Source organism: Crotalus tigris, unplaced genomic scaffold (genome assembly GCF_016545835.1).
Source record: "Crotalus tigris isolate CLP2741 ecotype Arizona unplaced genomic scaffold, ASM1654583v1 scf7180000019173.45859301935:6455823, whole genome shotgun sequence".
NCBI lineage: Eukaryota > Metazoa > Chordata > Lepidosauria > Squamata > Viperidae > Crotalus > Crotalus tigris.
The window spans coordinates 1-71,340 of record NW_024097414.1 but is presented as its reverse complement, the minus strand read 5'-3'; the positions used below and the strand labels follow the sequence as shown (position 1 = coordinate 71,340).

Genomic DNA, 71,340 nt, shown 5'->3' with positions numbered 1-71,340 from the left:
CAATTGTTAAGTGAATTGTGCAGTCGTTAAAAAATTTGGCTTCCATCCTGGACTTTGCTTGTCAGAAGCTGCTGGGAAGGTTGCAAATGATGACCATGTGACCCCTGGATGCTGAAACCATCATAAATATAAGGTGTTGGCCAAATTCCCAAATTGCATCATCCTCACCCATTTACAGAACTTCTGCCTCTGGTTAGACCACCAGGGATGATGATGATGATGATGGATCATTGCACAGTCAGCCACATGTTCAGACTCGATTTGGCATTTTTGTCTACCTATCGAGTCCTTACCCAGGACCTGGGATAGGCAGATGTGGATGTTTGATGGTATTACAGATATCGTCGCAGGATGGAAGCAGTTCCTAGTAAGGCTGCCTTTTGCAATTGACTAATAGCGAATTTGTCAATGCCGATGATAGTGTTCCAGTGGTGCTCCAGTTGTTTTGGGATTGCACCCAAGGCACCTATGACTATTGGTACTACCTATGCTTGCCTTTGCCACAGTCTTTCTATTTCTATTTGTAGGTCTTTGTATTTTGTTATCTTCTCCAGTTCTTTCTCGTCTATTCAGACACTGCCACGTCCACTATCCAGATTGGATGATGATGATGATGATGATCAAAAAAGTAGTGGCTGATTGGCTGCCCAATAGGGAGGGTGGGCAATCAACAAATCATTATCTGTTGTGTGGGTTTGGCAAATTATAAAGACACACACAAATGCCCGTCTTCGTTAAGAGCCACACCAGTGGTTTACTTAATCCAGGGATGACTATTCTGGTGATGTATACAAACCGTGGCCACATTTAACCTTGGCTGAGTTTGAAAGCTCTGTAGCAAACCTGATTAGTTCTTGGATGGAACACCAAGAGGAAAGACCAAGATCGTAGGCTAGGCTAGGAAGTAAACAAGTAAAACATTTCAGACAGAGGCTATGCAGTTGACAAGTAAGTTTACACTGAAATGAAACACAGCTTAGTTAGTTTATTTCTTAAGCCAGCCCCACCCTTGTCCTTATAACCTTTTGAAGACGTACTGAGGCTGGAGGGAAAAAAAGTTCTCTTGAAGTAATGTTTAATCTAGTGAAAATTTATAATGCAGTTTTGTTGAGAATCGTGTATTCCATGCCTGGCTAAGAATCTTTTTTTAAAAAAAACCTTATTATGGCATGATCCTCCCAGCCAACAGAGATTTTTATCACTTGCCTGTTCCTACTTTAAGACTATCTTATTCTAGTGTTTTTGTTTTTCATTAAGCCTTCAATATTTTTTGAGGGCCGTTCCTGCCTCTGCGGATAGGATCTTTCTGGAGATAAATTCTAATGCTGTTTTCTCGCCAATTGCTTTATTCGTTTATCTTTAGATTTTCTTTCTGATAGCTAATTTATCTATAACTCTACTGAGTTTGGGTTTTCATTTTCAAGAGGCCGCTGATTTTTAATATCTGCCCCGGCTCAATTCAGGGTGTTGAATCCTGTCAAATGTCCTTAAAATCCACCAACGTACTCATCTTTGAGGGGGAAAAAAACCCAAAGAACAGAGGATTCATGGGAAGAAATCCTCAAGTTACAACCATAATGGAACCTGCCCATTGTGAACATATCTTGTGACAATCATAAAGCAAGTCAGTTATGTGACCAGCCTGATTTTGTGAACTTTTTTTTTGCAACGGTCATTAAGTAAATGACATGGTCGTTAAGTGAACCCATGGTGAACTAGGTGGAAAGTACTCTCAAGACTGGTCTGACAGAACTTCAATCACTAGGACAGGGGTAGGCAACCTTGGCTCTTTTATGACTCGTGGACTTCAGCTCCCAGAATGCCTGAGCCAGCCTGGCTCAGCTTGGAAGTCTCTCCCTTTCCCCTCAGCATGGCTGGCTCAGGAATTCTGGGTACTGAAGTTTACAAGTCATAAAAGAGTCAAGGTTCCCTACCCCTGCACTAGGCGACTGATCATAAGTTGAGAACTATCTTTATTTCTTTGAGATCTGCTGACAGGCTGTTGAGTGTTGTATTCTGTTCTTAGGGTTTAAAAAAAAAATGAATATTTCTTCCAGGAAATTTAACAAGCAAGATTAAAAGCTACCCTCAATAGATGTTCCTCATCAGCTGGCACTAAAAGGCATATCTGGTGGTTAGATTTATGCAATAGAAGAGCTCAGGGTGGCCTCTTCTGAGGGACCTTGAGCTGAGGGAAAGGGACTGGCCCAAAGTCACTTGGCTGACTTCCATCCGTAAAGAAGAACTAGAATTTGGTTCTCTACACTCCTAATCCAGCATTTGTACCACTCATCTATTTAGGCTTTGGAGCTGAGAGGAATGGGCTGGCAACAAGTCCCTCAAGGCCTTCCGGGCCTGAAGTATGACTCAGGTTGACATGATAGCAGTCTTCTAATATTTGAGAGGCTGTCATGGAGAAGAGGGGGATGACCTATTCACCAAAGCACCTGAAGGCAGGGCGAGATGTAAGAGATGGAAGATTGTCAAAGAAAGATCCAACCTAGAACTAAGAAGAAATATCCAGACAGTGGGAACAGTGGAATGGCTTGCCTTCAGAAGTTGTGGGTGTGCAAAATCTCACTGGGGATTTTTAAGAAGAGATGGATATTTGTCTGTAATTGTATAGGGTCTCCTGCTTGGGCAGGGGGTTGGACTACAAGATCTCCGAAGTCCCTTCCAACTCTGTTATACTGATACTAACTAGAATCTGGTCTTTCTACTCCTAATCCAACACCTTTGCAGTTATCTCACACTGAACAGAAGACAGACAGCTAGCTTCTATTTGTTCCCCTGACATATCCAAACATCTCAAGCAGATCACCGAATAGATGAATAGAATAGAATAGAATAGAATAGAATAGAATAGAATAGAATAGAATTCTTTATTGGCCAAGTGTGATTGGACACACAAGGAATTTGTCTCTGGTGCATAAGCTCTCAGTGTCCATAAAAGCAATACATCAAGATCATAGTCACCGTAAAAATACATTCATCATAAATCATAAGATACAACACTTAGTGATAGCCATAGAATACTAAATAAGCAATCAACATAAATCATACTTGGATTCTAAATAAAACAATATAACAATATAAACCGTAAGTTACAAGCAACAAAGTTATAGTCATAAGTAAATAAGGAGATAGGTAACAGGAAAGAGGAGAAGAACAATTTGTTCTTTCTTCAGGATTTGTTGACCGACATAGAACCAAGACGTTGTCATCCCAAACAGTGAAAGCAGCCAGCCCCTTCTGCCATTCCCCCCCCCCCCGGATTCCAGACGAGGAGAAAGGAGCAAAGGTGCTTCATTCGCCCCCCTCCCCTCCCCATCAGGATTTTTCTCCGAAACAGTTAACAGCGGCTGAGCTCCTGCCCACACACATGATCTCATTTATCCTGCCTGCCAATCCCAGCCATTGGCTGCTACAGCAAAAGAATCAGTGGGAGCCAACGCTGGTGCAGAAAGCCAGAAGCCTTCACCAGCCAGAAGCAGCCAGACCAAGAGAGAGAGACAGAGAGAGACAGAGACAGAGAGAGACAGAGAGAACGCAACCCAGAAGGAACAAAGGAGAGGACTTTTCTTGTGGTTCTCCACTCTCAGAGTTCTGGATCTTCGTCCCCCCAGGGAGTTGGGGTGGGCATCTTCCAACAGGCACCTGCCAGAATGATGAACTGTAAGTCCAACTCGCTGACTTGCCTCCAAGGAGGAAAATCAGAGCTGCCCATAGCTGCCACCACAGACTCCACCGCCACCTTGAACAAGCTAGCCCTGGCCACAGGGGGCACCGAGAAGTCGTGGTACCGTTGCATCTTCCCCTTTGGCATCGTTGCCTTGGTGATCGGCATTGCCGCCACCTGCATCACTTTCAGCATCAATGGGCCCCAGATGGACATTGCCAAGGTGGTCTCGGTGGCCACCTTGATCTTTGGAGTCGGCCTGCTGGTGGCTGCCTTGGTCTGCTGGCGAGCCAAACGGGAGCGTCAACGGAAGAAGCAGCAAGAAGAACCCCTTCCCTTAGAACCAGGGGGTCTCTGAAGCCCACCTTGAGGCCAAGCCCCCAGGTACCAACTTTTGCTGTAGAGAACCCTATCTTTTTCATGTCATCCATGGCAGATGTTGGGAAAGAAGCTGTGGAGACACACGTCCCGTGTCTTGGAGATGGAGAAGCATAGAACCCAGCCAGCCAGGAGCCCATGGAGCTCCCTTCACTCAGCGTCATGAGTGGTATGATGGACGAGTTAAGGTGGCCAGCTCAGGCCAAGAGGAAGGGAGAACCAGTCCCTGCAGGTGAGTGGCCAGGATGGGCATCCAGCTGACCATACTTCAGCCTTTTCCCCCCCAGGAAGATGGTTTGATCTCAGCCAATGGGGCTGCAGACAAAACACCCCAAGGACGAACTTCAGGAAGAGAGTAACGAAACCCAGAGTCCTTTCCTTGAGGATAATGACAATTGCTTTCCAGCTATGCCCACCTCTGTCTGAGTGCGAAAACAAAAACAAAAATATCCTTTCGGAAAAAAAGGAAAAAAACTGAAACTTCAATCCCAGGGCATGGAGCTGGAGGTCGCAAGAAGTTCCACGTGGCTTCTAAGTGAGAATGGCGCTTCTGCCTTTGGTTACCTGCCCTCCAGTGACTGTGGATGAGGAAAGAGACCAGGATTCCACTTGGGCTGCAACAGCCACCCTCGTTTCCCGTGGTGGGAAACCAGGTTGAAAGTTACTGCACAGCTTTTAGGAACAAACAAGGATTCCCTTCGGCTGCCCACATCTTTAGCAAGTTAGGCGGAGAATCTGCTTTGTTCTCGAACGGGAGAAGAGGACGATGCGCCGAGACGCCCACCGCAGGTTGCAAGACCTCATGAAAACGCTGAGCCCTCGCAACTGCCACTGCTACTTGCAAAGTGGTACAGCTTCTGACTTTGGGGATTTGGGGGAGGGATGGGGGAAAGGGGTGTGTGTGATTTATTACGGGAGTAGCAGTTTAGTGCCTAAAGACGGTGCAGCCATCCTTTGGAAGCACTGTGTACTGTGTAGGGAGTGGAGATAGCAAAGGGCGAATTAAAACTCGATCTACCTGGGAATAAATCCCTAGGGACAGAGCCTGTCTTCTTTCTCTCTTACTGGACCTTGCTTTGGTCTGGATCGGGGGGCTGCACCAGTGAGGTGCGCCCTGACGCTTGTGGCACTGGAAGAGGTTTGTGCGTGGAAAGTGTCCAAAGCTGGCTGAGTTAGCCGTTCTGAACGAGAGTTGCAAAAAATAGCTTCAGTCTTGTCCTCCCAGATTGGGAGTTTGGAGGGTGATAAAGCAAATTTGTTTGACCTTCTCTCAGTGGGGCAGGCTTGGGCTATCAAAAGTGAAAAATGAGACACAGCACTGTGTATTACAAATAGATGCCGAAGGGAATAAAATCGGTGGCCAGCTTCATGCCTGGAGGTCACTCTTTGGGAAGGTGTTTGGATATCTGTGTCGTCTCTTTTGATGCCTTCTCCATCCTCTCATTAAATCCAGGGTGTGCCCCGGAAGCTTGGGAGTCAAGGTGGCCCTCTGAAAGCTAGAGAGCGGTTCTCCAGAACCTTTCCCAAAATTATCCTCTGCCTTAAAAATAAAAGAGCCCATGGGGATTCAGCCTCATCTGCATTTCACTGCATTTCATCGCCTTGCATGAAAATGAACTCTAGTCTACAGGTAGTCCTCAATTTACAACAGTTGATTTAGTGACCCGTTCGAAGTGACAACGGCACTGAAAAAAAGTGAGCTATGACTCTTTTTCACACTTAACAACCGTTGCAGCAACTCCCTGGGTCATGTGATCCAAAAGCGGACATGACTCGTATTTATAATGGTTGCAGAGTCCCGGGGTCACCTGATCGGCATGAAGGTCAGCTTTGGCAATCTTTTGACCAGCAAAGTCAACGGGGAAGACCAGATTCGCTTAACAATCGTGTTACTAACTTAACAACTGCAGTGATCCACTTAACAGCCATGGCCAGAAAGTGGGGAAAAGTGGGGCAAAATTCACTTGAATGTTTCACTTGGCCACAGAAAGTTTGAACTCAGTTGTGGTTGTAAGTTGAGGATTATCTGTATTGGGCTGGCCCAAGCTTCCTTTTCAGGAGAAGGTGATCCTGACCTCCTCCTTTTCCTCCTCCTCCTCCTCCTCCTCCTCCTCCTCCTCCTCCTCCTCCTCCTCTGAACCAAAGGTATCCCTGGGCCAAACTTGACTTTCCTGACCCAGAGGTCCGTCTATCTGTAACCCAGACAGTTACAGAAGAATCCAGTTCTCAAGTTTGTTGATGGTCCTCAACTGTGGTCTCATAACAGGTCAAGAAGGGTTGCGAGCAGAGGGCAGAGGCTAACTCAGCTGCTCCTTCATACCTGGACCTCAGCCCACATCTGGACATGCAGCTGGAAAGAACCGAAACTGGATTCTGTCCAAGAAGATACAGCTGCCAGCAGTAGCGGATGTCTGGGGTGAGGGGCAGGTGGGCGGGGAGGAGAGGAACACAGAGCTGGGCACATCCATCACGTTCCTGGCTGCAAACTTCACAGTGGCAGAAAATTCCCCACCCCACCCCACCCCACCCCCACCCGAGGTGGCTCAGCCAGGCCTGGCCAAGATGGAACAGATGTGGAAGGAAAAGTGGGATAGCTCAGCTAAAAAAGCAGACCAAACACCGGAAAAAGAGATGATCTAGAGTGGTGGGATTCCAGATTATACCCTGGGGTTAGTGAGGCAAGGAGAAGAAGAGGAGGGGGACGGGGTGGGGGATGGATTATTTGAAGTGTTTGCAGGAAGATGTAAATCCATCTGGTCTTCTCTGATAAAGAGAATTCTGTCCAGGTAGCTTCATTTAGTGTCCGGTTTCAAAGTTACAACGGCACTGAAAAAAGGGACTTGTGATCATTTTTCACATTTAAGACTGTTGCAGCATCGCCACGGTCATGGGACCAAAATTCAGAGGCTTGACAACTGACTCATATTTATGACAGTTGCAGTGTCCAGGGGTCTGTAATCCCTTTTTTGCGAACTTCTGACAAGCAAAGCTGGATTCCCTGAACAACCACGTGACAAACTTAACAACTGCAGTGATTCCCATAACAACTGTGGCCAGGAAGGTCATAAAACAGGGCAAAACCCATTTAACAACTGTCTCGCTTAGCAATGGAAGTTTTGGGGGGCCATGTGCTCATAAGTCGAAGCAGTTGAAGTTTTTGCAAGGAGATACAATCCATCTGGTGCTGTCTGATAACAAGGAACAGAGGAGAATTATGTAGCTAGGTGCTCAGGTATAACATCTACAGGTGGTCCTCAAGTTATGACCACAATTGAGCCAAAAATTGATGTTGTTAAGTGAGAAACTTGTTAAGTGAGTTTTGCCCCATTTTACAACTTTTCATAGTATGTTTAGGTGTGTGTCATGTATGTGTTTCACTTTGAGAGCAGGCAAGTAAATTTCATTTTTGATGTGTGCCGTTGTGCCCACAATAAAAAAAAACGACAATAAAGATTATCTTATCTCTCTATCTTATCTTATCACATTTGGTAAGTGAATCATGGAAGTTGTTAAATCAGTCACACGGTTGTTAAGTGAATCTGGCTTCCTCATTTGTTTTTGCTGGTCAGAAGGTTGCAAAAGGGACACGGCAACCGTCATAAAGGTGAACCAGTTGCCAAGCGTCTGAATTTTCATCATGTGAACGCAAGGATGCTGCAACGGTCCTCAGCGCAAAACTCACAAGTCCCCTTTTTTCAGTGCTGTTGTAATTTTGAACGGTCTCTAAACAAACTGTTGTTAAGTCAAGAGTGAACTGCATATAAAAGATATTGCTAATATATATGTCAAGGTTCCTCTAGGCCAGGGGTGTCAAACTCGCAACGTCACTTGACCTTTTGGGCAATGGGGTGGGTGGGTTTCGCTAGGATGCATCCGGCCCACGAGCCGGCAGTTTGACACCCCTGCTCTAGGCTTAATTTCTCCCCCCCCCCTCTTTTCTTTTAATCCTCAAGCCAGCCTCACAAGCTGGTGATGCAGAGGAAGAATGATTGATCTCATGCCTTCCTGGAAGTTTAGTAGCTAAATAAGAGCCTCCGTATTTCTAGTGTTGAGTCATCACAGTATACATCAGTTGGTTTGTGCTTGCCATCTCTGCCTATAGTAACTGGGGTTGCTTTGAGTTTTGGCAACTTGAGACGTGTTTTTTTTTTTCCTTTCTTGTGGGGTTGGACTTGAGGTCTGTTTTGTAGGGAGAGGCTTCCCAAGTTGATGCAGGGAATGGCTTCAGAAGCTCCACATCTCCTCTAGGACAGGGGTCCCCAACCCCTGGTCCACAGCTCAGTGCCAGGCCACAGCTCGTTGGGAACCGGGCCTTGGAAGTGGTGGGTGAGCGGGTGGAAAACCATCCTCTCTTCTTCTCCCCCCCCCTCTGCTGCTGCTACCACCACCTCCACTGGTCCACCATTTCTCCTCAGGTGTGATGATGGTGACCCTGAAACATCGGCTTTCCAACCCGACACAATGTAGATAAAAGGAGTCAGGGCTTGGTAACCATCAACAGAACGAGGCCAGATTTGATATGGTGGGAGAAGTCAGCAGAACAAAGCTTGAGGGTGAAACTGGGCCAGATCCAGCTGGTGGAGTGAGGGTCTGTGGAGATGATGGTAGGAGACAGGAGGAAGAGCTGCAGGTTAGGCAACAGGCGTGCGAGAGGTTATCTCAGCCCACAGAAAGAGAAGGGGCGCGGGAAATACCTAAGAAGGCCCTTCCCTTGTTTCCTGGAAAGTAAAAGGAAAGGCGATGGGGAAGGCTTTCAGACTTGCAAGATTATAGCCTGGACAAGAAGCACAAATCCTGAGTAAGAACATTACTTTAATTGTAAGGTTACGACAACAGAATCTTGCAAAGGAGAGTCCCTTTCAAAATGCTTCCCACGCCCTTTTTCCTTCTGTGACTGAGATACCTTTGCTATGAGGGTCATCTAGGCCAGTGTTTCTCAACCTTGACAATTTTAAGGCATGTGGACTTCAACTCCCAGAATTCCACAGCCAGCATGCTGGCTGTGGAATTCTGGGAGTTGAAGTCCACATGCCTTAAAATTGTCAAGGTTGAGAAACACTGATCTAGGCTATGCCTCTTCCTCCCATCTCCCAAGATCACCCCCACAGACCATTACAGGGGTCTACAAAGAAACAAATGGCTGGGGGGGGGGGAATCCTCCAATGCAGTGTTTCGTAACTTGAGCAACTTTAAGACCTGTGGATTTCAACTTCCAGATTTCCCCCACCCTACACAGCTAGTTGGGAATTGAAGTCCACAGATCTTAAAAGGGACCAAATTTAGAGATCCCCGCTGAAAGCAAAGACGAGGAGCAAAATTTCACAATACCCGAGGAAGATATTTTTTAAGCGCGTGGCCTCCTTTGCAAGGGAGCCTTTTTTCTGTAATAAAGGATGTATTTTTTAAAAACCGCCCTGTATTATACTCTGGTTTGCCCATTCTCTTTTCTCTCCTCCAGCCTTGTTTTCGGAATTATTCCCTTTCGTGCTGTAACTTCACGAATCCCACCTCAATAGGCAGAATCTGGAAGTCTTTTGCTCTTTTTTTAAAAAAACTGTATAATGGTTTAAATTCCCCAGGGGAGTTGTGTCCACAGGTGAGAACAGGAAAGGGCTGTTTTTTTTTTTTTTTTCATCTTCTGATGATGCAGAGCAAAAAATAGAACAGGGCTCACTTTTCAACTCTCGCTCTTTTGCTACAGCAGGGGGCCTGGCGGATTTCCTTTAAACCTAGCTGCCAAAATATGTCAGTTTCTTCTATTTCTGTGCCCTGGGTAACCAAATACATCCCTCATGGAAAACAAAATAAATTCAACGGCATTTCCTGTCCAGCAGAGATCCATTTCATGTGCTGAACTTTCTGGAAATCGCAGGGTGGGTGGGTGGCGTATAAATTTTTAAACATAAAATGTTCAATTGATTATTTTTGTGTTTGTGATTGGAACACAACTTTCCTTCTCTAGCGACCAACGGGCTGAGCTTTGAAATCTCTTGATTCTGAAATTTTTTTCGGGAAATGCCTCTTTGTGTTTTGCCTCCATGCCAAAACACTAATTCTAAAGCCCCCTTAATCCATGTCTTTAGAGCTACTCTTCGGTGCTTTGAGGATAAATGGGATTGGCTTTGTGACGCTAACTGAAGCCTATCAATCAACCCTCCCCACAGCCATATTGGGCTGCGAAGGGAAGACACTTCTTCCTCAGACATTTTTTTCTCCAGAAAGTTGGAAAAGATTTTTTAGGGCTGTCCTGAAAAGGAAGTAAAGGGGTGCCAATGCACAGCTGCCTCATCATTTATCCACTGCTGTGCTGTTAAAATCCCAGGCTAAATTGTTAGTGCAACTGCATGGTAAAAAAGCAAGATAAAGAAATAATTTTACTGAGGTTATTAATAGCACAGAAAGCAGTGTAAAATAAGGAGGAGGGAAGGAGAGGGAAGAAAAGGAAGGAAGAAAAGAAGGAAGGAAGGAAGGAAGGAAGGAAGGAAGGAAGGAAGGAAGGAAGGAAGGAAGGAAGGAAGGAAGGAAGGGATTCTTCTCTGTGTGTGTGTGTTTGTGTGTGTCCCTGTCTCTGTCTGTCTGTGTGTCTGTTCTGTGTCTATACACCTACAGATAGTCCTCAGTTTACGATCACTATTAGGACCAGAATTTCCAGTGGTAAGCTAGGCACCTATCATGGGAGCCACACCCAATTTTACAATACTTTTGCACAATACTTTTTTTTTTTTTGCCACGGCTGTTAAATGGAACAGTATAGTTGTTAATGGAAGACACTGCAACTGTCATAAATACATGTTGGTTGCCAAGAGCCCGAATTTTGATCACCTGACCCTGGGGATGTTGTAACGGTCATAAGTGGGAGGACTGGTCATAAATCCCTTTTTCAGTGCTGTTGTAATTTTGAACCGTTGCTAAACTATTCGCTCCAGGGGTTCTCTACCGGGCGGGCTCACACCTCCTGGGGGTGCGAGACGATATTCCAGTGGGTGTGAAAACTTGGGTTTTCAAAATTATAGTGTATATGCATAATCCGTTGCCGTTATTTCAAACTTTTGAAAGGGGTGCGAGAATATATCAGAAGCGTCCTAGGGGTGCGAGGTATAGAAAAGCTGCTGTGTAGCTGCTATATAGTCTCAGGAGCTGAGGGGGGAGCATGCAGTATGTAAGGATTTCAACTGGCTCCTAGATGTTCTACAAAAGATGGACAGTTGGACACTTGGACAGATGGACAACCACTGTGGGATGCATTCAGTGCATTGAACTCTTGTGGCCCTGGCGGGCTTGAAGACTCTTTAGCAAGTTCCACCTTAAGAATCCCTTCTCAAATAATTGCCCCCTTCCAGGGTCTCTTTAGCATTCGGTGCTCCTGCAGCCAAATGGACCCTTTGGAAGGTCTAAGGACCTCTTTCCAACTCTCCCCACTGAGGTTTCTGGTCAGTTTAGCCCAGGAGCTCTCCCCAATGATAGAATCCTTCTGAGCAACAGCTGTGGGCTTTCCCTAGCTGTGATCTCCTCCCGGCTGGAAACATGTAAAGGAAATAACATTTAGTGCGACTTGCAAGTTTTTTCTGTTTGGGGCTGAGTGATGTTCTCTGCAGCTGTTGCGGAGGAACATCATGGATTAAAGAAAGAAGGCACTTGCTTCCTTGTATCTATCTACGCAACCCAATTGCATTTCTCTAGTCTTAGTTGCAAAGCAATCCAGTGTTTGCACTGTAATGGAACAAGCAACCATCCTGTTTTCTGGTTGGGGACCTCCTCCAAGCCAAGCAACTATGTTTTACCACCAATACAGCAATGTTTATGTTATAAGTTTAGAATTTGGGAAGAGCCTTCCTAGATCGGATTAAATATAATCTGATAGGAGAGAATATTCGTAGCTTAGGGTTGAACTGTGGGGTCCTTGGTGCTCTCTGAGCTTGGTTGCTTTCTTGCAGACGTTTCATTACCAAACCAGGTAACGTCATCAGTGCTAGAAGGGAGTGGGGCTTGCTCTCTGTTGTCATCCCTTCTAGCACTGATGATGTTACCTAGTTGGGTAATGAAATGTCTTCAAGAGAGCAGCCAAGTTCAGAAAGTGCCAAGGACTCCATAAATCCAATCTGTCGTTCTTCTTCCCCCGTTGGTTCCAGAAAAGACATATGAAGGCTTCAAGGCACCTGCTTCCCCCCCCCAACCTCACCCCCCAAAAAATATTGCAAAATTGGACATGACTTACTTAACCTCCTTGCTTAGCTTGGAAGTTGAGTCGTGGCAACTGGATTTCCTTTCTTGTTAGCTCGAAACATTATGCTGCTTATCCAAGTAACTTCGTCCGTCAAGCTACTCAGATAAGCAGCGAACCGTCTCAAACCGACAAAAATAAACCAACTTCCAGACCTCTTTGCTTGGATGACCGAGAATCTTCATCAACATATTGACAGAAATTCTAGTCTCAGTTGTGACTGTAAGTCAAGAATTATCTGTAGGTAGCTCAGAGTCCATATTGATATACATCATAAAATTCTTAGAACTTAATAATAATAATAATAATAATAATAATAATAATAATAATAATAATAATAAAGTTGGCAGGGAGCTTGGAGGTCATCTAGTCCAACCCCCTGCTCAGGCAGGAAACCCTATACCATTTCAGACAAATGGCTGTCCAGTCTCTTCTTAAAAACTTCCAGTGTTGGAGCATTCACCGCTTCTGGAGGCAGGTTGTTCCACTGATTAATTGTTCTAACGGTCAGGAAGTTTCTCCTTAGTTCTAGGTTGCTTCTCTCCTTGATTAGTTTCCATCCATTGTTTCCTGTCCTGCCTTTAGGCACTTTGGAGAATAGCTTGACTCCCTTTTCTTTGGGGCAGCCCCTCAGATATTGGAACATGGCTATCATGTCCCCCCTCGTCCATCTCTTCAAATGTCTTTGTTTCTTAATTCTTTGTTACAAAGGCCCTCATGTGGTGCTAGTCCTTCATTTATAAAATAAAACCTGGGCTTTCATTCATGCATTACAGGAGAATGTGAGGAAGACAGGATGGCCATGAGATCTGGTTGAGTCCCAGTTTTTCAGGTTAGGATTTTTAAAATGAGAATTAGAGCAGGAGACCCCCTAGCCTAGCAGGAAAGCAGCTTTCAATCCTTTTTCCTCTAATGTCTCTAATGCTTTTTTAAAAATCTCTTATATTTGATGATTTTTGACACCAGATTTCAATCAAAGGAAACCAGAGAGCTGAAAATGACTGCTGGGATGAGAAGGCCCTTAAATGTCTATTGCTAAATTAAGTTTTTTTCCTCCTGCCATTACTTCTCTTTAAAAGAACCAGGGAGAAGAGAGGGGAAGGTTTGTTAATCGTCTGTAAATCAAATGTGACTCTTGTTTCAGGGAGATTGTGCTATTAAACCCTCCTGAAGATGTTTACATCAGGAAGAGAGACTGTTTTTCTTACCTCCTTTCCGTGATTGTTGCAACTGCATTTCATTAAAATAATATCTTTTTTGGTGACTTTTGTTTTTCTTTTCTTTTTTAAATATATTTTATTGGTTTTATAATTTTAACAAAAAGTGTTGAGACACACCGAGGTGTTTGGGTAAACAAATATTCCAACATAAAATCACAGAATAACAGCTCAGCTTAATACATTCGCTATCATTTCTCTATTTCCGTCAGATAACATAATAAATTTAATATATTTCATTTCTATCCTAAATTTCTATTACTACTGTTTATTAAAAGTTTATCAATTTTAATTACCATAATCAAATAATGTTTTACATCAACGTATTACCTCTTCAAATATCTCTTGCAAATATATTCAAGTTCTTAATCTCTCTCATCCCTTTTTTTATCACCAATCTTATTTATTTCTTCTTCCAATAATAGCTAATTTAGTTTAAAAAAAGACAATATGATCATATCTTATCAAATCGTATTATTATACACAAATATCTCTTAATTAATTAAACATTACACATATATATAGTTATAATTTTCTTACTTCTAAATCTAGATCATTATCTCTAACCTTTCAGCCAGTAGTTGCTTATCGTAATCATTGACTTAATTTATTTCCATTCATTAAACAAACCAAATTCCATCCATTTAATTACCATATCGAAACATATTATTATACACAAAAATCTCCTAATTAATTAAACATTTCAAAATTCCAGTCTAAAGCAATCTATTACTCGAAGAAATACATTCTTAGTCTCTGTAAAGCCAAGTTTCTTTTTTCATTCCACATTTAACTTTTATATTTCCATACCAAACAAACTTTCATAAAACAAAAAAAAGTGACTTTTGTTTTTCTGTTTGGATGAATAAAAGAAAAATAAAGCCTGCCTTCACTTCAGAGGAAACTCTAGACATTTCATGGACATCTCCGTGTAGCTTGTTTTGCAGAAATATGGACCTCCACCTTCTTTTTAATTTCTCTTTGGGAGAAAGAAGAGTTGGGTTTTAGAGCATTTTCGGCATCTTCCACATACACTGGACTCCACCTTCCATGATTCTTAGCTATCACGGTGGACAAAGGATGATGGGGATGGTAGTCTCGCAGCTCTGAAAGGCATGAGGCAGGAAAAGCTGCCTTCAAAACAAAGTCAAGCATTTCTTCCCAATCAATGAGGTTAATTGTGCAATTAGAAGCTTTGGAACTATAGATAATCCTCAGACTTACAAATATTTATTTAGTGGCCACTCAAAAGTTAAAACGGACTGAAAAAAGTGACTTATGACCATTTTTCACACTTATGACCATTGCAGCATCCCCATGATCGTGTGATTTACATTCAGATGCTTGACAACTGACTCACATTGACGATGGTCGCAGTGTCCTGGGGGTCATGTGAATCCTCTTTTGTGGCCTTCTGACAAGCAAAATCAGTGGGGAAGCCAGATGCACTTAACAACCGTGTTACTGACTTAACAACTGCAGTGATTCACAACGACTGTGGCAGGAAAGGTCACAAAATGGGGCAAAATTCGCTTAACAACCATCAGAACTTCACAACAAAAATTTTCCATCCGTTGGAGCTATACGTTAAGGTCTATCTGTATTCTTGGGTGCCGCTGCTATGCTACCCTAAATTATTTAAACAGGGCCAATTTAAAAAGTGGCTTTTTAAAACGGATGAACACTAAAGGAGAAACTCACTTGAATTACAGGCAATTTAGACCATAAGCTAAAAACAACGGCGCGTCTTCTCCAGCCTAGCTCCATTTGTCAAGACACGGTCACATCCTGACTGGGGATGTGGTTCCCTCCCCAGGGACCGTTTCAGCTCCTCCAGGGAAAAAAAAGCATTTTTTCTTCCAAAAAAGTGTCAAAGAAAACACTTTGGGAGAGGAAAAAATTGCTTTGAGATGTTTAGCCTTTAAGGCTTGTAGCCCACATCAGTCAGTAACTTTGATAGGAGCATTAACCAGGTTTGAAAGAGGCCAGCCTCTCAGACCTGTCCTAAAGCAGAAGGAGCTGAAGTAACAAAAGCATCCTTGATTCTAGGAAGACTGCAGTGTGATCCCATGGCAATTCCGGGTCCATCTTACAAGCCGGATGGATGGAAAGATACCACGATTCATTTTTATTTTTGGGGGGAGGGAGGAGATGAACAAAGGATCAAGTGCTACAAAGCAATTCATGGATGGGTGAGTGGGTGGACAGGTGGAGAGACAGTCTAGCAGGCTGGGAGGTAGGCAGATAAGGGATGGATGGATGGACAGAGAGACAGAGACATTTAGGCAATGGATGGATGAAAAGACAGATGGGCAGGCAGATGGCTGGATGGGCAGGCAGGTGGACAATCAAGTACATCTAGAGGCCAACAGATAGGAGACGGATGGATGGACAGATGGGCTGATGCAGACCGATGGGAGGATACACAGGTAGCCAATTCTATTGATCGTCAAGATGTAAAAAAGATGTTAAGACTCTAGAAAGAGTGCAGAGAAGAGCAATAAAGATGATTAGGGGACTGGAGGCTAAAACATATAAAAAATGGTTGCTGGAATTGAGTATGTCTAGTTTAATGAAAAGAAGGACAAGGGGTGACATGATAACAGCCTTCCAATATCTCAGGGGTTGACACAAAGAAAAAGGGAGTCAAGCTATTCTCCAAAGCACCTGAAGGCAGGACAAGAAGCAACGGGCGGAAACTAACCAAGGAGAGAAGCAACCTAGAACTAAGGAGAAACTTCCTAACAGTTAGAACAATTAACCAGTGGAACAACCTGCCTCCAGAAGCGGTGAATGCTCCAACACTGGGAGTTTTTAAGAAGAAACTGGATAGCCATTTGTCCGAAATGGTATAGGGTTTCCTGCCTGAGCAGGGGGTTGGACTTGATGACCTCCAAGGTCTCTTCCAACTCTTGTTATTCTGTTATTATTGCCCTGTCGGGGAGATGGGTGGCATAAAAAAATGTAATAAGTAAAAAAAATAAACTGCAGCATGTTTGGAGATTCAACAATCCTGAATTTAGTGAAGGCACTCTGGTTTTCTGAATCCATAAAATTAAATAGGAACGGGAGAGACTTAACTGCAGAACAAGGAACATTAATTCTTGAGAGAGTCATCAGCGTGAGAAGCCAGGTCCCTCGGGTTCCAATCCTTTTCTGAAATGGAGCATAACCGAAGTTATGGCACCATCCAAGACCAATAAGATAGCAAGCAGTTGTTGTTGTTTATTCGGAGATGCTCAACCTGCCTTCCCATCAAATGCTCCTCAGATCTCACTCCGCAGGCCTTCCATCTGTATTTTTTTCTGCATATTTCTCCAATGGTATCACAAGCTACTTCTCTTTTTCCTCTCTCTCTCTCTCTCTCTCTCTCTCTCTCTCTCTCTCTCTCTCTCTCTCTCTCTTTAATGCAATCTTTTTTCTCCCACTCCCTTCCTCAATTTTACCCACATCGGCAAGCAGGAGGAAAGCATAAAGACAGTAATTAAGTAGTAATTAAGCAACCTGCACTTCTGAAAGGAAGATGCCAAAGAATCATGGTACTTAAGTAGCAGCTCGGTGAATTGCCTGGAGCTGGTGATACAACATTAAACCATCTACCCTTTTGAGAAGTGAGGGGGGGGTGTTAAGTTCTCTTCCCCCTCCTCTAATTGCCTAGTTATCGCATTGTCTCTCGGATGATATCATTGGCACAAACGGGAAGGATCTGAAATGGAAAAGTAGTGAAGAGGGCACTTAAGAGAAAGGGTGCAAATTTGCAGTCGGCGTCTCATGCCAAGGAGAAAGATAAAGGCTGCCTTACGTGCAACCTTCCTCCTGGTAGCTTCACTGACTCATCCACATAATATTGTAGGCAGCAAGAATTCTCTCTCGCTGCTGTCTTGAAGATAATGGGTAGGACTTTTCGAACTAGCTTACAGCTCATGGGCTTCCTATATAAGGAACGGCTGCTGGAATTGGGTATGTCTAGTCTAATGAAGAGAAGGACGAGGGGGGACAGGATAGCATTGTTCCAAAAGCTCAGGGGCTGCCCCAAAGAAGAGGGAGTCAAGCTATTCTCCAAAGCGCCTGAAGTCAGGACAAGAAGCAACAGACGGAAACTAATCCAGGAGAGAAGCAACCTAGAACTAAGGAGAAACTTCCTGACAGTGAGAACAATTAACCAATGGAACAACCTGCCTCCAGAAGTGGTGAATGCTCCAAGACTGGAGGTTTTTAAGAAGAGACTGGACAGCCATTTGTCTGAAATGGTGTAGGGTTTCCTGCCTGAGCAGGGGTTGGACTAGAAGACCTCCAAGGTCCCTTCCAACTTTTATTATTATTATTATCATCATCATCATCATCATTATTATTATTATTATTAAAACCCACCTTCCAAGAACTAAATCCAACATAGATCATAGGGGTCTTCAAACTTGGCTCTTTTGTGGACTTCAACTCCCAGAATTCCTCAGCCAGGGAGACCCCTGACATAGAATGTCAGAATTGGAAGGGACCTTGGAGGTCTTCTAGTTCAAGCCCTGCTCAAGCAGGAGATTCTATGCCATTTCAGACTGTCCAGTCTCTTTTAAAAAGCCTCCAGTGATGGAGCACCCAGAACCTCTGATGGCAAACTGTTTCACTGGTTGATTGTTCTCACTGTCAGGAAATTCCTCCTTAGTTCTTGATCGGATCTCTCTTTGATTAGTTTCCATCCCTTGTTTCCTGTTTGGCCTTCAGGTGCTTTGGAACATATATTGACCCTCTCTTCCTTGGGGCTGCCCCTCAAATATTGGAATGCTGCTATCATGTCACCCCTCGTCCTTCTTGTCACTAGACTAACCACATACACAATCACTCTCTTCTAATCTTCCTAAATGGATAACAAATTGTGTTACATCCTTATCACAGCCTTCCATCCTTAAAGACCTGTCTAAATAACCATACTTTAACAACTTTCTGACCATTAATCCCGTTAATGCCCTTGTTACTTATTAAGAGCCATTACTACAGAATTAAGAACTGTGGTGATTCAGTGGTTAGAATGCAGAAATGCAGGCAAATTCTGCTCACAGCCTGGAGTTCGAGCTCAAGGTTGACTCAGCCTTCTATCCTTCTAAAGTCAGTAAAATGAGGACCCAGATCATTGAATGCAATATGCTGGCATTGTGAACTGCTCAGAGAGTGCTGTAAAGCACTACGGGGTAGAATATACATCTAAGTGTGACTGCTATTACTTCTAAGGACAATGGGCTCATCAGGATGGGAACTCCAGCAGAGAATTTCATCTCTGAATCCTGCTGGACTTTAGGAAGGTGGGAAGAATACGTGCCCCCTGCTAGCATACTGCTGGGAAGCAGGTTTTGTAAGCACTCTTGATAGGGCTTTTTTGGTCATTATCAACACCTTAAACCACAGCTCAATGCCAGCCATTATTCTTAGAACTATTTGATTGTTCTTGCAGTGACTCATTTCACTCAGCTTGGCGTCCACCTTAGAAGGCAGGAAGCATCATGGCTCAGGTGACCTAGCTTTATGCTGGGGACACCAAAGAGTCCTCTCTTCAACTCTCAGCTTAGCTGCCTGATGTCCAATGGCCTTACAGCCACTAGTTCCCAGTGTCCCAGTGGTAGAGGATGCATCCCCCAGGATTGCTAGATGATGATGAAGAGATCCATTCAGTTGTGCCTGCCTCTTTCACATGACCTTGGGGATGCTGCCATGGTTTTAAATGCAAGGACCAGTCCTAAGTCACTTTTTTCAGTGCCATGGTAACTTCAAACAGTCACTAAACAAACGGCTGTCGGACAAGGACTATCTGTAATCTCTTCCTCTTTGTGGGTGATGCGCTGTATTTTTGTTAAACCATTTTAATTTTTTCTCAGCTGGCCACTCTGCATTTCTTAGAACATAGAATGACAGTTGGAAGGGTCCTTGGAGGTCTTCTTTTTAATCCCACCCAGTCTGCCATTACCACTTCAGCCACGCCCACCCAATGGGCCACACCCACCCAATGGGCCACACCCACCCGGCACCCAACGATGCATAAGTGGGTTTTGGGTTGCAGTTTGGGCACTCGGACTCTAAAAGGTTCACCATCACTGCCATAGAATAAATGAGCATGTTCAAACATTATGCCGACCGAGTTATCTTGTGTCCTTTTTTGGGTGAAGGCAGAGCTGGACCCTCCCTCAGAAAACAAGGGCAAAGTGGTTGAAAGGCACTGTGCACAAACAACAGGCAGAACCTGAACTGCATGTCATGTCCAACTCAACTTTTTGACCATAACCTAGAGATCGCCACAAGCACTCTACCTTGTTCTCCTCATCTCTCAGTGATGAGCTATCCCTCTCTCAACAGTGCTGAAAGGGGGGGGGAAGCAAAGGCCCCTTTAGTTTTAAATGGAAGCGAACATTATGTAACCTTGAGATCAAAGCGCTATGAAAAATCAAGAGCGTTATCTATCAGCTTTATTCTCATTAAGGGAAACTGAACGTTTGCACAGTAGGGCAGGCGCATCTAATGCTAAACTCCTTTTTAAACCCTGCTGTTTCTCCTCTTTGTGTGTAATTATATCTCCAGAATGGCCACCAGCTGAGTTTCTTTAATGCATGAACCCAGCACTGGAGGGAATAAAATGCAGATCAAGAGTGGAGAGAGCGAGATGGAAAAGAGGAAAAGCGTAAGAGGAGAAAAAAACACATTAGTGATGGCGCATGGGTGCCTTTTAAATCGCCCCTAAACAGACAAAACTGTTGAATCTCTTTAAACGGCACCTAAACCAACACAGTGTATGATTTACAATGTTCTCCTTAGTCCAAAGATGTCAGAGCACCAACGTCCATGTGCAGGAGGCATAAAATGGGGAGGTTAGTTTCTGACAAATCCAGAAAAATGGACTGAACATCTCAGTCTCGTTAAAACTGGGATATTTGACATGACAGAGAAGATCCTCATTTGTTTCAGAACAAGAATCCATCTGGTCAAGCATTGTCCTTCAAACAGATGCAAACCCGACTCTCTTCTAGTACTGATAATGGTACTTAGTTGGGTCATGAAGCATCTGCAAGAAAACCATCACACTCAGACAGGCCCAAGGACCCCTCATTTCAACCCTGAGCTTCAAATATTCTCTTCTATTGGTTGTCCAGTCTCTTCTTAAAAACTTCCAGTGTTGGAACATCCACAACTTCTGGAGGCAGGTTGTTCCGCTGGTTAATTGTTCTCACTGTCAGGAAGTTTCTTTTTAGTTCTAGGTTGCTTCTCTCCTAGATTTTTCCTCCTCCTTTCCTCTGATTTATAGAGCTGCCCATTTCTTTGGCTTGACCCTTGAGTTAAAGCCAACATGATGCATGGCCAACAATTCCCGATGTTTACTTTCCTACGCATTCCGCATTGGCGGTTTTATAGCATGATGGATTTCTATTCAAGACTGCTTCTTTATCAGAAGGCCGAGAAGCTGAGGCTGCCAATGAATCTGCTGGCCCTGTCCACAGGATGCTCCATGGATTCTCTTGGCATCGCTCAAGCTATTCCCTTCGAGGCTGAGTTTTTTTTCCTTTCACAGAGCTGTCAGTGCTGCGTTTCAGGACTTAGTGTTCCGAAAGTGACCTCCAAATGACAACGAGATCCTTCAACAGCATCAGCCTCACAGCTAGTATCCCACACAATGTCCGCTGTTCCGGTTTCGGGTTACGCCAGACGGCTAAATTGACTCATGGGAAAATTCCAACAGAGGCTTTTGCATGGAGGCAGAAGGTCAGGAGCTAACCAGAGAGTTCCCAGACCTGGTTTATCTCAGTTAATGTCATCAACGTTTTAGTCTCAGGCACCTCAAAACCTGTTGGTTCTGCAGGTTTTGGGATTTAGAACGTGTTAATCATTCACAAGGTTCCAGGAGGCGATGTTGTGGGTGAAGGTTCGTCCTCTGAGCTTGTGGATTGGTTTCCAAACATTTCATTACCAAGCTAGGTAACATCTTCAGCAGAGTTTAGGGGGTGTCAGTGTCCGTGTTCTGTTTATAAGGTGTGGGTGTGTCAAGTGAGGGTTTTGTGATAGTATGAGTCATCAGTGAGAGGCTTGTGATGGGTCTTGGGATGGGGAGATTACTTCATGTCCGAGTCATTGGGACCTGCTTTGGGAAGGGCTTGCATGAGTTCGTTGAGGGTTAGTGCTGTCTCTGGTTGGATGTGTGGTTGGTTTGGATTCTGAAGGGTTCATAGCCTGATTGTAGGTCAAGGTGTCTGTTGATGGAATTTAGAATAGAAGGGACCTTGAAGATCTTTTAGTCCAGCCCCTTGGAGATCTTTTAGTCCAGCTCAAGCAGGACAACCTACACCATCTCAGACAGGTGAATGTCTAGTCTCTTCTTAAAGAAGAGACGGAGCGCCCACGATTTCTGGGGATACGTTGTTCCACTGGTTGATTGTCCTTACTGTCAGGAAGTTTCTTCTTAATTCCAGGTTGCTTCTAGAAGGTTAAACCCATTGCTGTTGCATCTCGCATGACTTTGAAACTAAGCAATTGTTGGCTGTTGACAAAACGGACATCTGTGACCTGAGAATTGCTAGCTCCCAACTTATCTTTTACCCCATAGAGCCATAATGAGTCTCCAGTGCTAGACAGCTAAATAATCTTACCTATTGCAAGATAATAGTGTAAGGTTCCAACTCTGTTATTCTGTTACTCCATTAAGATAATTCTGCTTCCCTTCAATTGCTTGAAAGCTTCTGTTCAGTTCATTAGAGATTTATTTTTCTTTTCCAGGCTTCTGAAAAAAAAAATAGCACAGCTTTGACAATTTGCAGGACTCGGCTAAGGATAGCAGTGACCGATTAATTTCTCTGATATTCCCAAGACATCTGTCTCCTTCTCGAGACCCTGAAACCGTTGTGCACTTAAGAACAGAAACAAAACGCCACTCTTCCTTTTTGTAAATGACAAGCAAATGAACATGGAAGCGTATGTTTTTTAAAAAGCCGCCAGCCCATTCAAAGCTTTGGGCAGAAGCTAGAATTAATGAGAGAATGCTTCCAATTAATTTGTTGTAAATTGTCTTGCAGGATCAGCTCAACTCAGTGGTATGGACAGAGTGTAGTTATCCACACTCTATTTACCTTGCTGGAAGGATGAATAAAAAAAATATGAGTCTCAATCTATCCATGTTAAATTGTATTTTTTTCTTTTTAAAAAATCAAATTTTCCAATCATATGGATATGAGCTTTCCTGATTCCTCTTTATGTTTTGTTTACTGGGGGAAAAAAAATTTTTTTTATGTATTTTCTAGAGCAAAAGTCAGGCATCTCCAGCTGAAAAGGCCAAGAAAAGGAGGAGAGAACTGCAATCCATGTCAAAGATCCCAAAACAAGAGATAAAAATAGATGAAGCGAGTCTTAAAACAGAGGGCTTTTTACAGCACGTCACACACAGGGATGTCTGGAGCAGAGTCAGGAAGTCCAAAGCTAATCCTGGCTTTCCAGCTTGAAGGTTTGATTACCCAAGTATGAGACATCCTCCCTTCTGGGAAGCAAAGTAGCTGGGTGTCTCACAAAATACATTGAGTGTAGGTGCTACAGTCCTCAACGTATGACTGTAATTATAAATAGATAGATAAATGAGAGAGAGAGAGAGAGAGAGAGAAGCTGACTTTAGTTAGAAGGTAGAACCAAATTGGCATTTTCCAGCCTTGTTTAACAACCATCAACAGGAACAGGCCAGGCGGCGCTTTTGAAGCCAAATCCAAAATAAAATAACAATGAGAATTCAATAGCTATATAGAAAGTCAATCTCATTAAATGGTAAAGAAAAGGACTTATAAGTCACCAAGGATAATTACAGGTTTAGCAAAGCTGCATTATGCGTCCACCTGGTCCTGCTGTTTTTCAAGCAAGAGGCGAATCTGTGTAGGAGATGCTCGAATTGACTTTCGCTTCAGACGCCTCTTGTGCTTAGAGCCTTAGAGCCTTTTGCCTTTTAGCCCCTGCTAAGATTTTAATGCTGCCTGTGAATTTGTACAGGTAGTCCTGAACTCAGGAACGTCCTACAAGGGAGCATTTAAAGTTATGATGACACTGAAAAAAAAGTGACCAATGATCGATCCTCACACTTATGAGGGTCACCCTCCCGCAATCACAGGCACTTGGCAACTAGCATATATTTATGGTGGTTGCAGCGTCCTGGGGTCACGTGATTCCTCATTTGCAACCTTCCTAGCTGGCTTCTTAACAAGCAAAGTCAATGGAGAAAACTGGATTCTCTTAATTACCACAATTCACTTAACAGCCATGTGGTTCGCTTAACAACCACAGCATAAAAGGGTTATGAAACCAGGTGCAACTCTCTCAACTGTTGCATCACTTTGTGATGGAAATTCCAGCCCAATTATGGTCTTAAGTGCAGAAGTACCTATAACAATTCACTTCTTTTATCATGCAGTGCAGAAGGAAGGAAGAAGAAAGAGGAGGAGGAGGAAGAGGAAGGGGAATGGGAAGAGGAAGAGGAGGAGGAAGATATGCGGTGCTCCATCCCTGGAAGTGTTTAAGAAGACATTGAGCAACCACTTGTCTGAAATGGTATAGGGTCTCCAGGGGGTTGGACTAGAAGACCTCCAAAGTTCCTTCCAACGTTATTCTGTTAAGAAGAACAAGAAGACGACTTTGTGACAAATAACCAGAATTGTATTAAAAGAAACATAAAACTCTATTACTCAATCCTACTCTAAAATTAAATGAGCCGATTTCCAGCGCAGATCTCAAAGATGATTCATTTCGCATCAAAAACCTGAGGATGGCAGTCACTCCGTGCTTCCTTCTCCATCACCCATCCCATCTCAAGTTCAGAAACAATATCTTCTCACTCAGAATCTTGTTTCAGATACAACATATCTCTGGAACGAAAATTCGGCCATTTATCTCTGGAGCCAGCCCTAACCGTTGGCAGAGCAAGATGACCCTTTTAAACAACCAATTTAGCATCTCATTTATATACTGTAGTTATATTAGACAATCCGTGACCTATATACAACATACTATATGTTGCATATAGTATGTTTTAAATGTGTGTTATATATGTGTACACTTGAGAGCAAGCAACTAAATTTCATTTTTAATGTGTGCCGTTGTACCCCTAGGAAAAAAAATGACAATAAAGGATATCTGAACACTTGGGTCATTGTTTCAGAGATACTTCCTTATCAGATTCCCCATTGCCTTCCCCAGTGGCAGAGCTTTGAACTCAGGAAGATAGTCAGGGATGTTTCTGTTAGAATTTCTGTTTATATATAGCCCCTCAGAGCAAACAAAGAGCACAATCACCATGTGCTTTACTATATAACTGTAGCAGGAAACAGGAAACTATTTAGAATAAGAGAGTGTAGAGCAGGGGTCCCCAACCTTTGGGGCACCAGGGACCGGTTCTGTGGAGAGACGTTTTTCCACAGACCGGAGAGTGTGCGGTTTTATGTGCTGCCTGCATCCCACAGATGGGACTTTACTTGTTTGTGTGGACCGGTTGCTGGCATGCCGTGGCCCGGTACCAGTCCATGGACCGGGGTTTGGGGACCCCTGGTGTAGAGTATACATACATACATACATACATACATACATACATACATATATATACTGCTCAAAAAAATAAAGGGAACACAAACGTATAGGCTCCTATATGTTTGTGTTCCCTTTATTTTTGTGAGCAGTATATACATATACATTGATTCAAACTTGTAAACCCTGCCATCTACTGGCTAAATACTACTGTAGTTGTTGCATAAAAGTACATCCCAACAATGAATTCCAACAGTTTCTCCTTTGAAAGTTGAACTGTATAGGGCAGTTAAGCATCCGGCGTTGTTCAAGTTGACCAGAGGAAATGTTTTAATGACATTCTGTATGATATCATAAAATGTATTGTGATCATTTAAATCAATTCCACAGTCCCAGATTTTGGATGCATTCTGTAAGATAGCCCATGTGAGTAACCTTGGTTTAAAAACAAGTGGCCTAATTGATGGGCCTAATATTTTCAACCGAGCTCTTTTCAACTTTTGTTTTTTGACCTTGGTCAGATATCTGCAATTCGCTGCCAGACTCAGATTTCTTTGCCACTGCCCCCCCCCCTCATCCAGCTGGGAGACCTTAGCCTCACCCTTCACAAGTTGTTAAAGATATATTCGCACTCCACCCCCTGCACACATTCTTCTAGAATTACATTTTTATTTTATTAAATCTGAGATGAATTTTTTTATTTTGCGGCTGCCGAGATGATTTTAATGGCTTTTACGATGCCGTTTCAACCGTTCTACATTTATTTTATTTTATTTTATTTTATTTTATTTTATAATTCACGTTGCTCTTTGCTTCGTCTGTGACGGGAAACTGGCTGGGCTTGTGATCTCTTTCGAGAGAGAATATTAATAAAACGAAAGAAGATGAAGGAGAAATAAAACTCCTTGCCAATCGCACGCCACACAAAATCACAACCCATCACTGGCGAGGCCCTGCAATAACTCTGTAGTTAGAGTTTCAATCAAATACGCTTGAAATATTATTTTCTTCTGTAACAGAATTTGAGGCAGCAAAATCACACCCTGTGATGTGGCTGTGGTCAGAATGCCTTGAAACTACAAATCCTCAGTGTTGCTCTAGACAACAATGGGTCCAGAGAACAGATTCAGCTAGTGCAGGGGTCTCCCAACTTGGCAACTTTAAGACTTGTGGATTTCAGCTCCCAGAATTCCCAATCAACATGTTTGGAGACCCCTGAGCTAAGGCATTCAGCCCTGCTTTTCTTAACTGGGCTTGCTTGTATGAGCTACAGTTGACTGGCTTCAGGAAACACTCCAAAGCAAAGAGACCATATTATGATTGACATAATCCTTAGCCATGTCCAGTTGCTCGAGAAAATCTGTCATCTGGGAAATGTATTTGGTGGTGGAGAGGAAAGAAGAAACATTTCCTGCAGATTAACTGCCTGTCTACATCAATCTGTCTCTCCTCAGCCAAGTCAGACGAGGAGGAGGAGGGGGGTGGGTGGAAATAAGAAAGGTCCTGTTGCAGCATGAGTCAGAGAAAGAACCTTATGGGCTGGCTGGCTGCCAGAAGCAATGGATCTCTTGCAATTTATGGGTCTTTATTTATTGACCCATTTATATCTACAATCTTGGCAACGTTAAGACCGGTAGACTTCAACTCCCAGAATTCCTCAGCCAGCCACGGGAGTTGAAGCCCACAGGTCTTAAAGTTGCCAAGTTTGCACACCTCAGGTTTAGCAGAGGCTGACTAAGTCTTTGGACATAAGCCATGTATCCTAAAGATGCTTTTTCACAGGCAACGGGACTTCCTAGTTTTTCTTTGAGTTCTTCTTCCAGTCGCCTCGTGAAAAAGCATCTTTGGGATAACTATGACCTGGATGACTGAGAATCTCCATAGACATAAGTCATGTATGCTGGATTGGACCTCTGAATGCAAGGCCCATCTTGTAAAATGCTGTCTTTTTTTTTTTTCAGAGCCAAGTATTTTCTGTCAGTCATCAGCTCTGTGGAACTTCTCACCGGCTGCATCTGCTCCGAAATAAATGATTCCACTCCCTTTTGCTTCCGTCTAATTGCCACCGATGATTAGACCTCGGTTCCCTGAGATAATTGCAGAACGATGAAGGAACAGCTCCATAAAGAAAATAAAGTGTGGTCACATTCCCAGGAGATCTATTGACTTTTTTTTTGGGATTCCTTAGCTTGAAAAGCAGATGAGCATTATTTCCGAGGAGAGGTTACATGGTAACAATGAGTCGCACCTGATTTTATAACCCCCCCCCCTTTTTTTTGGTCCAGGGTTGGTTTTTTTGTTTTTTTATTTTAGACCAACAAAACAAAACAAAGCACAACAAACATTACACACATACACACGTAATATATCCTTTTTTGTTAACAGCAATTTGTAACAGTACTCTTCTATTCTTTACATTTCCCCCCTTTCTTCTTTGAAATATTTGTCTTTATTGCCCCATTGTTTCTTATTTACATTTTCCTTCTTTTGTATTCTACTACTTACTAGGAATCCAACATTATTCATTGTAGTGACACTCATATTTTTTATAAGACTCGACCAGAATTCCATCTAAGCATGGTGATCATACAAATATTCTCATATTATTTAGTGCATATACTGTTTTTACTCTAATACTATTTCCAACATTAAAATTCACTGGTCCAGGGTTGTTAAGCGGTCATTAAATGAGTCACACGGTTGTTAAGCTAATCATCAATCTAACTTCCCCATTGACTTTGCTGATCGGAATGCGACTGGGAAGGCTGCAAATGGTGATCATATCGCCCTGGGGCACTGCAACTCTTGTACATACTGGCTGGCTGGCGAGCATCTGAATTGTGATGACGTGGCTGCAGAGATAATAATAATAATAATAAAGTTGGAAGGGATCTTGGAGGTCATCTAATCCAAACCCCTGCTCAGGCAGGTAACCCTATACCGTTTCAGACAAATGGCTATCCAGTCTCTTCTTAAAAACGTCCAGTGTTGGAACATTCATCACTTCTGGAGGCAGATTATTCCACTGGTTAATTGTTCTCACTGTCAGGAAATTTCTCCTTAATTCTAGGCTGGATCTCTCCTTAATGGTCTTCTACCCGTTACTCCTTGTCCTGCCTTCAGGTGCTTTGGAAAACAGCTCAATCTCCTCTTCTCTGTAACAGGCCCTCAAATACTGGAAGACTCTAAAATGTCCCCCACCCACCCCCAATCCTTCTCTTCACACTTAGCTCACAATTCTCGGGAAAGAAGTTTTCATTCAGAGTGTAATTTGGGGCATTAGCTAGAATTGGAGCCGGGGAATTCTGGGAGTTGAAGTCTACAAGTCTTAAAGTGGTCAAGGTTGAGGACCCCTGCCTTATGGCTTCATAAGAGCATGTTCCTCTGATTCTGTGAGCTGTGTGTGAAGAAAAAATGGGGGGGGGGACATTTTAGAGTGTTCCAGTATTTGAGGCCTGTCACAGAGGAGATTGAGCTGTTTTCCAAAGCACCTGAGGGCAGGACAAGGAGTAACGGGTGGAAGACTATTAAGGAGAGATCCAGCCTAGAATTAAGGAGAAATTTCCTAACGGTGAGAACAATGAATCAATGGAACTCTTGTGGAAAACGAAAGGACTCTTACGAATTCCAGAGGGTTTTAGCAGAGAGATTTATTGCGCAGGTTCAGAAGCAATAGCAACCAGCAATTCTGAACCCCGAGGGTGGGTTCAGACTTCAGTTTTATACTTTCCTTTCCTCCGGAACAAAGGAATACACATTGAAATACACATTGTAATACATTAGGTTCATTTCTCACGGGTATACAATGGAGAGAGTTTGCTACATACATTGTATCCAAGTGCAGGTTAGGTTAGTAGTAGGTTAGTCACATACTACTAACACAGCATTATTCCAGTAATTATGCAGACACATCATTATTCTAGTGATTGTTTATTATTCCACATTAGAACAGCTTTGCATCGTGGAGTTGTGGGTGCTCCATCACTGGAGGGTCTCATATTTTATTAAAAGTTTTATAAATTTATTACAATATAACCCCCCCACCCCTTCCCCCCTCCCCCACTTCCCAGAGCTGATTACAGGGTAACAAATAAACAAACATAATCTAACTAACACAAACCAACTATACAATCAATCAAAACCATAACACACTTTAACTCCTTCTCAAAACAAATATTAACAAATTAAAACAAAAATAATAACATAATTAAAACTATTAATAATTATCTAAAATCTACTCAAAAGCAAGGTAATACTTTTCAGTTTCATATTTCTTTTGAATATAATCAATCCATCTTCTCCAAACCATAATGTATCTTTCTTGGGAATGGTCCTTCAAATAGGCGGAGATTTTCGCCATTTCTGCTAAATTAGACACCTTAAGGATCCATTCTTATCACTGGAGGGTCTCAGAAATAGACTTGACCTCCTTTTGACTGGGATGGAATAAGACTCCTGCTTTAAGCAGGGAGTTGGACTAGAAGACCTATGATTTTATCTTCTAAAACCGGCTCACAGAAATGGAGCTTAGAGCACCCCAAGCTTTTTTCTCCTCTTCCGTTCCCCGCCTGCTGAGAGGACTTTTTCAGTCTGCCTTTACTTCTGCCGAAGGTTTTTTCTAATATGGGGTGGGTCCGCCCTCCCTCCCTTCTCGAGACTGGTAAACACAGGCTGCCACACAAATACTGGGGAGTAAATTGGAAAGACGAGCGAGGAGGTGATGCAGCTGGAGAAACCAGAGGCTGGGAAAAATAATGATGGGAGCTATTCTCGCACTAAATTGCTATCTAGGCTGCTATAGTAACAGGTCTTTTAAAGATTCTTTGACCTCCTTTGGACGGTCAAAAGCATCTCCTTGTCGAGCTGTACTTTTCCATCTCCCCCAGTTATGTCCAGCCTGGTTTGTGTGTGTGTGTGTGTGTGTGTGTGTGTGTGTGTGTGGTGTGTGTGTGTTTGCAGCTTGCCATTATCTAGAGTACTAGAAACAATCCTCATTAGTGTGGCCCCTTTTTAAAGGCATTTTTCAGAGCAGCAGGCTTGCAATTTGCTAAACGTTTCTTCAACGAAAGGCTTCCAATATCTCGGACTCGAATGGCTGGATATTTTAAGCACTGAAGCTCTACAGACATCAATGAGGAAAAGTGGGTTATGAGCTGAAAATATGGACCTGTTAAAAAAATAAATAATGTAATTTCTTTGGATTAGGGCTGATGGGTGAACTCAGCTGCAGACAAATCGTGGATTGCAAGAGGTAGCTCAGAGTGATGTGAGAATGCAGTCACAAAGGTTCAGGGAACAAACCCTGGTTTATAATGAGCCATGTAGCTGTGCTCACAGGCTTGTCTATTTATTTATTTGTTGGATTTTTTTAATCTCGTCTTTATTACTTTATGAGTAACTCCAGGCGCCAAGCATATCTTCTTCCTCCCGTTTTCCCCATAATGGCAATCCTGTGAAGTGGGTTGGGCAGAGAGAGAGAGAGAGAGAAAGAAAGAGGGATTGGCCCAAAGTCACCCAGATGGATTTTATGTTTAAGATTAGACTAGAACTCACTGCCTCCTGTTGACTGGCCCAAAGTCATCCCATCGGTTTTCATGCTAAGGCGGGACTAGAATTCACCGCCTCCTGGTGATTGGCCCAAGGTCATCCAGTTGGTTTTCATGCTAAGGCAGGACTAGAACTCACCATCTTCTGATTTCTAGGCTAGCACAGGTTTGTAAACTGAGGCCTTTGCTCTCAGGTGACTGAATTATCCTCCAGAGCAGTGATTCTCAACCTGTGGGTCGGGACCCCATTTGGGGTCGAATGACCATTTCACGGGGGTCGCCAAAGTCCGCCATTTTATCCCCCTTTTCCTTAGCTGTGCTACTCCTTTTTATTCTATTGGCTTTTGAAAGCCAATAGAATAGACTCTCTTGAATATTCTGTTCAGTTTCTGAGCATGGAGAAAATGCAGCCGAATCACAAGATTATATATATATCTATATTGACAAGTTATAAAGCTAAAAATTCGACTCTTGGGTAAGTCCATAATAAAACCAATAAATACCGATCACCAAGAGGAAAGTAGTAAAAAATTTAATGAGCTGAGCTTTGATCCCAATGAAAGCTCGGCTCATTAAATTTTTTACTACTTTCCTCTTGGTGATTGGTATTTATTGGTTTTATTATCTATCTATCTATCTATCTATCTATCTATCTATCTATCTATCTATCCTTAATAACTGTAAAAATCCAAATCCCGGGCATATCTATTCAATACTACACAATCTTCGAACTCTGGGATAAATATAAATCAGCTGTTTATTGTTAAAAAATTTAAAACAATAAAAAAAACTATTTACAATGTTAAAACAAACTTAGCTTTTGCTGGTCCACTGCCAGTGTCTTCAAAGTAAAGCATTGGGGTGGAGAAAGATCTCTTATAAGCCTTGCTAACCTAGTTTTTTACACATTGACCACGTGATAGGGCCATTCGTCCTAACTGTAAAAAACTAGGTTAGCACCCTGACGATGACGGCAGATCTCTAGCCATCGAAAGCTTGGTTATTTATTAAAACCCTGTTGTTTTACCTCCTGGTGATCGCCTTTTATTCATCAATAATTTTTAGCATTTTATAGATAGATAGATAGATAGATAGATAGATAGATAGATAGATAGATAGATAGTTATAGATAGATATATGTATTCTGAGGTTTTCGCGGGTGTTTGTATATAGGTCTTTGGTTATTCGGGTTTTCTCCCACGTAAAATTGGTGGGGGAAAACCCGAATAACCAAAGACCTACCTACATATATATATATATGTGTGTGTGTGTGTGTCTTTGGTTGTTCAGGTTTTCTCCCGCGTAAAATTGGAAGTGTCTTGGCGACGTTTCGACGAAGTCCCATTCGTCATCTTCAGGCTGGTGTTTTCAGCTTCATGCTTCGAGCAGCTCACGAATGGGACTTCGTCGAAACGTCGCCAAGACACTTCCAATTTTACGCGGGAGAAAACCCGAACAACCAAAGACCTACATACAAACACCCGCGAAAACCTCAGAAAACAAATACACACACACACACACACACACCCCTATTGGGCTATTGCCAAGCCTTCTGCATAAATTGCTTTTTCATCTTGTCAGATTTCCAGTTCCAGCCAACAAGTTTCAGCAGAGAAAATTTTGAAAAGACCCATAAAATTGGCCTCATTTCTTTGAAACAAGGCTGAATGTCAAGCCATTGTCTCTTTGTAACAGTTGTGATGGAGGTGGGTGCCGTTGCTCAGAGAGCGACGTGACCTGGCGAATACAGCATCTAAAAGTGAGCTTCCTCAGCCATTAGCTTCTCAAAGCACTCATAACACCCTGTTCATCACCGCAATCCCTGTCAGCGTGTGACAGAGAGAGGTGGCGTTTTGAGTGACCTCATCTGGTTGAGAAGTCTTGAGTTCCTTCTTTGATCTTCACCTCTTCCAAGTTGCTCACCATGGCCTAGCCATCAGAGCTGCATACAGGGCAGTCCTCAACTTATGACCGCCAAGAAGCCACAAATTTACGCTGCTCAGTGAGAAATTTGTTAAGTGAGCTTTGCCCCCATTTTGCAACTTTTTCTTGCCACGTTTGTTAATTGAATCACGTTTGTGGTTCAGTTAGTGACACCATGGTTAATTGAGTCTGGCTTTCCCATGGACAATAGAAATAAATAGAAGTAGAAATAGAAATAGAAATACTAGACTAGACTAGACTAGACTAGGACCTTGGAGGTCTTCTAGTCCAGCCCCCTGCTCAAGCAGGAGAATCTATACTGTCTCCAGTGATTGAGCACCCATGATTTCTGGAGGCAAGCTGTTCCTCTGTTTGATTGTCCTCGCTGTCAGGAAGTTTCTCCTTAATTCTTTGCTTGTCAAGAGGTCACAAAAAGGGGATTACAAGGCTCCGGGACACGGCAACCATCATATATAGGAGTCTTCTGAATTTTGATCATGGGGAAATGCTGCAACGGTTGTGTCGAAAACAGTCCTAAGTCACATTTTTCAGTGCCGTTGTGAACGAATTGTTGTAAGTCAAGAAGCTACAACCATTCGTTTGTCAGCTATTCGAAGTTACAACGGCCCTCAAAAAAACTGAGTTATAACTGTTGTTCACATTTACAACCATTGCAGCATTCCCAGTGGTCACGTGATCAAAATTTGAACACTTGGCAACTGATTCATATTTATGACAGTTGCCATGTCCCTGGGTCACTGGATCACCATTGTATCCTTCCTGGCTGGTTTCTGACATACAGAGTTAATGGAGGAAACCAGATTTGTTTAATGACCATGTGATTCACTTAACAACTGCAGTGATTTTCTTAAACTCTATGATTAAAAAGTTCGTAAAATAGGGCACCTTCTCCGTTGGTGTTGATGCTGTATTTTCCTGGCTTTATTACTTCCCCACTGCTCACTAATTAGATATGTCTCTGTGTTTGTGTCTTTATATCTCCATCTGTTCAGGCTGCTCAGACGTCTGATGAAGTAGATTTGCCCAAACAAAAATAATGGCACTCTTCAGGTAGACCTAACATGGAAAATTACCTCCTTGAAAAACAATTACCTTCTCGACTTTAATTAAGTTAATTTTGCTGTGGAACAGAAATGGAGCTTTGTCTACTTCTGTAGCTTTTTTGGAAAAGGCACAACGGCCAGTGGAAACGGTTAAATCTGTGCTTTTGTCAAGGACCTCCTTTGTAAGACATCTGCTGCCATACAATTTTTTTTACTTCCTTGCTTTGGGGATTCTCACTGCAATGAAAGCTCTGTTCTGAAATAAATTTTTCATTTTGTTCTGTCTGGCTGTAGGGGCTGATTAAAACCCGAGCCGATAAGCACGTAGTACAGATGGGAGCGTTCAAGGCAATTTCCCTAAGTGTTTGCAGAAAGTCTCTCTAAGCACTACATCAGTACAACCAGTTTGTTATCACGAGGGGGCTGTGAATTTGAGATGATAAAGCCTAGAACTGGGAAGAACCAGAAAGTAAAAAAAAAACTCAAAAACGTATGAAATATGTTTCTTTCATTTTCATTTTCCTTCAGTTTCCCATCAATCTCAATGTAAAAAAGACCCATTTCTTTTTTTTTTTACAAATTTTATTTATAATACAATTAAAAGCAAACAAACATTGGATTTGACGTGACATTCCAGTATATACATTCTTATCAGATTATTCCACTTTTTACAATCAATTCTTCATCTCTACATATACATCTAAGTTTTATATACAATACTTGTTCTAAAATAACATATATTTCTATCTTAACATTCGTCTTTTATCCCTACTGTCCTCTTCAAATTCCTCCAGTGGTAAAATTTATCCCAGGTTTCATAATAAAGTGATCCACATTTGTCTTTTAATATCATCGTGAGCCTGTCCATTTCTGCACATGCTAATATTTTATGTATTAACTCTTCCTCTGTGGGAATTTCCTTGCTCTTCCATTTTTGTGCTAAAGCAAGCCTAGCTGCAGTCAGGATGTGTAGCAGCAGGTAGATTGTTCCCTTGTCATATTTTTCTGTCATTATTCCCAACAAGAAGGGTTCAGGTTTTAACTCTAAGTCCAATGTTAATATATCCCTCAACCAGTTTCGTGTCCTGTTCCAATACTCACGGATCTTTGGGCATTCCCACCACATATGGTAGTATGAACCTATTGCTGTTTTACATTTCCAGTATAGGGGTGAAATGTTTGAACCCATTTTGGCTAACCTTATGGGTGGGAAATGCCATCTATAGAACATCTTGTAAAGATTTTCCTTATATGAGGGTAGCTAAAGTGAGTTTCCTATTCCTTTCCCACAGTTCTTGCCAAATATGTAGGTCGATACTAAAACCAAAATCCCTACTCCAAATTAACATGGTCTCCTTAACCTGTTCTTCATACGTTGTCTGATCTAAAAGAAAATGATATATTTTTTTAATCATTTTATCCTCGGGGCCTAATAAAATTTTATCTAGTTCTGAAAAAGACCCATTTCTTGTCTTTTTTCCCCCCTGTATACAGGTAACCCTCGACTTACGACCACAATTGACCCCAAAATTTCTGTTGCTAAGCAAGACATTTGATCAATGAATTTTGCTCCATTTTACAACCTTTCTTACTCTGCCCCCGTTCTTAAGTGAATCTCTGCAGTTGTTAAGTTAGGAGCATGGTTGTTAAACGGGTCTGACTTTGCTGATCAGAAGGTTGATCACGTGACCCCAGGACTCTGCAAACCGTCACAAACACATGCCAATTGCCAAGCGTCTGAATTTTGATCACGTGACCGTGGGGAAGATGCAATGTTCGTAAGTGTGAAAAAACAAGTCATTTTTTTTCCAGTGCCGTTGTAACGGTCACTAAATGAACTGTTGTAAGCTGAGGACTACCTGTACATACTTTGGAACGTATCTCTTCCTTTCCACCTTTCCTAACATCACTCAGTCATGGTTATAGGTCCCCAAAGGGGCAAATTTGCTTACATGCTAAGTATTTCACCTTTATAGTTCGCAGGGCCTTTGAAGAATGCCAGAGGAATGGAAGCTTGGTGAACTTCCACCCTTTAATTTACAATTGACCATTCCCTTTGATTAGTTTGTTGCCCGCAAGCAGCTACGAACATATTCTAAAGTCATCCAGTTATTATTAGCAGCAACAGGAACCGGCTTCTGTCATTTCAGCCGAGAAATAGTCGCCTTCTTTCCTCATAGCAGTCTGCTAGATTTTGTTCTGTTTTCTGCAAAGCGTCAAACGAACAAGAAGTATATTTCCTGGAAAGCATGACATGGAGAAAATTCTTTTCTTTTCTTTTTTCTACAGAGTGAAAATGAGGGATTCTTTTTTTTAACTGGTGGTGCCTTCAGGGAAGACTTTTTTCAAGCCACCTTCTACGGTGCTACAAGAATTTGATAAAAGAAATAAAGGGCAAAAACATATATTGTTCATTTGAATGCAGCTTACTTTCTGTCCTCTTTCTCTTCCTGGAAATGTATTTTTTAATGTGTATATATAACTAAGAGGTTCCACAGTTTGAAAATCCCCAATTTAGGAGACAGGACACCAATTATGTGAAGGACTTTGTGCTCTGTTTATTGGTTAGCTGGGCAGTGAGCACCAGTCAGCAGCACATAATGTTCCCTGTATGTTCTCTGCATTTCAAGAACTGCAGAAATGAAAGCAAATTGTGCCTCAGATTAAAATGCTTTGTGAGGGACTGAGGGGGAAAGTGCTGGGAATGGCCCTTCAGCATGATATGAAGTTCTCCACATGAAGCAGTACAACTCACCCAAATGGATACCAAATGGCAAATTTGTCTTCTGTTATGATTCAACAATAGGACGTGGCTGCTTTGGATACTTCAGCAAGCAGGCAAAATGGCATCAGAGCCATTTCTTAGTTTCTGCTAAGCAGGTGCAACATCTCCCATCCTCTTTTTGAGGAGATGGTTGGTAACGATGGAGCACCTTCTCTTCCCAAAGAAGAAGGACACCGAGCATGAATCCCAGATGACCATAAAGGGGCTCACCATTTAATAAACAATGTGAGGATGAGGTGACCTCAATTCAAACTTCAAAATCTCGACCTTCCAAATCAGCCAGATGCATAGAGTGGTCCAGTCGAATGTTTAAGACCTCAGCCGTATCCATAAATTGGTCCCCTAGTACTCAACCGCTTTGAAACTCCTTGAATTTGGTAACCAACGTGAAAATTCTGTCCCGATACTCATTGTTTGTTTGCTGTTCAATGCACTAGAATTTGTTGGTGTCAGCTGCCTTGTGACTCACGACATTAACAAAAAAAAAATTATTTGGTACCTCATTGCATCTCCCGGAACCAATTAACGATGAGTATCAAGCTACCACTGTATCTTCACCTTCAAACTTGGGTCAAGATCTATTTTACAATTCTAAAATAGAGAAACAAAACCTGGAGTCCCAATGTCTCCAGAGAGACTGCGTTTTCTGAGATAAACATTTTGCCTTGTCTTTTAGAACAGAGGTCCCCAACCTTTTGGGCACCAGGGACTGGTTCCATGGAGAGAGGTTTTTCCACCAACCGGAGGGTGCGTGGTTTTGTGTGCTGCCTACATCTCACGGATGGGGCTTCGCTTGTTTGTGCAGATCAGTTGCTGGCATGCTGTGGCCCGGTACTGGTCCGTGGACTGGGGGTTGGAGACCCCTGTTTTAGGGGCAAATGGGAATATTGGGTGCGAGTTACTTAACAACCCCTTGCTTAGCAACCAAACTTCTGCTCCCAATTGTAGCCGTAAATCAAGGGCAATCTCTTTTTTATTTCCTGGAAACGGGCTGATTTTTAAGTTAAACTTCTCTCCATCCCTAGCAAAGGTTCATCTCCTAGTCTTAATTTCACCATCCCATGAAAATGTGTGAAACGCAATCCCCAGTGAAAGGATATACAAGGTAGTCCTCAACATATGTCCACAATTGAGCTCAAAATTTCCGTTGCTAGGCAAGACAGTTTGTTAAGGGATTCAATGCAAATCTAGACAGCATACTAAAAAGCAGAGACATCACCCTGCCAACAAAAGTACGTATAGTCCAGGCCATGGTCTTCCCAGTTGCAATGTATGGCTGTGAAAGTTGGACCATAAGAAAGGCTGAACGCCAAAGAATGGAGGTCTTCAAACTCTGGTGCTGGAGAAGACTCCTGCGAGTCCTCTGGACTGCAAGGCGATCCAACCGGTCAGTCCTAGAGGAGATCAACCCCGATTGCTCTTTAGCCTGAAGTTGAAACTCAAGTACTTTGGCTACCTCATGAGAAGGAAGGACTCCCTGGAGAAGAGCCTGATGCTGGGAAAGATGGAGGGCAAGAGAAGAAGGGAACGGCAGAGAAGGAGGTGGCTGGATGGAGTCACTGAAGCAGTAGGCATGAGCTTAAATGGACTCAGAAGATGGTAGAGGACAGGAAGGCCTGGAGGAACGTTGTCCATGGGGTCGCGATGGGTCGGACACGACTTTGCAACTAACAACATACATACACCCACACATAGACACATGCCCACACACTGCAGTCACATGACTGCATTTTGGATGCTTGGCAAGGGGCTCACGATGTACGTTTTTTGCCAGTTTCTAATCTTCTGGGCAGGTTTCCAGCAAAAATCCAGAATGGATTCATTGTGCAAATGGCAGCATTTCCTTTACCACTGTTGTGTTCATTTAACGACCACGGGGGGGGGGGAAATGGTTGTAAAACTGGTTTGTGTCACGTGGGCGCCTTGACTTACAACCCGTCGTGACTTAGGATAGAAACCCTGTTGGTTGTCCGCCGAGGGCTACCCATCCATTTCTCAGGTTTTTCAAACCTTCTTACTGGTATGGTATTATTAATAACAGGCGTTCAAATTAAACCTCACGGCAAGAAAGCAGATTGAAATGTTCACCCATCCTCGTCACTTGAAGGCCGGTTTTCCTTCCAGCCTCGAATTCCTAAATTACTGCAGAAAAGACACAATCTTTTTCTCCGCTCTGCCGAATTACCAAAGTGAGTCTTTTTTTTTTTTTTTTTAATCAAAGGCTTATTACGCCCAGGGAAATCAAACAGAACCTCGGAGAACTGAACAATCTTTTCTAGCCGTCAACTGGTGTCCAGGGAAAGTCTATAACTCATCGGCACGGCTCGCAAGCTGCGATCAGTTATCATTTGCTCACACGAGGCTTGAATGCACCACAACAACGGGATGGATTCCCACAAGCGGCTTAGCCATAAACCTGGGAGTTATGCAATCAAGCCAAGGGAAGCAAATGAGGACTTGGTGGGTTGTCTGAAACCAATCTATGAGTACAGAAATGATTCTGGCATAGGGAGATTCATATACTGTGTTATATATATATATATTTTTATTATGTCACTCTGTTCCTTGAAGAGATTGTAGTTTCCATTTCAGAGCGGGGGAGTGCGTTTTAGCCTCTGAAAGCATGTGTGTTTGTGTTCTTGTGTGTGTGTGTGTGTGTGTGTGTGTGTGTGCGTGTGTGTTTGTTTGCACGTTCTGTCAAAAGGAGGAACACTTAGGAGCTGATGGTGATGTTTGGATCATATTTTAGCATTACAGTATATGTGAGCAATTAAAGTACAGGTAGTCCCTGGTTAATGACTACAATTGAGCCCAAAATTTCTGTTGTTAAGTGAGACACTTGTAAAGTGAGTTTTGCCCCCATTTTACGACCTTGTCACCGTTGTTAAGTGAATCGCTGCAGTTGATAAGTTAGTAACCTAGCCGTTAAGTGAATCTGGCTTCCCCATTGACTTTGCTTGCCAGAAAGTCACAAAAGGGGTTAAGGTTAGGGTTAGAGGGTTAGGGTTACAGGTTAGGGGGTTAGGGGGTTAGGGGGTTAGGGTTTGGGTTAGGTGGTTAGGGTTAGGTGGTTAGGGTTAGGGGGTTAGGGGGTTAGGGTTTAGGGGTTAAGGTTACAGGTTACGGGTTAGGGTTTAGGGCTAGGGGTTAGGGGGTTAGGGGGTTAGGGTTACAAGATACAGGTTACGGGTTAGGGGGTTAGGGGTTAGGGTTAGGGGTTAGGGTTAAGCAAAGCAGTCATTTGCAATGGGCCTATTTTTATTATTATTATTATTATTATTATTATTATTATTATTATTTGCTGGAAACCAAAATCAAACGTCAGTTTCTGGCAAAAATACAGCTTTCAGGATGCCGCTAATGGTCAAGTTGCCGAGCATCCAAAATACAATCACACGACTACAGTGTGTGTGTGTGTGCGTCTGTGTGTGCAGCTGCTGGAACTTCAAATCCGCACCTGTTAATAGCCATTGCAACTTCAAATGCTTGCTAAGCAACTAGTCGTAAGTTGAGGACTACCTGTACTGCTCTGTTTGAAGCATTGATGCTTCAGGGGGCACCCTGCACATTTTGTGCACCGCTCAACAACGTAGAACATAGAATCATAGGGCTCAAGGGGGACCTCAGAGGTATTCTAGTCCAACCCTGTTCAAGGCAGGAGACCTTTATACCATCCTGGATAAATGGTTGTAAGTTGATGGTCCTCTTGGGCTCACAAGGATTATTTATGTGGTAAGCAAAAAGTTTGGCTTTTTAGCTGGTTTGAATTAAGATTATGGAAGAAGGGGGAAAGATATGCAAGACCGCTTGGATTGGGCGCCCCCTGGTGTACACCTGACGCCAGTGAAGGGTTTGGTGATTTGCAGACGGAGCAATTATTACATAAAGCAATTTCATCTCCATGTTTCTCAACCTTGGCAGCTTTCAGATGTATGGACTTCAACTCCCAGAATTCCCCAGCCAGAGGGGAATTTCCCTCCACCCCTTCCGGGTAGAGAATTCTGGGCATTGAAATCCAGACATCCCAAAGTGGCCAAGTTTGGTTTTTTTTCCCCTCCCTCCTCTTTCTTGTTTAGATTGTATCGCTCTTGCTTATGAGCTGTTCTTTGGTTTTGCATGGTTTGTTTGACTTTTGCAATCTTTTTTTTTTTTTTTGGCCAACTTTTATTTTAAAATTTATATGCCGCGGGTTACAATCGACTTTGGGTTTTAATATTACGTGATAACCTTAATACAACATTATATATCGTAATAGAATTTAATATGTCATGGCTTTTAAAAAAAAAAAATAAAGAAGCCCGACTAAAGCATCAGGTGCGAATCCTCCTCCATCCCGCGGCACGGCATCGGGATCGGGAAACCCATCTTCCGTTTCCTTAAATCCAATCCACAATCCTGAACCAGCACCGGCTAGCCCGAGCAGCTTCTGCGCCTGCGCGGCAACGCTGCGCTGCACGCGCGGGATTCGAATCCACCCCGCAAGTTGACGGGTTCCCCCTCCTTTCCCCCCCCCAGGCCAGGTAGCCTCCTTTCCCCGCTGGCCCCGCCCTCGCCCCGCCCCCCGTCCAATCCCCGCTCTTGCTAGGTTTGAAAAAGAGGGCGCGAGGTGGCTGGCTTTAAAAGCGGAAAGAGGCGTGGCCCTAACTCGGTCCGGCCGCTCCAGGCGATTGGCTAGTTCGCTCGCCTCCAGGGGCGGGGCTTCGGGTTTAGAGCGGCAGGCCGCCAGAGTCACGGGGAGGAGCCTTCGTCAGGCCCCGCCCCTCCTCCCCCCCCCACCCCGGCCGGCTCGGCGCTCACTACGAACTAGCTGCTTGGCGCCGCGGCGGCCGTTCTGCGAGTGCTGCCCGGGGAGGCGAGAGTCCACCGGCCGGCTGGCAAGAATGAAAGCGGGCGGTGAGTGTCCAGTGGACTCTTTGCAAAGCCTGCGAGGGGCCGTAGGGCTGGGGAGGGGGCTGGGGGTCTTCAGGGAAGCCCCGGGGGGGCTTGCACGGTTGGGCTGTCCTACACGGGAGTGACTCATCCCCACGACCGTTCATCCCCGGGACAGGCTGCTCAGTCCCTCTTGCCACCCAGCCGGAGTTGCTTTGCAGGTTGAAGCGGTGCTGCAACCCGGGGCACGTCGGAAGGGAGGGGTGGGAGCTGCTGGACCAGGAGTACGTGCAAAGCCCCGCGGTGGGTGCGTGGGATGCAAGGCACCCGCCGTTTTTCCCCCTTCCCCAAATGGGCGCACCGGCTGCCTCTCCTCTCTTCCGTGCAATCGTCGGAAAACCTAATCCGGGCGGCAGGTAACGTGTGAACGCAGCCCGAAGCTAGATCGGCAACCCGGGTGGGAGAAATGGAGTCGGGGGGGGCGCTTCCCCCCCCCCGTGCCGCAACCCCCGTGGCTCCCCAGCCGTCAACCAGCCAAATCCGTCCGGTGCAGCGGCGCCATCGGATGTCTTGGTAAAACTTGGGTTAAAGTTGCACTTCTTGTGGCTTGTTGGAGCGTCTTCAAACATGGATAGTTTTTTTTTGTTACTGTAGACCCTCGTTGCTGGAGCTGAAGTGGTTTAATTCCTCCCTTTTTTAAATATATATATATACACTAATTTTTTAAAAACCTCAACGGGAGGAGGACCCTGGTTTTTTTGGGCGGGTCGATTTAAAAAGTAAGTGGAGCCTATAGAGGATCAGAGCTGGCCTGTCTGCCGAAGGGATTGGCTTAAGACTTCTTGCATGGTCTCCATAAGACCATAATACAAGATTTCTCCTTTACAATAGGAATGCCTTTGGGGTATTTCCACCCCATCCTGTACCAAAGAGGACAGGTAGCTCATAAATCGACCCAGAACAAAATTTGGTATGGAGAAAAAAGGTTTAAATCTTTGAAAGGAGTGTAATTATTTGCTTTTTAAGCAGAGTTAAAGTCAATGTCTTTTTTTTTTTTTTAATGTATGGTAAAACCAGAACTCGCTGATTAGAGGCATCAAAGAAATACAATTTTGTATATTTTAAACAGCTTCCATTTTTTTGTATAAAAAAAAAAAGTAAACTGCTGGCTTCAAAGATGTTTCACGAGGCTTCACTCAACCGAATTTTGCTGTTTTATCTCCCTTTTATAAAGGGAAATGAAATTTGGGAGGAAAGAATAAATAGCAGCAGTTTTTTTTTTTTTTTTGCTTTGACTTCCCTAAAGAGGTTTGAATCTAAACACTTTTTCTCAGGATGAGTTATTCTAATACAATTTGAATACAGGAACCACTGCAAGCAAGAGAATATTTCTTCAGAGTCATATGATTTTTTTCTTTTCCCGTGCACATAAAATTTATGTATACACTATAGTCTACTAAAGTGTGCAATGATATTATGGCTTGGGAAAAAACAACAACGCACGGGCCTTAATTAAAATACTTTATTGCTTTAAAATATTAATTTACTATTACTAAATATAGGTGGTCCTCGACTTATGAGTACAATCGATCCCAACATTTCTGCTGCTAAGGGAGACGGTTGTTAAGTGGATTTTGCCCCATTTTGCAAACTTCCTTGACTCGATTGCTGAGTGAATCACCGCAGTTGATAAGTTAGTAACCCGATCGTTTAATGAATCCGGCTTCCCCATTGACTTTGCTTGTCAGGAGGTCACAAAAGGGGATCACGTGACCCCGGGACGCTGTGACCCTCATAAATATGAGTCAGCTGCCAAGTGGCTGGATTTTGGTCACGTGACCGTGAGAATGCTGCAAAGGTCATAAGTCATTATTTCAGTGCTGTTGTAACTTTGAACGCTCACTAAATGAACTATTAAGCTGTGGTGGCGCAGTGGTTAGAAGGCGGTATTGCAGGCTAAATCTGTCAACTGCCAGCAGTTCGATCCAGACCAGCTCAAGGTTGACTCAGCCTTCCATCCTTCCGAGGTCGGTAAAATGAGGACCCAGATTGTTGGGGGCAACAGGCTGACTCTGTAAACCAGGGGTCTCCAAGCTTGGCAAGTTTTGGACTTCAACTCCCAGAATTCTCTAGCCAGCCATGCTGGGGAATTCTGGGAGTTGAAGTCCAAAGGTTGCCAAGCTTGGAGACCCCTGCTATAAACCACTTAGAAAGCACTGTGAAGCAATGTATAAGTCAGCCCAACCCAAATTACAGGGTTTTTTGTGGGGAAAACAGGAGGCAGGAGGAACGTTACGTATGTTTGCTCAACTTGAGCTATTCGCACAAATAATAAAGGCAGGATAAAATTGCCAATTTTGCCCATTTTAAAGTCAGCTGAAATTTGGCAATCCTCCTTTAGCAATGATTTGCTATTGCACAATCTGGGGCGATCCCATAATTGGCAAAAAAAAAAAAAAAGTCGCTTTTCGGCAACAGCTTAGGGGTATTATGAAATCACCGTGTCTTTTGCAAACTTCCTGGAGTCTCGTCCTACCTTGTTAAAATTCCAGGACAGATCATTTTACAAAGAGTGGGTCAGGTTTGCTGGCTGGATAGCTTCTAGCATAAGAGATCCAGTTGATCCGTCTGATCGTCGACACGGGCAGGTAAAGAATTTGAACAGGTAGGCCACATTCTCTGTTTATAAATGCCGATGTGTGTTCTTGCTTTATTTCCATCAGTCAATGAAATGGGTCTAATTCAAACCTGTGCGTCTTCGCTCAGAAGAAAAGTCACGCGAAATTTGGCAGAGCTTTCTTTGAGATAAATAGGCACTGCATTTTTTATGCCAGTAGTAAATCCATTGTGGGAATTGGCATAGTAGTTTTTAGAAGAAACTCGAGAGCTGGCGGTGTCATTCAGCTTGGGAGTTCTAGTGCTTCCACATCAGTTCCTGTAGGAGAGGAGCAGGCAGAGCTGTGGGCGGAGTTAAGCAAGTCATTAGCCAAGAATCATTACGTAGCCACAAACATTCCAAATTCAACTCCTCAATTCCGTTGACCCTTATCCTGGCACCAATTTTAATATTAAACTTCAGTTGACTGGATTCTTGTTTTCAGACTTGAGCAATAAATCTTCTGAACTGCACTTTAATGGATGGTTCTGATTCTTTGTGCCTGATGGCTCCTCATATTTTTCTCTTACCATCTTTGTTGCAGTCACCCACTGCCGATGCTCTCGGTGTTTCCCGGTCCCTTCTAAGAGAAGGGTGAAGAAGAGACCCCGAATCCTGACCTTGCTGTGTCTTCCAGAAGACATCCTCTTCCATGTTCTCAAAGGGCTTCCTATAGAAGACATCCTTTCCCTCCGAGCTGTAAGTCGAAAACTTTTCATTTTATTTTGCATTTTCCACGTACGCGTTCTTACTGTAGAGGTAGTTCTACATCACAATCACATCTGAGTCCCAAATTGTTGCCTGTTTGCATCGCGGACTGTTGCCACGATACAAACAGCACAATCCAGTGATGGCGAACCTTTTAGAGACTGAGTGCCCAAACTGCAACCCAAAACCCACTTATGCATCGTCGGGTGCCGGGTGAGTGTGGCCCATTGGAAGGGTGTGGCCCATTGGGTGGGCGTGGCTATGTGGCCCATTGGAAGGGTGTGGCCCATTGGGTGGGCGTGGCTGTGTGGCCCATTGGGTGGGCGTGGCCCATTGGAAGGGTGTGGCCCATTGGGTGGGCATGGCTGCAGTGGTAACGGCAGACTGGGTGGGACTAAAAAGTTCAATCAATCAATTCCAACTTGGCAAGATCTTTTTTTTTCCCGCGAGAAGTTGAAATTGACTGATTGAACCTTTCTTTTTTTTTTTTTTTTTTTTTTGCACATGGCGGAGGCAGAAAGCGAAAAGGTTTTATAAAACCCAGCTGAAGGCCTAGCACTGGGGCTATGGCGCATGTGCCCACAGAGAGCACTCTGAGTGCCGCCTCTGGCACCCGTGCCATAGGTTCGCCACCACGGGCATAATCTGTCCTTCCAGTCTTGTACAATTGCTTCCCAGGATATTCCACCTGGCTGAACATTCATTGCCTTTATTTGAGGATTCTTTGGCTATTACGGTCTGCTTCGCTCTCTTCCAGGTGCATTCTCATCTTAAGTATCTTATAGATAACCACACCTGCATTTGGGCCTGTGCAAGCTTTCAAGAAGAGTGGCCTTCCCCGAGAAACTTGAAAATCTTCGAAAGGTAACTTTTTAGAACTTGGGAAATCCATCAGCTGCCTCGCACTACGCAAGAACAGTTGCTAAGTGACCGATTGTTAAAGCGAGGATTACCTGTATGTATTTATGCCTAAATATTATCACTGGTACTGTCCATGGAGCTTTACTCCTGGGGAGGAAAGCTATGGCAAATCTAGACAGCATATTAAAAAGCAGAGACATCACCCTGCCAACAAAAGTGCGTATAGTCAAGGCCACGGTTTTCCCAGTTGCAACGTATGGCTGTGAAAGTTGGACCATAAGAAAGGCTGAGCGCCAAAGAATGGAGGCCTTTGAACTCTGGTGTTGGAGAAGACTCCTGCAAGTCCCCTGGACTGCAAGGCGATCCAACCGGTCAGTCCTAGAGGAGATTCACCCCGACTGCTCTTTAGAAGGCCAGATCCCGAAGCTGGAACTCAAATACTTTGGCCACCTAATGAGAAGGAAGGACTCACTGGAGAAGGGCCTGATGCTGGGAAAGATGGAGGGCAACAGAAGAAGGGGACGACAGAGAATGAGGTGGCTGGATGGAGTCCCTGAAGCAGTAGGCATGAGCTCAAATGGACCCCAGAAGATGGTAGAGGACAGAAAGGCCTGGAGGAACATTGTCCATGGGGTCGCGATGGGTCAGACACGACTTCGCAACTAACAACAACATTATCACTGGACAGAACAATGTGTTTTAGTGCAAACAAAAGTCTTTGATCTTTCAAATGCTCCCCATCTCTCAGGTGGTGTTGGTTGGCCTACCAAATGCATTAGTTAGGATAGTTGAGGGGAGAATAATCCCCAGCACAAATGCGCAGATTTGGTCTGCAGCTCCCTGTATTTTACTGAGCTCTGAATTCCTTCAGAATAAAGTCTGCTTTGCTTTTGTTTTGTTTTTTCCTGCAGGGCTGCAGAAAAGGGTAACTTTGAAGCTGCTGTGAAACTTGGAATAGCCTACCTCTACAATGAAGGCCGTAAGTATGTGCACCCCACTTTGGAGACAGTTGTTCTGGACTGCCAGGTTGAGCCATGCCCAACGTTGCTTGCCGCAGGACCTTGATTGTCTCAAATAAGTTGATTCGTAGCTGAGTTTTATGTACAAGTCTGAAAAAGAAGCCTTTAGTTAAATCAGTGCCCCTCCCTCCCTCCCTCTCTCCTTTCTCTTTTCTTGCATCCTCTCCTTTCCGCTTCTTTCTCTTTCCTACCCTCCCTTCTCTCCTTTCCTTCCTCTTCCTTCTCTCTTCTTCCTTCCTTCCTTCCTTCCTCCTTTCTCAATTTCTTTCCTTCCTCCCTTTCCTCCTTCCTTCCATCTATCCTCCTTTCCTCTTCTTTCTTTCTTTCTTTCTTTCTTTCTTTCTTTCTTTCTTTCTTTCTTTCTTTCTTTCTTTCTTTCTTTCTTTCTTTCTTTCTTTCTTTCCACTTTCCCGAAGGCCAACCAAGTCAGGGCCATCCAAATCTCTGGCAGAAGGCATGCTTCCAAGGCCCCACCAGTGACCCTGTTTCACCTACTGGGGTGGGCAGAAAACACCGGGAACAGAGGGCCCCGCTTTATGGATCTCTTGCGCCTTACCTTGCAGCAGAGCCACAATTATGGAACTTAACGGTCCACAAGCTGGTAACTGAAATTTCATCCTGCATCCAGGTTGATCACCTCCCCCTCTTTTTTTTTTTTTTTTTTGATAGCATCTGTTTCCGATGAAGGTCGTGCGGAAGTGAACGGGCTGAAGGCATCCCACTTTTTCAGCCTGACTGAGTGCTTAAATGTCTCTGCGGTGCCTTTTGTCTGGCTGTTCATACGTCCCCCCTGGTCTCTGGGCGGGAGCTGTTGCAAAGCCGTGGTGTACGAGAGCCTCCGGAGAGAGTGTCAGCAGCGAAAAGTAAGCTGCTTTTGTTCTGGGTCTTTCAGACTTCGATTCGCCCTTCTTGCAGAACGTGTTTTTGCCAAGAACGGGCACAATAATCTGGACTCAAGGAAGGCAACATCAGTATGATCAAGGCAGCAGTACTACACCAGCCACACAGTGCAAATACTGACAATCTTTAAGTTTCTAGTCCTTATTTATTTCAGAATATAGACTGATAAATTTTCACTAGGTCAAGCATATATTCTAAAGCTAATAAAAGCGTAATCTAAATCAGTACCAGGTGCAAACAACAAGATCCATGCATAAAGAGGGGGTCAAGCTATTCTCCAAAGCACCTGAAGGCAGGACAAGAAGCAACGGATGGAAACTAATCAAAGAAAGAAGCAACCTAGAACTAAGGAGAAATTTCCTGACAGTTAGAACAATTAACCAGTGGAACCACCTGCCTCCAGAAGTGGTGAATGCTCCAACACTGGAGGTTTTTAAGAAGAGACTGGACAGCCATTTGTCTGAAATGGTATAGGGTTTTCTGTCTGAGTAGGGGGTTGGACTAGATGACCTCCAAGGTCCCTGCCAACTTTATTATATGAGTTCAATTAGCTACTTTCTTGCTCAAGCCTATATATGGAAATATTCTCTAGACTCACAGTTTGTAAGGTTCAATGGCATTCAAGGGGAGTCAGATTTGTGCCCATGTAGGAATTCTCCACTTGACTCCTGCCCTTGACTCAGCCAGTCTCTCTGCAACAATCAAGGTTTTTTAAATTTTTCAGGCCCCTGAGCTTGTTACGTGTTTTCCCCAAAATCTATCTTCTTAAAAAGTTCTCCAGAGCTTCTGGACAGTGGCAATATTGTTTTGAACTAGAATGGGTTGGCTCAGCCCAATAAACATCTTTACTTGATTGTCAACAGGTTAATTTGCAGTAATAATGAAAAAGAATCTTTCTTTGCAAGCTCAAAAAAAAAAGACAGTTCTGAAAATGTTGATTTCTAGCTTCTCTTTATGCTAAATATGTCTTCCACACACCATCTGACTTTGATCTTTCTGTAGACTCAGCGAGGATCGATTCTATACTGTTTGGCAAAAGTTCTGAATCTCTTCGAGGTAAGGACCACTTCAATATGTTCCTGTATGTATAGCCTGTCATTATCTTCTCTAGTGTGCAAACACGTGTTGGAAGTATCTTTTGAGTTTTGATGCTCTAAATGACAGTAACAAAATAAGTTGCCTCTTGAAAGCAACCACAATTGGGCAGCAACTTGATCATTGTGTGAAGCAGTTGCTAAGTAGAAAATCACGTGAATGTGACAGCTTTTGTTTTTCCTACTCTCCTGACCTTTGAAATACTTACTCTAGCGGCTGGGGATAATTAACAAGAGAGTTGATCTCCGTATTTACATTTATTGGAGAGGAAGGAATTACAGGAAAGTAAGCAGGCACACAATGAGGAATACACATCCACAGGAATGTGCTGGCATCAGCAGCTGTGAACATGCTATGCAAAAGTCCCAGGGTATTTCCTTTTGTGTGCCTGCTTACTCTCTTGTAATCCCTTCCTCTCCAAACTCTACACTCTGCTAGGTAAGGCGGGAGGGGGGGGAATAACACCTCAAGCACAGAACAACACATTTTGACTAATGGTAATCTCATGATGAGGGAAGATCAACTGCGAGCATTGATAATGAGGTGGTTTTTTGAGCGCCATCACAGCCCATATTCCTGTTCCCAAGATCCCCATAGATGACATTGTTTAATCAAAGGGTCAGAGTGTATCAACCCCCCCCCCAGGTTGATCCATTCAGGCAGATTATGGCTGTTTTATGATGGTGAGCTGCCGTGTGTTTTTATTTTGTGTGTTTAATGGTCCCATATGTGAATTTGGCAGCTATATATACCTTGAAACTTAAAACAAAAGCCAGGACTGCTGACAAAGTTGCACCCAGGGCCCATACAAAAAGGACTGCATTGTGATGTGATCCCAGAACAAAGCCATGTCCCCCACGTTCCCCCTTTCTGTTATTAGGACGAAGAGAAGCGGAAAGAAGCTCTGGAGATGTTTGAAGAGTCCTCAAAGCAAGGCTGCTTGCACAGCTCTTACCTCCTGTGGGAAAATAACCAGAAAGCTGCTGTGAGTTCAAAAGTCTTCTTCGGCGTAAGAGGCTGCAACGCCATGGGTCTTTTGGGAAGAGGTAGCTCTCCTTAGACCCCTGTGAGAAGGAGGTGTGATGACTTCCTTTCTTTCTTACAGATGTCAGATCCTGGTAGATACCTTCAGAGCCTCAGACAACTTAGGGACTATGCAGCCAAGGGCTCTTGGGAAGCTCAGGTATGGTCATCGCTTCCTGGATCTGAAGTTTTTTTATTTTGTAAAGATACGTGAGCATGACTTCAGTGGATGAAGAGAATAGATGCTGCCTGTGACACAATCAGACAAAAGAGGCAGGAGGCCCCCCCCCAAAAAAAAAGTTAACAGGCAGAGGAAGAAATTTAAGAAGGACCTGCCCTAAGTGATCAGATGGTTAAAAGCGGTGGCTTTGAGGGATGCGGGAAAGGGATGCTGCGTAGGGACCAATCAGATAACAGAGGCAGGAGCTTTCAGTCACCTAATGCAGGAGTCCTCAACCTTGGCAACTTTAAGACTTGTGGACTTCAACTCCCAGAATTCCCCAGCCAGGCATGCTGGCTGAGGAATTCTGGGAATTAAAGTCCACAAGTCATAAAAGGGCCAAGTTGGAAGACCCCCCCTGCCCTAAAGTGTTGAGGATTCAGTCACCGAATACAAGAGCAACAGACCTATATACCCGCTTCACAGTGCTTTGGCAGCCCTCTCTAAGTGGTTTACAGAGTCAGCCCGTTGCCCCCAACAATCTGGATCCTCATTTTACTGACCTTGGAAGGATGGAAGGCTGAGTCAACCTTGAGCTGGTCAGGATCGAACTCCAGGTTGTGTGGGTAGTGAGTTAGCCTGCAATACAGCATTCTAGCCATTGCGCCACCAGGATTCTTTTTAAGAGCAACTAATATGGATATTCCTTGAAATCTTAGCATCTCTAGGGAAAAAGTCCCTCTTACTAGCTAAACAATGAGTTTTTTTTTCTTTCTTGCCCATCAAAGCTGAGCTTTGTTATTGTTGTTTAGTTGCTAGGTTGTGCCCGAATTTTCACATCAGCCTGGATCATAGCATGCCAGGCCCTCCTGTCCTCCACTGTCTCCTGGAGTTTGCCCAAATTCATGCTCATTGCATCAATGACTCTGTCTAACCATCTCTGCCATCCTCTCCTTTTGCCTTCAATCTTTCCCAACGTCAGGGTCTTCTCCAATGAGTTCTCATTAGGTGGCCAAAGCATTTGTGTCAATGTTGCTAACATCAGATGTTTTGTATTGACAATAGATGGAAATGTAGCCATCTTTTTGCCTTTTGCTTTTAGAGTTAGATGATGCTGGGAGGGAGGGGGATGTGAATGAGAGTCTAGCTAGACATAACAACACTAAACTTAGCACGAGAATCAAGGTTATTGAGCCCAGAGCTGATAAAGAATTGGCGGGCTGGAGAACTGGAGAGGAAGCTCATGCTTCAAGGTAGTTGGAGAAGGGAATTATGCTTTGATACTATATGCCCAGGGGAGGGGAATTCAGTTTTTGGCTTCGATTATGTAGTGCCGATATTATGCTACTCGAATAAAAGATTATTTAGGTAAACAATGCCTTGAAGTTCTTTTGAAGAGTTTCATCTATCGGAACCATGAAGCTTCGGCTTCAACCTCTGTCCTTCAGGGTTGAGTTCCTTCAAGCTGAGTTCCGTTGTCTTGACTTGAGTTGCTTTCTACCTTGTGCAGATCGCCCTCTCCAAAGCCTGCGGGAACGGAAGCCAACTGGGGCCAGAAAGCAAGATATCCCCGGAGACCCTCTCCCAGTTTTTCCAGGCTTCTCTTCCTCTGAGCAAGCAAAGCATCTTCACTGTCCAAAAGGGTATGAATGAGACAATGAGGTAAAGACATCTATTCTCTGCTGTTTTTATTACTTAATTATTAAGTGTATATGCCTCCCATCTCACCCTGGAGTGACTCTGGGCAACTTAATTAGCTGGATCCACAGGAATAAAACTACTTTACAAAACGGAGGGGTTTCCCCCCCACACACTTTTGGAATTTTAATCTCTAGTTGGTGGGGCAGGAAAACGCTATTTATTAAGAGCTTGTTAGGTTTCAGGTTGCTTCTGAAAAAGTGTGAAGCTCAGATTTTAAAAGGTTGAGATGTGACAAAATCTAGCGACCTCACCCGGTTTCTGCCAGCTTTTAAAAACATTCGGCTAAATACGGGGCGGGCGTCCTACTTAGGGTAAAAACTGGGTTCCCTAGCATCCTTAAACAGCGCGTTGTCAGTCATCGTGCTAAAAACTTGGACTCTCTCACTAGACCAATGCTAGCTGTGGAATTCTGGGAGTTGAAGTCCACATGCCTTAAAATTGTCAAGGTTGAGAAACACTGCACTAGATGGTGAAAATGCTTCAAGTATCAGTCTGGATATGCTAAACCCAATTTCTTTAGGCAAATGATTTTGGTTTTTATGACACAATAAAAGTTAATGTGGCTTTTTAAAAAATCATTGGGCGCGAGGTGCCCTACAGGGAATCCTTGATTTACAACCGTTCGTTTAGCAACCAACAATGGTGTATTTCTTGAAGGTATCAATTCATTAATTTTAGTTTCTTCAGTCATCCTTTTTTTTTCTTTTCTTTTTTTTCATTCTGTTTTTTTTTTTTTTAAGGGAAATTGACTGACAAAAGAAACACAACGGGATAACTGCTTCCCAGCCGATAGCAAAGATGAATGTCTTAACGGCTTTGCTCTCCTTCCTTATTTTAGATACATCTTGGTGGATTGGCTGGTGGAAGTCGCCACCATGAAAGATTTTTCCAGTCTTTGCCTTCACATGACCATCGGCTGTGTGGATCGGTACTTGAAACTAAGACCCGTGCCCCGGGCTCAGCTGCAGCTTTTAGGAATTGCGTGCATGGTCATTTGTACCCGGTAAGTCAGTGATGGCGAATCTTTTACAGACCGAGTGCCCAAACTGCAACCCAAAACCCACTTATGCATCGTCGGGTGCTGGATGGGCGTGGCCCATTAGCTGGGCGTGGCTGCGGTGGTAACGGCAGACTGGGTGGGACTAAAAAGTTCAATCAATCAATCCCAACTTTGCAAGATCTTTTTCTTTCCTGCGAGAAGTTGAAATTGACTGATTGATTGAACCTTTTTTTTGCACACGGCAGCGGAGGCCTAAAGCGAAAAGGTTTTATAAAACCCAGCTGAAGGCCTAGGACTGGGGCAACGGCACGCGTGCCCACAAAGAGGGCTCTTGAGTGCTGCCTCTGGCACCCGTGCCATAGGTTCGCCACCACTGCGGTAAGTCGTCTAGCTGTTGGCGGTGCTGATAGCGGCATGCTCTGAAAATAGTAGCAATTTTTTTTATATAAACAATTTTTATTATTTTTCCATTTTACACCAACAGAAGCTTAAGAACCAGCGTGGAGATATGGTGGTCAATTACAAGAAGAGACCAATAACATTATATGTATACAATTCACACAATATTTCTTAAAACTTCCCTCTCTATCTATGTAGAATATTATAATCAATTAAATTCAAATAAATTCATTCATTAATATATCTAAGTATAAATTTCCTTAGTCAATAAAAACTTTCAACCGCTCAATATCAGTATAATAATCAAATTAGTACAATCCTATAGCCAATTCATTCATTAATATATCGCTATATATAAATTAAATGCTTAGATCAAAACCAACGCGCTCTATCTATTTAAATTATTGAAATCTCATTAGAACGTTTCTAACACAGATTTTCATTAAGTATATTGCCAGATATAAATTTCATTAGTCAATAATCTTTTACGAAAGCTTATCTATCCCAAAGATCCTGTTTTAAACTTTATTAATTTTTCCAAATATTTGAATTTAAGCTAACTTAATTATTTAACTATTTCAGGGTCCCCAAATTTCTCTTATTTAAACATATTAGCTCCAAAGCTAAATTCCTACAGTAGTAGTAATTTTTGTTTAATGAGGATTGCAATGTTTTTCTGAATGCTATGGCAGTAGAACCCATGCATTTTAGAATAGAATAGAGCTGGAAGGGACCTTGGAGATCTTCTAGTCCAGCCCCCTGCTCAAGCAGGAGAACCTATACCATTTCAGACAAGTGCTCAGGGCTCTGTCAGGCGACATGCTTCCGAATTCGCTTTTGCTGAAATTCGTTTTGAGTTACTCCACTTTTGCCCTTAGAAATCAGATGAAGCATTAGTGACTTTGCTGCTTACGGGTGGGTGTTTTTTTTTCCCCCCCCAGTGAGAATTGGGTCAGTGAGGCCTCCATTACTTCTCCCGCGGTTGGTCTTTGACGCACACTGCTTTTTTGGTTTCAGCTTTGTGAGTAAAGAGATTCTGACGATTCGCGAAGCGGTTTGGTTGACCGACAACACGTACAAGTACGAAGATCTGGTGAGGATGATGGGGGAGATCATTTCTGCCCTGGAAGGCAGGATAAAGGTAAAGTTGTGCGGAGGTGACGAACGTGGCTTCGGGCATCAGCTGCTGGATGGAGACGGCTGGGCCTAGTTTGTTCTGGTCCAGCAAAACCAGTTTCGTTGCTCTTGAGACTCTTGCATCTCAGATGGACCTGTTCTGGGGAACCAGGTCTTCTTGTATGTCAGTATTTTCTTTCCCCTTCCCTGGCATTGTAGAGCAAATCAATATTTTGTGTATGCTCTCTTACGATCCCCTGCTGGGGAACCGTACTGACTTTTCTCTCACAGACTTTTGTGGGAATTTTTCTGGTTAGCCAGAATTTTAATCTTGCTGACATCCAGCTTACCTGTTATCCTGTAGCTGTTTCCTATATTTTACAGGTTCCAGCTACAGGTATAGGACTTAGGACAGTTTTTGAAAAATCGGGAATAGTCAGTTGATGCCTGTCTTCCTCCCTCCCTTCCTTTCTTCCTTCCCTCCCTCCCTCCCTCTCTCCCTCCCTCCTTCCTTCCTTCCTTCCTTCCTTCTTGCAATAGCAAAACAGGCCTTCCTGCCTGCCCCTTCTTCCTTCCTTCCCTCCCTCCTTCCCTCCCTCCTTCCCTCCCTCCCTCCTTCCTTCCTTCCTTCCTTCCTTCCCCTTCCTTCCTTCCTTCCTTCCTTCTTCTTGCAATAGCAAAACAGGCCTTCCTGTCCTTCTCTTCCTTCTTCCCTTCCTTCCTTCCTTTCCTTCCTTCCTTCCTTCCTTCTTGCAATAGCAAAACAGGCCTTCCTGCCTGCCCCCTTTCTTCCTTCCCTCCCTCCCCTTCCTCCTCCTTCCTTCCTTCCTTCCTTCCTTCTTGCAATAGCAAAACAGGCCTTCCTGCCTGCCCCTTCTTCCTTCCCTCCCTCCCTCCTCCTTCCTTCCTTCCTTCCTTCCTTCCTTCTTGCAATAGCAAAACAGGCCTTCCTGCCTGCCCCTTCTTCCTTCCCTCCCTTCCTTCCTTCCTTCCTTCCTTCCTTCTTCCTTTCCTTCCTTCCTTCCTTCTTGCAATAGCAAAAAGGCCTTCCTGCCTGCCCCTTCTTCCTCCCTCTCCTCCTTCCTTCCTTCCTTCCTTCCTTCCTTCCTTCCTTCCCTTCCTTCCTTCCTGCCTTCCTTCCTTCCTTCCTTCTTGCAATAGCAAAAAAGGCCTTCCTGCCTGCCCTTCTTCCTCCCTTCCTTCCTTCCCTCCCTCCCTCCCTCCTCCCTACCTCCTTCCTTCCTTCCCACCCTCCCTCCCTCCCTCGAATTTATAAAACCAAGTAGCCCAGAAAAAAACCACAAAGACTTTTCACTCTGGGGTTTCTGGAACTGGCGTTACGTCTTTTGACTTTCGCAGGCTTTGAAACCTCGTGCAGAGCAGCGGGTTAGAAATGTTAAGAAGCCGGAAGGGACCGGAAGTCTTTAAACCCAATATTTAAAACATTCAAAATGAATTCCTATAACAGCCACGCCTCAGAAGATGCCTTCTGGAGGCTTTCTGCTCTGACATCTTGCCCAGCTTATGAACATGGGTGACTTAGCACTTCCTGTTTTCCCTTTTTTAAAAAAAAAAAAAGATTCCTACCATTATTGATTATAAAGAAGTCCTGCTGAACGTCGTCCCGCTGGAGAGAAGGACTGCCTCCCTGTACAGCTTCATCTGTGAACTCTCCCTCCTGAACACGGGCCTTTGCATCTATTCTCCTGCCCGCTTGTCCGCAGCAGCTCTGCTACTAGCCAAAGTCCTGCACAGACAAGGTAAGTCTGGTCTGAGCAACGGCCCAGCTGTTCTTTGTTTACCATGATCGGTTGACTCCGTCGCAGTTGGGAAGCTTGGCTTAATGGAATGGTATGGAGAATGACCTTGGTAGATGGGGGGGAAGATCTGTACAGGTGCTCCTCGATTTACGACTGGTTGTTTAGCATCCATTCATAGTTGCAACGGCACTGAAAAGTGACTTGCGGCCGTTTTTTCACAACTACGACCGTTGCGGCTTCCCGGTGGCCACGTGGTCGAAATTCATAAGTTTGGCCATATAGATTTTAAGCCAGAATGGTGTCTATTAGGCATAATAGGAGGGAACTACGAGAAAGATGGTACATACTTAATTTGACATGTATTAACTGCAGTAAGAATAGTATTTGCCCAGCATTGGAAAAATGAAAACTGACCAACGGAAGAAGAACTAATTAAGAAAAGTTTAGACTGTGCAGAAATGGACAGATTGGCATGAAAGAGAAAAGAGATAGAAGACTCAGTGCACTTTAGAACATGGGGCAATTTTTACAGAGTCAGCAATCTGGGTCCTCATTTTACTGACCTCGGACGGATGGAAGGTCTGAGTCAACCTTGAGCTGGTCAGGATCAAACTCCTCGCTGCGGGCAGAGTCAGCCTGTATTCTAACACTGCACCACCACGGCTTAGATAGCAATAGCACTTAGACTTATATACCACTTCACAGCGCTTCACAGCCCTCTCTAAGCGGTTTGCAGAGCCGGCATATTTGTCCCCAACAATCTGGGTCCTCATTTTACCCACCTCAGAAGGATGGCAGGTTGAGTTAACCTTGAGCCAGACGGGATCAAACTGCTGGCAGTCAGCAGAAGTAGCCTGCAGTACTGCATTCTAACCACTGCGCCACCACGGCTCAAGGTCGTAAAATGGGGCACGACTCACTTAACAACTGTCTGGCTTAGCAACAGAAATTTTGGGACTTAATTGTGGGGGACAGGTCGAGGACTACCTGGATTCCCGAGTCAAGATAAAGTGAAGCTAAGCTGTGCAGAAGGGTTAAAAAAAGCAGCAGCACTGATCTTTGTTTTTCTCCTTTCTGCTGTCTCCAGCTCGCCCGTGGACTAGCCAGCTAATGGAAAATACAGGATTTTCTCTTGAAGAGCTGGTTCCCTGTGTGCTGAGCCTCCACCAGAAGTGGTAAAACCTTTGGCCAGGGAGGGGATTTCACAAACTGGAACTTCAGGAATGGGTGGGTTTCTCTGCCCGTTGGAAAATAACCGTGGCTGCTTTCTAAATCAGGCAAGAGCTGATCCCGATAAAGGATTTGTAGCTCAGGGTTGAAATGAGGGATCCTTAGTGCTCTCTGAGCTGGGTGGTTTTCTTGCAGACATTTCATGACCCAACTAGGTAACATCATCCGGGTTAGAAGGAAAGGGGTGGTGGAGAAGGGGGAGAAGTGTGAGGTTCCTGGTGCTCTCTGAGCTTGGTTGTATTCATGCAGACATTTAATAATAATAACAACAACAACAACAAAGTTGAAAGGGACCTTGGAGATCTTCTGGTCTAACCCCCTGTTCAGGCAGGAAACCCTACACCATTTCAGTCTCTTCTTAAAAACCTCCAGTGTTGGAGCATTCCCAACTTCTGGAGGCAGGTTGTTCCACTGGTTAATTGTTCTAACTATCAGGAAGTTTCTCCTTAGTTCTAGGTTGCTTCTCTCCTTGATTAGTTTCCACCCGTTGCTTCTTGTCCTGCCTTCAGGCGCTTTGGAGATTAGCTTGACTCCCTCTTCTTTGGGGCAGCCCCTGAGATATTGGAACACTGCTATCATGTCCCCCCTAGTCCTTCTCTTCATTAAACTAGACATACCCAATTCCAGCAGCCGTTACTTATATGCTTTAGCCTCTAGTCCCCTAACCATCTTTGTTTCATGACCCAACTAAGTAACATCATCAGTGCTAGAAGGGAATTGCGTTTACTCTCATTTTATATAGTAGTGGCTTGCTCTGTCAGTTAACGGGAGACCAGGGGAAGCCACAAGTATATAAAATGAGAGAAAACTCCATTCCCTTCTAGCAGTGATGTTGTTACCAAGTAAGGGTCATGAAACGTCTGCAAGAAAACAACCAGACTTGGAGACCACCAAGGAGATCTCAAGAGCTGATCCCAGCATGGGTTCCTCCTACTGGTAGAATCCCAAAGGGGACTGTATCAGGTAGAAATGAGAGCCAGGTTATCTGGGAACAGTGGAGGTTGCAGCCAAACATACCTGGAGATCCCAAGCCAGAGAAAGATAAGATATTCTGATACCCAGGGCTGTTTTAGACGTTCATGGAGATAGTTCTCGATTTTTCTCTTCCCAGCTTCCATGAAGATGTGCCCAAAGATTATAGACAGGTGTCCCTGACTGCTGTGAAGCAACGATTTGAGGATAAGCGCTACGAAGAAATTGGAAAGGAAGAGGTAGGCTAACTAGAGAATTCTGGGAGAGGGGAATTACAGATAGACCTCCCTTACTGACTGCCTTGTTTAGCAACCATTCAAAGTTACAACAGTGCTTAAAAACACCTTTGCAATGGATCCTCGCATTGACCACCATCGCAGGGTCCTATGGTCAAGGCAGCACCACTTGTGTATTTCACAGTCGGCTTCTAACAAGCAGAACCAATGGAGAAGTCAGCGGTGAAATTGCAAGCCATAGCGATGGGATGTTATAATAATAATAATAAAGTTGGAAGGGACGTTGGAGGTCATCTGGTTAGCGAATGCTAGCGATTTGCTTAACAACCACATTGGGAGTGAGGTGTAAGTCCGTCAGAGCGACAGGATAAGCCAGAGTTGCCAATCACAGTTGTGATCACTAAGCAAGGACTACCTGTATCTGGTAACTGTAAGAGAAGAGCCGGCAGAGCTGGGGGTGGAGTTAAGTGTGTCATCAGCTTAGTCACAATAGGTCCAACTCCTCCTGAATTCCGTTGACCCTTATCCAGTGCCATTGTAGTGTTGAACTTTAGTTACTAGATTCTTGTCTGTAAGCTTGAGCAATAAATCTGAACTGCAACTTAATGTGTGGTCCTGATTCTTCGCACCTGACTGTAACTAAGCAGTTGAAGAAGCAAGAAGTGTTTCTTTGGGTGGAAGGTAGAAAAAAAGGAACCAGTATTTGGCAGCAAAGGGCAGTTTGGATGCCGCATCCCACCTCAGTTAACCTGTTGCTCTAGGTGACGAGCTACAGCCAGCTCTGCTCCCTGTTAGGAGTGAAACAGGAAGACCCGGAGCCTGGATCTTCGTACGTGAATGCAGTGGAGACCTTCCTCACTTCCCCTTCTGGAAAACGTTCTAAAAGGCAAGTTCAGTCCTTGGGTTCCGATCGAATTGGCAGGAGGTGGGCCCTGCATGGACAGTGGAATTAGGGTCTCCAGCTCTGAACAGGAACAGCTGCTTTGGGCCAAGTGGGTGGACCTGTGAGGTCTCCAGGAGAAGAAAAGTTGGACTGTAGGAAAAAAACACAAGTTCTATTGCTTAAAAAAAAAATACAGAATGGCTTGAAGACAGCAGAAGACAAATGGGTTGAACATTCATTGACATCTTCAGGCTTTTCGTAGAAGGAAGAAAGTAGCGTTTGCAACATTTCTTGACTTTGCAGACCCAAGACCAGTAGAACCTTGATTTCCATCTCTGGGTAATAAGTGGGTTCTAGGTTCTGCTTCTAGGTTTCTCCTTGGGCTTTCGTTTCGTTTTGCTCTCACAAGCGTTTTTGCTGCAATTCAAGATTGCTCACCTTCTTTGGGGAAAACCTAATCCGTGTGGCCAATGGGGAGACATACTGTTGGGAAATGTCTAGATGACCTAATGGTTTCCCTTTCCCGGAGTCTATAGTGATTGTTAGCAGTTTCCCAAAGCTTACAGTGCAGAGATTCTTTCCAAGTCTCTCCGATTCCTGGATTTCAGTTTCAGATCTGGCTGAGTTGGCTCCAGCTGCTTTCCTCTCTACAAGCTGGTCCCGCTAATGAAATCATCTTCAATTCTATCGCAGGACAACCCCCCCCCAGAAAAGCTTTGTACGTGAACAGACAGCTATTCATTCATCCCAGTCTCCCTTTTCAGTAATTGTGCTACGGCTTATGATGGGGAAAAGCACGGGCAGTTCTTTCCAGCTCAGGCTGATTAAGATATTTGCCGATCAATTGTATTTTTATAGTGTTTTATTCTTATTAATTAATAAGTATAATACAGTTGGAAGGGACCTTGGAGGTCATCGAGTCCAACCCCCTGCTCAGGCAGGAAACCCTAAACCATATCAGACAAATGGCCGTCCAATCTCTTCTTAAAAACTTCCAGTGTTGGAGCATTCACCGCTTCTAGAGGCAGATTGTTCCACTGGTTAATTGTTCTGTCAGGAAGTTTCTCCTTAGTTCTAGGTAGCTTCTCTCCTTGATTAATTTCCATCCATTGCTTCTTGTCCTGCCTTCAGGCGCCTTGGAAAATAGCTTGACTCCCTCTTCTTTGTGGCAGCCCCTGAGATACTGGAATGCTGCTATCATGTCCCCCTCATCCTTCTCTTCATTAAACTAGACATCCCCAATTCCAGCAGCCGTTCCTTATATGTTTTAGCCTCCAGTCCCCTGATCATTTTTGTTGCTCTTCTCTGTACTCTTTCTAGAGTCTCAACATCTTTTTTACATCGTGGTGACCAAAACTGGATGCCGTATTCCAAGTGTGGCCTTACCAAGGCCTTGTAGAGTGGTATTAATACTTCACGTGATCTTGATTCTATCCCTCTGTTAATGCAGCCTAGCACTGTGTTGGCCTTTTTGGCAGCTGCAGCACACTGCTGTCTCATATTTAAGTAATTGTCCACTAGGACTGCGAAGTATAGACTTGAACTTGTTCTCCTGAAGTGGGATTAGTACCTACAGCCCCTAGATTGTAAGAAAATCAGGGTATTTTCCAGGTCATGGGCTGGGATGGACATTAAAAAAATCAAGACGGAGCTGCAGTCACGACACAGCTGGCTCATATTTAAGTAATTGTCCACTAGGACTGCGAAGTATAGACTTGAACTCGTTCTCCTCGAGTGGGATTAGTACCTACAGCCCCTAGATTGTAAGAAAATCAGGGTATTTTCCAGGTCACAGGCTGGGATGGACATTTAAAAAAAAAAAATCAAGACGGAGCTGCAGTCATGCTATGCAAGCCCCACCTCCTTTGTGCATGCGTTTGCGCGATCTGATTGCGGTGGCCATCTTGATTTTTCTCCCTAAGAGCACACGAGCCTTGACTGCCCTTGAACTCTGGAGGTTTAGGACCTTCTCATTCTGGACGGTTATTCATGGCAGTGTTCCTTCCACAGGAGAAGGGAAGACAGCATCCAGGAGGACCGGGGGAGCTTTGTCACCACCCCCACGGCTGAATTGTCCACTCAGGAAGAAAGTCTTCTGGATAATTTTCTAGACTGGAGCTTGGATGCTTGCTCGGGATATGAAGGAGATCAAGAAAGTGAAGGCGAGAAGGAGGGAGACGGTAAGGCCCCTGTTTCTCTCCTCTGTTGTTATTTCCACTGTGAAAATGCAAGTTTCAGGACTTCCATTGTTCTTGTTATTCTGTGCCCGGATCTTAAGTTTCCTTATGCAGATTGGATACAGCCCATGCCAAAGGCGCTTTTCCACGAGGCAACTGGACTTCCTTTTTTTCCTTTGAAGACATTTTAATAATAATAATAATAATAATAGTAAAGTTGGAAGGGACCTTGGAGGTCATCTAGTACAACCCCCTGCTCAGGCAGGAAACCCTACACCATTTTGGACAAATGGCTGTCCAGTCTCTTCCAGTGTTGGAGCATTCACCGCTTCTGGAGGCAGGTTGTTCCACTGATTAATTGTTCCAACTGTCAGGAAGTTTCTCCTTAGTTCTAGGTTGCTTCTCTCTTTGATTGGTTTCCATCCGTTGCTTCTTATCCTGCCTTCAGCCGCTTTGGAGAATACCTTGACTCCCTCTTCTTTGGGGCAGCCCCTGAGATATTGGAAGACTGCTATCATGTCCCCCCTAGTCCTTCTCTTCATTAAACTAGACATATCCAATTTCAGCAGCCTTTCCTTATATACTTTAGCCTCCAGTCCCCTAGAGAGTCCTTGAGGCCACTTGGAGGTTTATCTGTGTCCTCAGGGTATCCATTCCCAGCCATCTAGTCAGAACTGGAGAAGCTGTTTCTTCTTTTGTTTCTCATCCAAGAAGCTTCTTCAGTTCTGACTAGAATCCTAGATGGTGGGGAATGGACACCTGAAGGCACAGATTAACCTCCAAGTGGCCTCAAGGACTCTTTAAAAGCATGCAAATGACCAGTTGTCTGCAAAGAGTATAAATCCTTTCATTCCCCACCATCCAGTCAGAGCTGAAGAAGCTTCTTGGATGAGAAGCGAAACATCTTCAAAGAACAAGAAAGTCCAATTACCTCATGGAAAAGCGTCTTTGGGATAACTATGACCTGGATGACTGAGAATCTCCACAGACACTTGGATGTCAGGAGACTCTGGATTAAGAACAGTTCAGTTTTTAACTCCTTTAAATGTTTAATTCAAATTTGTGCTTAAGTCAGAATTCGTACTTATAAACCTGCTGCCTATTGCAGAATCGAGCTGTACGATGTGGAACATAAACCAAGATTTACTTGGTAACCTTATCTGGCACACAAGCAAACCCAGGATCGATTTAACAACCATTCCTTTAGCCACCATCAGAAATTATAACGGCATTGAAAAAAGTGACAACTAGACAACTAGTCCATGCGCTTACTATCATTGCAGACCAGTGCTGTTGTAACTTCAAATGGTCACTAAGCAAATGCTTGTACTGTAAATTGAGGACTACCTGTAACCTAAAAGGGAAGCAAACCTTTGCTGAATTTGATCGTTAATTCAGTTTAGGGAAATCCACTTGGCTAGTTCTAGAGCACAAAAGCAAATTGCCCTGGCTTAATTTTGATTTTCTTAGCATGGGTTGGACTGGAGCAGGAGAAGCGGCAGAACCTGGGGGTGGAGTCAAAGGAGGGACCAGCCTAGAATCTCTATGTGGTCACAAGCAAACTAAGTCCAAATCTCCTTGAATGCCATTGACCCTTATCTTACTTCAGTCAGGGGCTAACCGTTAGTTGAGAAGATTCCTTTGCATAGGCATGGATAGCAGTAAATCAGTTTCATTGGACCTTCACATGTAGACCTGGTTTCTGTGTCTGACATTGACCATCTTATTTTAAGAGTTTTCTTCTATTTCCCCGCTGTATAGTTACAGCTCCTATTGGAATTCCGGAGGGAAATCTACCACACCAGGACCTCAGAAAGCCTTGCTGTTGCCAAGAATCCAGCGATGACGAGAGCCTTCCCAAAGGAGGATGTCAGTACATCGTGAAGGATTATGACCATCCCAACGAGGAGAGCGAGTTTCCCATCATCCGAGCCTCTCCTGGGGAAGTCAGCTCAGGCTATGCCTCAGTCAACAGCACCAGCCCTCCTACTGCTACCGATGGCAGCTTCAGCACGTTACTCAAAGCCAGTTTGGGGCAACCACTGAGGCTGGTGAAGGATAAAATCCTACAGCTGCCTTCGCGCTCAGAGTCATGTTTACATTCTGCCAATGGCCGCTCTAGCAGGAGACAAGCCAAGAGGAAGAACGTAACGGCATACATTGAAGAAGAGAAGAACCACTTGAGTTTCTTGAGCCTTTGAAGGCTTGGAAGGCAGAAGTTGTTGAAGCTTGAACCTTAGAAGCTGTTTCTCAGAACGTCAGAATCCTTCAAAGCAGGAGCAAAAATGGGGGGTTGTTGTACCAAGTATCTTGGATGTTGTGGATCATCACTCTCTATGCTTCCCAGGGTAGTTCCTGGTTCCCCTCACACAACTGTCAGCTTTTCTTGAGGTTGCCACCCTCACTACATCCCACCCTGGTAGCCAAATCAAAGGTGAAGGTGCTAAGACGTGCAACACAGAGGTCCTAGCTTACGACATGGAAGACCTACCTCTCCTCCAGGACCAAATCATAGTCTTCCCAGGAGATATTGGGTTGGCCTGTGTGCTAGATAAGGTTACCAAGTAAATTTTGGTTCACGTTCCATGTCGGACAGCTTCACCCCGATCTTTTTAGCAATTCGGAAGCAATCCTTGAATTTTTCTCTCTTTCTCTTGCTATTAGAACAACTTATCCATGAAATGAAGGAGACCAGATTAGGGACACACACATACAAAATGGATCCTTGGCCACCTTCTGAAATATAAACATCTCATTGATGGATGCTCTCTGCAGATGTTAATCAAAGTGGGCTGGCTATTGTAGTCATCTTGAGAGGGTATGGAGCAATGTTTTCTTGGTAGCTTGGACTGTCTGGTGTTATTTGGAGAAGGGATACTACCTCATTTAAATGCTTGTTACCCTCAAATTGCTTTTTGTAAGGTGACCCCTTTCCAAGTTGCTGAGCTACACCCTTGAGGGCACCAGGTTAGGGAAGGATGGTCTAGCACAGCATTCCTCAACCTCAGCAATTTTAAGACATGTGGATTTCAACTCCCAGAACTCCCCAGCCAGCAAATAATTCTGGGAGTTGCAGTCCATGCATCTTAAAATTGCTGAGGTTGAGAAATACTGCTCTGTAACGGGATCCTGCCAGTCATTGGTGAATAGGACACCACCGTTTACCAATTATTGTCTATGTATTTGACAGTGTTTCCTGCCTTTCTGTTCAAAATAACAGATATCGCTTATGGACTAGTGTCATAAAGTTATTTAGCAAATGCATCCTGTCCCCATTTTTGCATACTATTCCTTAACCTTCTTTCCCATGTGTTCCTTTGTCATCGTGTTCTTTCTTTCTTCGCTCGCTTCCTTACTTTCTCTGATTTTACCTGTTCCTTTCCTCCTAAGAATTCAAGGCAGTTGTATCCACTGGCCCCACAACTGTGTTGACAGCCCTGGGATGTGGAGCAAGGCTTTGTGACCCAAATTTATTTGTTTATTCGTGTCAGGAGCATCACAATTAAAATAAGGCATACAAAAAACATTAAAATACAAGATTAAAACATGTCCAAGTTAAACAGATCTTGCCCAGAAACTAGCAACGTTAAATGCGTTATTTTCGCTGTCATGAAGTCCTCAAGTGTACAGTAGGAACACAATCTTTGCGACTGAGCCTGGTGATGGAAATGACACCCATGTTGATCAATTTAATAGGGTAGAAATTTTGAAAAACCCTAAAAAATAATAGGTCCGTTCTATGGAAGAGCCCATAGGGTGTCAGATATGCAATATGGCTTGAATGATCTTGAAAACTAATCACTTTTTCATTGAAAAAAACCAACCACTTTTTTCCCATTTTTATGTGACCAGGAGACACCAAAATAATGGTTTTTGTTATTTGCTGTATTGTCCACTTGGGGCCGGGGGGGGGGGGGGAAGTGTTTTTTCAAAGAATTATACCTCCATGAACTGTCTACCAAGATTTAAAAAAGGCTTGTGTTGAAGACTGCATGAATTTGAGGAATATTGGACCTGCTCAAAGAGGTGATTTTTTAAAAAAAGATTAATGTTAATGAAAGTTCATGTTGGCTAGTGATTTTTTTTTTATATAAAAACGAACTTTATATACAAACTCCTGAGTCTTTTATGATGCATCACCTTGAAGTGTTTCAACATCTTAGCAGGGTGGATGAATTATAATCACAAAGGTTTTAGCCCTGACATGCGTGGAGCCAGGAAGATTAAGCTAAACTGTGGCATACTCAGCCATGCTCTGTAGTTCAATGGCTTTGCTTTAGGCAGTGCTCGACTTTTATCTGTATTTATGACGGCCACAGAATGGGTGCTTTACCTCCCATAAAGCACGCACACAATCTTCAGCCTTTGTAAATGGTCACACACAAACATACCCATGATCGCATGACTGCATGTTGGGTGCTTGGCAGCTGGTCCTCTTTATGACCACAAACATTCTGCAGTCATATGACTCATGTTTTTGCCAGTTTCCAGCAAAAGCACCCATTGAAATGAATGGATTTGCACTTAACGGCCACACTGTTCACTTAATGACTGCCATGACAGAACTCAAAGTAGATAGATAGATAGATAGATAGATAAACCTTTATTGTCATTTTTCCCCCCTTTGGACACAACGGCACACATTAAAAATGAAATGTAGTTGCTCTCAAGTGTCAACTTTCAGTTCCATGAGTCCCTCAACTTAAGATCAAGGACTGTTTTTTCTGGTTCTAATTGTGGTCATAAGTTGAGCACCGCTGGTATAAACCACAATGGCTGGGTCCGTGCAAGATTAAATCACAAGCCAGTTCTGTAATGGCTTGGCTGCAACTGAGTGTAATGTGAGCAGATGATGGGTACTGCTCAGTGGGACATATAAAGCAATATATAGGATATACTGCCCTCTATATGACTTATTACAGGATTAGTGGGGAATATTGTATACTGCAATATAATGGACTACACTGGACATACGGCAGCCTGGAGTGTTTACAATAACCCAAGTGGGCAACCAAGGCATTGTATGTCCTTTATGAATGGCCTCTAAGCCAGATGGATAACATACACATCTAATAAACGATGCATGCGTTTCTTTGTTTTCCACTGTTGAGATTCCAGTACCTTAGAGAGCCACTTAGGATGTGCTGTATAGGATATTGCACAATAAATCCATTAATCGCGCTATGGTGCCTGCACTACAGCACTCATATTGCACTGCCCCATTGGCTCATTGGGATATTCCAGACCCAAATGGGGCAATATATTGAAAGTACAGAATACACTGACCCGGATGGTTCCGTTCACACATTCCAGGCTCCATAGAGAAAATGTAGCAATATACCATTCTTTTATCATACGAAATGGGAGATTATGTTTAATTATGGCACATGCTGCCCCTGGTGGCTCATAGATGTAACTGCAGGTTCCATGGGGAACAGTAAAGCAAACTCCTCTATTGTGGGCAAAATAGGATGAAAGTGTATTATTTAGGTGCATTCATCGCCTTGAGTTATTTATTAAAAAAAAAAATAACGAAATTGCGATTAAAAATCAAAGTCAAGGCTGCTGCAAGGCTTGGGTTTTAGTGTGGAAAATTGGAAAAAAAAATGCATGGAGCGTTTCCTGCGTTTTGCCCCTGGCGGCTGACGGAAGTACTTGCAGGCCCATCTATCTTGGAGGACCAGGTCCTCTCTATGACCCGATACCTTTTGTTTGTTTGTTTGTTTGTTTCCCTCTGGGAATTCTAAGCAAGTTTTCACACACTGCGGGGGGGGCGTGTCCAGGAAAGGAAGGGGGTGTGGCCACGCACCGGAAATCTGGAAATCTGCGAAAGCGAAAGCGATGCCGCCATGAAATCCGGCGGAGCGGCTGGGAAGTGGCGGCCGCGGGCCTAGGAGGGCGACGCGGCCGCCAAGAGGAGCCGCGGGCCCGGCACCGGGTGGGTAGGCAGGCGGAGTACGCGCCTCCCGTCTTCCCTTGCCCGGTTCTTAGGCTTCTGGATAGGCCGGAGCCCCCGGACCCATACGCCTCTCGGTGTTGCCATGGGATATGGGGAGATGACTGGGGAATTCTGGGAGTTGAAGTCCACACACCCTCACGTTGCCAGGGTTGGAAACATTGACCTAGACCAGGGGTCTTCCAACTTGGCCCTTTTATGACTTGTGGACTTCAACTCCCAGAAGGCTGGGGAATTCTGGGAGTTGAAGTCCACAAGTCATAAAAGGGCCAAGTTCGAAGATTCCTGTTCTGGTTAGTACAGTGTTTCTCAACCTTGACAATTTTAAGGCATGTGGACTTCAACTCCCAGAATTCCACAGCCAGCATTGCTAGCTGTGGACTTCTGGGAGTTGAAGTCCACATGCCTTAAAATTGTCAAGGTTGAGAAACACTGGGTTAGTAAAAGAGTTAAAGTATGTGGACAATGGTCACCTGCAGATCTCCAGATCTAATTAAGCCCTTCCTTTGCTTAACCATAGTTTATTTGCATGAAGTACAGTTGTTTGGCTCTGCGAAAGATATTAAGCAAAATTCAGGCAAACTAGCACATTTGTTTTGTATCAAATATGTATTTCTCTATGTATTAAGGCCTACTGAAGCCCGGTTTTGTCATATCTTTTTATAGAAAGCCCATGAACACAAAGGTTTCTCTGGAAATGCTTTTTCACCACTAGAGATTGTGTATTAGTTATTATAAATAGAAATATAGAATTCTTCATTGTCTCGGTGTGATTGGATACACAAGGAATTTGTTTCTGGTACATAAGCTCTCGGTTGTACATGCAAACAACAAGTGATAAATCATAATTATAGAATACAATCATAAATCATAAGATACAATACTCAGTGATGGTCATAGAATACTAAATAAAGCAATCTACATAAGTCATAAGATATAAACAACAAGTTATAGTCATGGTAAAGGAATAGGTAATAGGAAATAAATAGCAAATTAATTTGTGAAGGTGGAAAATATTTGTAGGTCAAGATAGGATTATTTTCTTGATGTTTTCAGGTTTGCTTGCCTTCTGCAGATGTTTCAGGCTTGATCATGAAAAAGAGAAGCAGGCTTAGAGAACACCAAGAACAGAACAGATGTAATTTGTGGTTATTTTGAAGTAAAGAACCTTGGGACATTTTTTTTTTATAAGCGGGTGTCTTTATAGCCTTCCTTTTTATTTTCTGTTATATGGACTTCTTTTTTCTCCACCCTAATAAAACAAAAGTTAGGTGATTAAAGACTTCTAAGAATTTCACTGCAGCATTCAGCCAGTATATATTAAAATCTACTTTTTTTTCCCTGGGCACATTCAGCTTTCTGGTATGCATCAGTTTACTTAGGGATCTGACCACCCTGTTATTTTCTTGGTGACTTTTTCCAGGATGGGCAATTTTTGTCCCCAATGTGGACAGAAAGTTGAAGAAATGTTTCACTTCTGTCCTGCCTGCGGAGGCCGGCTTCCGGTTCAAGAAGAAGAACCAATGCAGATCACCCCATCTCCTTCTCTGAATGGTGTGTGAAATTCATTAAACGCGGTTAGTTGCAGGCTGAGAAATCTCGCTGGTCTGAATATCGGCTAAAATGAGGTCACTCGCCCTTCCTCTAGAGATGCCCATCAGGTATGCCATGACATCATGGCATAAATCTCACTTAATATGGGCAGTTCTCGACTTACAGCCACAATTCAGCCCCAAATCTCAGGTATTAAGCTCAGTGTTCTTAGCATGACCTATACCAGAGGCCCCCAACCTTTTGGGCACCGGGGACCGGTTAACGTGGAGAAAGGCTTTTCCACGGACTGGAAAGTGCATGGTTTTGTGTGCTGCCTGCATCTGGGGCTTTGGGGCTTTGCTTGTTTGCATGGACCGGTTGCTGGCATGCTGTGGCCCGCTACTGGTCCACGGACCGGGGGTTGGAGAACCCTGACCTATACTACTTGCAGCAAGCTTCTAGGTAGTGTTTTAACTGCATTCTGTGCATCTCCCTGTAGTTTCTCTGACTTCCTTGTCAAATGTGTAGGTCTTGTTCTGATCTAGCTAAGCTGCTGGCAGCTGCCTGTCCTGAATTTCTATGCAAACAAGATGAAAGCAGGCTGAAAAGAGTTGAAAAGAATATGTTGCTTTGTAAATGAAGTGCTTTCAGAGTTGGAGCCTCAGGCCCTCACAATCACTCATACCTTGTGCTTGCTGCGATGTGCAGACAGACGAATGACCCCTTTACTACCCATAGTTGCTCAGGTCTGCTGCGTTTTTCTAGTTTGGGGCTTAGCTGTGACTCTTTTGACTACTCCAATGGCATCTTCTCATATCTTCCTCAGAATTAAATTGGGATGTCCAGGCTGAGCTGCCACAATCTTGAGTGTACTTTTGAACAGACAAATCCATCTTCAGTTGTTTCCCCATTCTTACACCCTAAGCAGTTTATTTTTCTTGCAGATGAGGAGGAATCTGTGAAAAAAAACCCAACAAATGTTCCCTGGTTTGGCAGGTGAGTAGTATTTACGGTCTAACTGAGGCATTTGGTGATTCCCAGCGTCACTAAGAATGTCCTGGTTTTTATTATGCCCCCTTAGCGACAGGACAGAGAAACATCTTCAGGAACTGAACTGTGGGTGCTCTGTACAATTGTCCCTTCAGAGCACCCCTCCTCTTTAATTCAAAAAGTGGGAGAGGTCAGGACTCACTCTAAAGGGTTACTTCAACCCTCAGGGCTTCACCAGTAAGCCACGGGCAAGGAAAGAGGAATTATCTGCATTACGCAAGCTTCCAGTCCATGCAATGCAACCCTCGATACGTAGGCTGGCTCAGAATCTCTCCTGCCTCTCTCTGTGTCCTTCTAGGGCACGGCAAAGGAGCGGAGCTTTGGCGAGGTGAAGTTCAAGCAGTGAGCATTTTAAGAAACACGGCACTGAGCGTTATTGGGATCTAGGCTCCGAGCGAGTCAGTCCTAGAACCCGCAGACTGGCGGCCTTTTCTGAAGCCCCTTCTCACATTTCTGGGCGTTTGACATAACAGGGCAAGAAGTGAGCAGAAACATTAAGACTCTAAGCCCCGCCCCCGCGCCCCCCTCATTCCCACAAATTCCTCCCCGTACAATGCACACAATTAAAGGAAATATTTTTCAGATCCAAAGAACGGCTTTTGGTTTAAATGTTTGGCTTTGGACTAAGAGGACACGCGTGTGAGAGAGATCTTCAGCTTCCCCACTGCCACGAGTACACCTTCAGTCAGTCTTGGGGTTTTATCATTCCTGCCCTGCAGGAGGGCCAAGGAGAGGATATTAAAATGTCTGGCTCTAAAAAATGCTATTCTACTCTTAGGAAAGCTCAGGTCTTTCAGATACCTTGCTGGTCCCCACACACCCCATTTAATCCTTTTTGTTGCTGCAGAGAGACATTCTGTTAAGCTCTAGCTGGAGCTCCACGTCTCTTATTCCGTTGGTAGCCGCTTTGCTTGGGTTGGTCGTAGCCGAGGGATATTTAAAAACAGCGAGGAAAATGCACAGGAGGCCCGCTTAGGCTCCCATCGCCTATTTCCCGGGAGAGGAGAAGTTATTTATTGAGACTAAAGCGTTAAAGAAGGAATAGCGGCCACAAAAGGAAAGAAACCCTTTTAACATGATTTTAAGATGATTATTATTTTTTATTTATCTATTGAAGCTATTGCGTGCTATTAAGGGTCAAAAAACAGTGCAATCCATCCCGTGGTTGAAGCAGGCCCAGCAGCCATTACAAAACTTGTCAATGGCATTTTAAGGCTACTCTTTCTTATTAAAACCTTATTAATATTAATAGGGCATCCTAGTCCTCCTTAACTAGGTTGAAGGCTTTTGAAGCAGATTTCTTCTTCCGCGCCTGTGCCTTGCAGCAATCGGGCCTCCCCTGGCCCTGTTAATAAGGTTTTAATACCGTTAATAAAGACAGAGAATATCGTAATTTTAAAATGCCATTAAAAGCGTTTATTTCTTTTGCTGGCGGCAATACCCGTTTTTGACCACAGGAGGGCAGAGCTTTCCGTCCAGTAGCATTAACGTTGAGGCCTTTTGCCCAGCATCGGGACACCGAGAAGCTAAGCCGCAAAGCGCAGAGCGTCTCCACTCTATGCTCCTGCCAAAGGGACGGGCCGCTTCCCTCGGCCTTCGGCGCATGTCCGCCGGCGGGTTCTTCACCAGCAATCCAGCAATCTCCCAGAGGCCTGCTCGGCAATTGGGGGCCGACTTCCGGCCCTTCGTTCTTAATCGTTCCC

The 71,340-nt window shown here is 43.9% G+C and overlaps 2 protein-coding genes and 1 long non-coding RNA gene across 3 annotated transcripts; all 3 read left to right on the top strand.

Annotated features, from left to right (window-relative positions):
- Window positions 1-3,398: 3,398 nt before the first annotated feature.
- LOC120315834 (transmembrane protein 100-like) lies at window positions 3,399-4,927 on the top strand. Its single transcript, XM_039360808.1, has one exon. The coding sequence runs from the start codon at window positions 3,666-3,668 to the stop codon at window positions 4,035-4,037; it is 372 nt and encodes a 123-aa protein (XP_039216742.1). The 5' UTR covers window positions 3,399-3,665; the 3' UTR covers window positions 4,038-4,927.
- Window positions 4,928-41,119: 36,192 nt separating this feature from the next.
- Window positions 41,120-65,017, top strand: CCNF (cyclin F). Its single transcript, XM_039360844.1, has 17 exons — window positions 41,120-41,226; window positions 44,403-44,557; window positions 45,324-45,430; window positions 46,339-46,406; window positions 47,116-47,309; window positions 48,349-48,402; window positions 49,322-49,426; window positions 49,547-49,624; window positions 51,135-51,286; window positions 52,164-52,328; window positions 53,742-53,865; window positions 55,420-55,600; window positions 56,688-56,775; window positions 57,942-58,041; window positions 58,800-58,924; window positions 60,932-61,101; window positions 62,860-65,017. The coding sequence occupies exons 1-17, from the start codon at window positions 41,214-41,216 to the stop codon at window positions 63,297-63,299; spliced, it is 2,319 nt and encodes a 772-aa protein (XP_039216778.1). The 5' UTR covers window positions 41,120-41,213; the 3' UTR covers window positions 63,300-65,017.
- Window positions 65,018-66,895: 1,878 nt separating this feature from the next.
- On the top strand, window positions 66,896-70,009 carry LOC120315819. The gene is made up of 3 exons (XR_005558787.1): window positions 66,896-67,036; window positions 68,478-68,608; window positions 69,532-70,009. It is a non-coding gene; the product is annotated as an uncharacterized LOC120315819 (long non-coding RNA).
- The last annotated feature ends 1,331 nt before the right edge of the window (window positions 70,010-71,340 follow it).

Excerpts from the sequence above, each read along its gene's own strand:
- LOC120315834 (XM_039360808.1), top strand. The coding sequence starts at position 3,666 with ATGATGAACTGTAAGTCCAACTCGCTGACTTGCCTCCAAGGAGGAAAA.
- CCNF (XM_039360844.1), top strand. Across the intron at positions 49,625-51,134 it reads AGGGCTCTTGGGAAGCTCAG|ATCGCCCTCTCCAAAGCCTG; the intron begins GTATGGTCATCG and ends TACCTTGTGCAG. Across the intron at positions 55,601-56,687 it reads CAAAGTCCTGCACAGACAAG|CTCGCCCGTGGACTAGCCAG; the intron begins GTAAGTCTGGTC and ends TGCTGTCTCCAG.